Source organism: Panicum virgatum, chromosome 7N (genome assembly GCF_016808335.1).
Source record: "Panicum virgatum strain AP13 chromosome 7N, P.virgatum_v5, whole genome shotgun sequence".
Lineage (NCBI taxonomy): Eukaryota > Viridiplantae > Streptophyta > Magnoliopsida > Poales > Poaceae > Panicum > Panicum virgatum.
The window spans coordinates 36,245,120-36,315,886 of NC_053151.1; the positions used below are offsets into that span (position 1 = coordinate 36,245,120).

A 70,767-nucleotide genomic window follows, 5' to 3' on the forward strand; every position below is an offset into this window, starting at 1 on the left:
ATAATTAGATATTAATTGCTAAATAACAACGAAAGTGATACAGTACCCAAACTCAAAAATTTTCACCAACTAAACACAGCCTTACTTAGCTTAAAACCCCATGGTTGCAGTTTGATCAACCCAGTTACCCAAAACCTACGGACTAGTCTCCTCAATCTGACAAGGGATGCTTCAGGTGCGGATTCCGTCTGGTCTGAATTCTGACGCGCTGGATATAGCAAATGCACGTGCTGCATATTTGCAGCCCTTCCTTAGCAACACATAAGATTTTGCCGGCCATGCAATCATTGGTCACCGTCACGGATCACGATCACGCGGCTTCCGCCGTTCTGCACAACAAATGGATCTCTCGGCGTGGAATTCGACGGGCGCCCTCGCCGCCGATGCCGGAATCGCAGCGCCGGGACGGGTTGGGGACTTGGGGATGACTGTACAGGAGCCGCCATGACCGCGGTCAGCCGGTCACCGGTAAGTCGCCGACCCACGGATTAATCAAGTTCAGCAAAAGTTACACAAAAGACCCCTGAAACGCTAATATGTTGCATAAATTCCCCTGAAATGTATCTTAATTATTAATCGCAATCTAATATTTTACATAAACCCCCTCCTCTTTCCTGGCTCGTGGGCGTGGCTCCCCCTTCCCGTCCGGCGACGGCGTCGATGGGCCTCGGGTTGTTCTCCTGCTATCCTCTCCTTTCCACACCGCGCACGGCGCATCTCCCCCTTCCGCGCCTCCTCCTACTCCGTCTCACTGCTGCTCCAAGTCAAGAAAAGATCCAACAGGGACGTCACTCGGCGGCCCAAGGAAAAAGCTCGACGCTAACGGAAGGGAATCGAGCTCCAGCAAAAGGCCTCTCGACTGAGATACGACATAGATGAGGCCGACCAGCTCCGCGCACTAAGGAGGATTCACGGCCGAACTCAAGAAGAAATTGGAGAAGCCAATTTTACCTCCACCAGCCGCGGTGGTGCCCGCCGTACTCCAATCCAGTGATTGTTCGGGCAAGCTTAAATACCATGCTATATTCAGACATAATGATGCTTGCACAAAGCCTAACAAGCACTAGGGAAAGCCTGAAGATGAAGTAAAACAAGTCACCTAAAAGCGCAAGCCATATCCATTGCAGTGAAGCAGAGCAAACTGAATCGGGGGCAAGCTTATGTGTATACGGCGTGCTTATTGTTTTCTGACATACTGAAATACTGAATGATGTTTGCACAAAGCCTTAAACTTAACTAGCACTAGAGGAAGCCTGAAGATGAAGAAAAACAAGTTGCTTAAATGCGCCGGTCATGTCCAACACAGATTTGCACCGCATTTCACGCAAAGTCACATGAATTTTCTATTCTTCTTTCGTATGGTTTGGACGTACAATTGTAGTTCTTTAAAGAATAAAGCATGCGAACTTTTTAGCAGAATATATCAGCAGGAAAGAATAAGTGAGTTACAAAAATCGTGTTATCTAGCATTAAGACTATACTGTGGGCCTATGTGGCACGAAGTCTTCATCTTTGACAAATTGATTCCTCAATACCATTGGGGAGATCAGCCTCCAAACTGCAAACGTCAATGTTAGCATCATGTTAGTTGCCTCTGAAAATCACCAAACGTTAGTTGCCTCTGAACATTAACAGAATGGCGGGCGACTGGAAATAGGTGACTTACTGTATATGCTAGCTGCGAACCACTCATTGATAATCTTAACCCATGTGCTAGCCCATCCAACATCTATGCTCCACCTGATTATGTAATGAACGATGTGAGAGGATGTTACTGAATGCAACTTCTGCTCTTACAAGGATTACGTGGTAAATGAATCATGTTGTGTGCCAATGATGACAAGGAATATGATTTTACCATAATTCCATCAATAAGTATGCATCTTGTCACTTCGAATTAAAGGAATATCTGTGGTATTGTCAGATGTCTTACTTTCTTGTAGGATGGTTTAGCTCCCAGCTAATGAACAACATTGCAAAATACATAGCTCCCATTGCAAACACAATGTGGAAAATCTCGTAGCTGTAAGGAGTATTCTCTTCCAATTGTACTTCATCATTCCGGAACTAAAAATGAACATTATTATTACTGTTAGTAAAGGTGCCACTTCTGAATAAACTACTGATTGTCAATACTGATTAACGAATATGCATTATATATATAAAGGAGAATGCACAGGGGGACTTACGATCTGACCAAAAATATGTGCATTATCATCAAAGGGTCATTTTAACACTTTCAAGCTATGTTACACGGATACTGGTATGGGTATCGGATACAATACGTATCGGATACGCGGATACGCACTTTCCCAAAAAACACTGATACGGGGATACGACTAGGATAATTAATAATTATATATAAATATCACATAGATATTCAGCAAGTGAGATTTTACTCTTGAGTAACTTCCCCTATACTCAGATGTGCAATAATTGCATGTCCATATAACATTACCTCTATAACTAGCATTCTCTAAAAGCACAATTGATTCCACAAGGGGTTCTTCGGTTGCTGCTCATCTAGTTCTACAGTTCTATTGCAGGCTGCAGCAAGTTCATCATTTTGTATATCTCTTACTACCAAAACAGCATTTGGGTGGGCTGATTACTGCTTTGGGCTGTATTCCATCTGGCCCAAAAGTATCTGATACGCGTATCCAAGCAAATACGTATCTGTTTTTTCAGGATACGGCTAGAAACATATCCGAGGCGTATCCGTATCCGATACGTATCGGATACGGATACGCCACCTCCTAGGAGTATCCGCGTAACAGAGCTTTCAAGTACAATGGGGCTGGTATGCATTGATCACTTTGAAATTGGTAAACATGATAACTTGCATATCGGTTCAGAACTTCTTAACTACCATACAGTGATGCCACAGAATTGAAATGGTGCACATCAAAGAAAAACTGAGAGTTCTAAACTTACTTGGAAAGATTTGGTGTCGATACCAGTAGAAAATGTGGCCATCACAATGGAACAAATTGCGATAATGAAGCTCTAGAAAAAGCAAAACTCAGTAATAAGGTAATGTCCATAGCATAACTATTCAGAACGATTCTGAACTTTTACTTACAACAATTGTAGCCCAGTTACCATCCTTAGCAATTTTCATATGAGAGTGGCACTTCCCGGTTTGTGGTTCACTGCACATGCACATAGTGTGAAATTAACATCATGCAAACTGAGCAATAGAAGGCTGTCTTAAGCAGAGTGGCGAGCGAAAAGAAATGAGCCAGAATACTCTGCAATATGGAAGTGGAAACTCTTTTGTAGAATACCAAAACTACTAACTCCTCAACAGTTTCAGGTTATGTAAGCTACCAAAGGGTAATACCTGTGGAGTGCAGACCAACAAAGGAAGACAATATATGCACTCATGATCCCAGAAGACAGAAGACCCTCATTAACCTTATCAGAAAACAAAGTAAGCTAAAATTACAAAACTCTTAGATATCAAGCAGGTCAAAAGTTTTACAGAGACTGGAGTACTTGTTAGATGGCATTGCGGTTTGATATTCCCATCCCAAACTAACCACTGGTTTGATATTCCCATCCCAAACTAACCACTGGTTTTTAATTCGACATTAGCTACAAGGAAGTTGCGACCTGCAGTTGCTAGCATCCTCATACCTTAGAGTGCAGTGACACCGCCATCATTATCTTCACCAAGATTGCTGTCCATGTAATAGTGAAGATGTTGAACGCACATGAGAAGTTTGGGACATACAGAAAATACAGCACGCCAATTCCAGAAAATGAAGCGATGTAGCAGATGGTTGACAGGAATAACCCAAACAAGCCACTGAGAATGGCACAACGATAATGTCATGGTAAGTTATAACTTCAGACCTCAAGGTTGAAGTAACTGGGACCCCACAAGGTGCACCACAACTACATAATTCCTTACCATTGATTTGATCCAGGATCTGGCATCCAACGTTTATTGCACCACGATATGAAGTGGAGCATGCTTATGAGCTGGAGGAGCAGAAATATCCTGGAGGGATCATGAAACAGAACATGTTTACTATAACCTGCAAATATGACCTCAGTTCAAAAGTAAAACCATGGAAAGTACTGCACTAATAGTTGAAACAAAAGTTAAAAACAGTGCAATATGTCAATGAAGCTTGAAACATTTGAAATTTCAGCACAGTAAGAATGGTCGTTGAAATTACCCGGCACCCAGTCTAGCGATTTCACCTGCAGTCAAAATGGAATAGTTTTTTTTCAGCATGCTAAAAGTAAATTCTGCTGACACTGGTGGAGAAGTATACTTGTACCACTAGAAATAAACTGAATTTTTCATCTTTATTTATAATCATTTCAACTTTCCAAAGCAAGGAACTGTGTAAGTGATTGGCCTCAGCCTGCCTATGCGCTGACTTCTCCTACAGCACTGATGAAAATGGCTCATTCTAAGTACAAGTTCAGTATGTCTGAATGTGGTGCTATGAAGTAAAGTAATTTTGCAATCTATAATTCCTGCGCATTCACTTATGCCATCATATCTTACACTCTGCAGCAACTAAATTTGGTGCAGTACCCTGTGACCTGAGCATGTACATTATGGATGATCATGAAGTAAGGAGAAATTAAACTTACCATAAAGTTGGATGAAGATGTTAGGGATGATAAATGGGATGCCAATCGACAGGATATACACAAGGGACTTCAGAATCCAGCATCCAGAATGCCATGAATTACGAGCTTCATGGAGCTTGCGAGTTCCAAATGTTGGGGCAAACATCAACCAGAAAAATATCTGAACATTCTGTAAGGAAGTGAACTAAAGGAACATATTACACCGTCACAGATGCCAAATGTTTAGTAGTAGTCCTAGAAGCAGGGTGCCTATTACTCTGAATTCTTGATCACGCTTACCCTTTTAAAATTTTGAAGGGTTATTCCTGGATAATTCAGCATTCAGTTCAAATTGTGAACAACATACTAGGAACTTCATCCAGAACGCCCCCCCCCCCCCCCCCCCCCCCCCAAAAAAAAAAAAAAAACTGGCTATAGTTTGGTTCAGGACTATGAAACCAAGGATACAAAGCATCCCAAGCTCACACGAAGCACTCCTCCGGACTGAAAGCACTTGGAGTCCCCTGCCCCGCAGACCGGCACATCTGAAGATCAAAATTAAGCGACATGAATGCGGCTTCATGCTGGAAGCCCGCGAGAGCCGAATTTCCGGAAGAGGGAGAGAGGGGAAAAAAATCTCACGGTGCAAGCCGCGGAGCGCCCTCGCCCCGTAGTCCCGGACGAACCAGGCCAGCAGGTTGGTGGCGAAGAAGACGAACCCGTACGCGTACCGCGCCCACAGCGACTGCCGCCTCAGGGCCTCGCACCCGCCGCCGCCCCCGCACGGCTCCGCGCGTCCTGCCTTGGTCACGGTCATTTCCGCCCCGCCGCTCGCTCCTCGCGCCGCCGATGCTCCCGTGCGGAGGCGTGGAGCGCCCCTCCTCTCCCGCTCGGCTCGGCGCGGGGGTTCCTGCGCGGAGCGAGCGGGAGCGCCCTTGCTAAGGGTGGTCGGCTGGTAGCCGCAGCAATGCCGCGCGAAACTCAGGCGCGGAAGGGGAAGTGGGGGGAGACGGGAGCTCACGGGCGGCGCGCTGCTCCGAGTCTGAGGTGGCGCTCCCGCTCCGCTCCTCCACGGCGCGGCGGTGCCGGTGCGGGGGCGCTGCCGCTGCAGAGGTCGGTGTCGCTGCTGCCTGCCTCGTTCGCTTTGCGCCTTAAAACCGGGCGCGGCAGAGGCAGGTGGTCCCAGCTCCCAGCATCCTGGACCGCCCGATGCAACGAACCGACGGATCTTCTGACGCGTGGCGTGGGGCCCGTGGTGACCGTGGGGCCGGGTGCCCTTCGCTGCTACTAGTAGAAGCCAGCTCGCGCTGGCGGCCTGGCCCCACCCGCCAGAGACTTCAGCTTCTCAGGCAAGCTGGGTACGTCCACAGGCGACCGTCGGGGCTCGCGCCGCTCGCGTTTAAAGCCGCCCCTACGCCGGACTGCCGGAGCCGGAGGGAGCACTGGAGCAGCGGCGCGCTGTAAAAAAAAAACACGAGGGGCACGCGCGTTTTTCTGCACGAAATCATACGGTTTCGCGGCCTTGCCGTGCGATTCGGGTTTCGTCGGAGAAGAAAATCCGTGCGGCGAGGTTCGCTTGCCCGGACGAAACCCAAACCTCTTGCAGTCCTGCTGCTAGGGCTCCCTATCTGGGCCGTGTTCTTGGCTCGGCCGTGACCGTTTGGGCAAGTTTCGTGGGGTTTGGTGAGGAGAAAGCCGAGGCGCTCCCCCACTTTTGGGGAAGTCATCACAGGCTTCTGAATCTGGAGATTAAAACGTGGGGGCGTTCCGATGACCGGGTGCAAGATGACAGTGATACCGGGGGTTAGGTTCGCTTTCGGCTATTCTTGAAGCTCGGTTAAGCAGCTATCTGCTTGTCCTTTTCCGTTCCGTCTTTCGGCAAACTTGCTGCCGTAGCGAAACACTGTACTGTAGTAGCACAGCTCATCAGCTCGAAAGTCCTGCTGTAATCAGAGGGTTTTGTTCGCTGCGGCCTTTGGAAGAGATGATCTGGAGTGGGAGAGTGTCCTCTGGAAGTCTGGATTCTGGAGTAGAATGAGAATCCGGTTGGTTACTTGGGTAATCGGTATGAACAGTTTCGTGAGTGCGTTGCCAAAGGAAATCGGGTGATTGCTTGAGCGCATGAAGGCAAATCCACCTGACGTGAGGACCCCCACTAGCAAAGTCAAAGTCAGGTAAAATAAGATTTGTAACAGTGTCATTTGTGAGAACGAATCACTACCGGACGCAATTCTATTCCAAGGTTCCTGGTAGTTAAATACTCTTGCCTGGCTTCTCCCTGATCTTGGTGCGGTGTGTACGCCGTGTATGGATCATTTACAGTATGCAGAGTGGACATGCTCCCATTCTGCAACTGTATGAAAGGTTTATCGCCCCGTTTGTGTCACAACCCAAGGAAAAAAAAGGAAAAGAAAATAAAATCCCCGCCGGGCCCACTTGTCAGCCTCTCCCTCTCCTCCTCTGTTCTGCCGCGTCGCGCCACACGCGTCGTCGTCGCCGGCCATCCTCGCGAGACGTGTCACGTGCCGGCCATCTTCGCGTTCCGTGCCGCCGCTTCGCTCTTCCCTCGCCACCTCTCCTTATCCGCATCGAGCCCGGCCCGTTCCCCTTCAAACCCTAGCCGAATTCGCCCCCAAATCCGCCATTGTTGCCGCCGGCCGAGCTCCCGTCGTCGCCGATTCGCTGCCCTCGGTGAGCGGTAGCTCGATTCCGCGCGGGGAGAGCTTCTTCCCCCTTCCCTCGCTCGGTTCCACCCCTAACCCGGCCCCTTCCCCTCCTCTGCAGGGCCGCTGGCGAGCCCCTTCGCCCGCCGCCGCTCATCGTCGTCGCGCCGCCCCTCTGCTGCCGCTCTTCGCCTGCATCACCGCTGGTGAGCTTCGCCATCACCTAGGGCACGCCATGCGCCCTCGCCCCGAGCCCCTCCAGCCTCGCTCCGCCGCGCCGCCGTTCGCCGGGTCAAGGCAGGCCTTGGCGCGGGGTCAAGGCAGGCCTTGGCCTTGACCCGGCCTGGTGGTGCCGCCCGGCCCCCTGGGCCCACCTGTCGGTGGCCGGGGTGGCTGCCTGGGGTGTACCTAGCAATTTTAGCTAGGGTTTCTTTAGGATTATTTGAGCAGCAATCTTGCAAAATCCATAGAAATTCATGTATAGCTCCAAAAATTATGAAACTTGTTTTGTTGGTTTCCTCTAGCTGAGATCTACTTAGGAAAAATATTTTTGTGCATGTTACTTTGCAGTAGATTTATCTATAGGTTTATCTTGCAAAAGTGAGTTTAATGCTTGGTTATTTGTGTACTGCTCGAAAAATACCAAACCAAATTTTGTTAGACTCTTGGTGAGGTGTAGTTTTTAGTGGAGCAACTTGTTCACATGATTCCTTGCTGTTTAACAAAGATTTTGCTTGTTTTCTTATACTTTTGCTGAAAATGGTTTAATATAGAAATTTGCGCTGGAAAGTGGTAAAATGGCAAAACCAGTTTTGTTAGCCTTGTGTTCCTGCCTAGTTTCCATGATAATTTTCTTGGATTTGTTTAGTTTAGTTTGCATTCCTTTTCTGTTTTATCTTGCTTAGGGTAGCTGAAAATTGATCTATTTATGATTTCTTATACGAAAATGCTTTTACTGCACAACCAATTTTCATGAGTTCCTTGTTTGGTTCCCTGCATGCTCAAATTATTTCATGATTTGTGCTTGTTGTTTAGTTCATTTCTTAATTCGTGCATCGCATTCATGCATTATAGTGACCGAGCCGTCGGAGAACGAACCCGTGGAGCCCGCCGAGTCCGTCGAGCCTGAACCCGGAATCCCGTTCGTGGTCGAGCCCGAAGTTAACCCAGGCAAGCAGCTAAGCATATTCCTTGCACCTGTCTAATTTGATTTAGTTTAGCTATTCCACTCGGGTATTGTGGGCTAAATATGTGTAGTAGGTATGTATTGCATTTTTGTACCTCCTTTGATGCACTATCCTTCCTTGAATTGTTTAACCATGTCCTTGCCACATGTTAGCTAGTTAATTACTTAATCTGACTAGATGCTTAGCCCTGCTTAGAATACTCATATTGCTTTCTTGAAAGAAATGGTTTGGAGTAGCACACATACCTGTTTCTTGATCGCACTTGAGCTGGGGCAAGTAGAAGTTGGTAGTATCGAGATTCGAGCAGAATAGTAGGGCCTAGAGAATGAAGTCACATGGGCATAGTCTGCTTGGATCGATTAAGGACCGAGTGGACGACGTCGGTTTTGAGCACCTTTCCGTGCTACCACATATCCAATATAATGGAACGGATGAGCCAATTACCTTCTTTGACTTTATCATTGGGGCCCGGTCCCAGATGCGTGGCCAAGGGCTATGTAGGGAGGCTTAGTGTGTCCCCGGGTGGAACTATGTATAGGAAAGTTTAGAGATGTCCCCGGTGGAACTAAGTCTCCACGCGCAAGCTGGGCGTACCCTCAACGGTCGAGCCTTGTTGGGAACGGTTGATGTGAGTACCCCCTTGCCCGGCGTGATCGGTTGGGTGAGTCGCATGGTCCTCGCGTCGTGTGGGTAAAGTAGTACACCCTTGCAAGGATTTAATCAATTCGAATTGCCGCGCTCTCGGTTATGAGCAAGCTCTTTAACCCATGAACTCCTCATAGAATATCGTTTGTGATGGGAATGGTTCATGTTACAGCTATGATCAGTTATAGATTATGTTACTTTCTTAATCAACTAAAAGTGTTTGGGGTTGGGCAAGATTAATTAATTCTGATAGGTGATAGTGTAGAGAGCTAGTGCTTATGCAATAATTACTTAACCTTAAAGCGGTTACTTGAGCCTTGCATGATCCTTGTTTATTTAATCGCGTAAGTCTTGCGGAGTACCTTTTGTACTCAGGGTGCTTTCTAAACCTAGTTGCAGGTGAGCCGGAAGTGGTGTACGGCCACTTCTACCCTGCTGATCCAAACGCGGGGGAAGAGTAGGTCGTGGTGGCTGTAATGATGTCTTTGAGCAAGGCGTCATTACTTTAGTAAGTTTTTATCGTAGTTGAGCTTCGTGAGAACATGTAAGTGCAATAAACTTTGTGTTTCTGTTTAATATGACTTTCGTGAGCCCAAGGCTTGTAAGTGAAGTTTGAAACCCACCTATATTGAACTTGTAATATTAAGTTGTGAACTCTGATAATATAAAATTGCTCTTTGTGGAATATTGGCGATGTATTCGATTGTAAACGGTATGTGCATATGCTGATTCTGGGCGTATGTTGGAGCACATACCGGGACTACCGGATTTGATATTGTTTTGGATGAACGATGTGTTGGTTATTCGTGTCTCTAGATGTGGGATAACACGTGGCACACTCTCTGGCAAGCACGTGTTAACTCTCATCTGGATGATAATGACCGGCGGTTCGTTTAAAATAATATCAAATTGGGCGGTTCTCACAACGGGTATTAGAGCTAAGGTTTCATGAAGTGAACCTAAATTTGGCTTAGTGGGTTGAGAGTCAAATAAAATTTGACTACTTGCACTAAGATTTACTTTGGTTAAAAATTTGAACTTAAGGTAAAATGCTAACTTTCTTCCTTTGTCTTAGAGCTAATTCTTTCTTACTGCTTCACTCATTTAATTAAGATATGCTTAACCCCTCTTGTCTTCATGAGTAGCGAAAGCGTAGGAAAACCCTTTTACCTGCTGGAAACCTTTTAAGCCTTTTACCGGAGTTGAGAGGGTGGGAATCACCCATTGCCCTGAGCGCTAGTAGGAGGGTTGTAGTGCTGCTGGACAATGCGGTTGTTGCGGGTCGTAAGTGAGTGCTAGAACGTTAAGGCGTGCTCACGATGAGAGGAGACGTCATGTTGCATTCATACCTCGCATGCATGCATATTTTCTTTTGGTTTTCAAATCTGCATCTAATTAATCTGGTGTGTCATGGTGTAGATTTCGCTGATCTCGTTCTTGCTAATCTTAGTGGACCAAATCCACTCTATCTTTTAGAGTTGCTACTCTGGTGTTGATCGTGTGTTAGATTTTTATCTACACATTGTCTTTCCACCCTGCCTTTGAGTATCATTCTCCATCTTTCATTCCTGACCGCTAACCGTTTTGTTTGTTAACAGGATGGTGTTGCGTTCGGGAAATGAAAGGGATGGTGCCAGTGGTTCGGGTGGCAATAACCACCGCAACAACGAGGATCCCCTCCCTAATCCTCCAGTTCACCCAAACCTCGCAAACGTCTTGGCTCGACAAACTGAACTCATGGCGCATTTAGTCAATCAGCTGGGCAATGCCGGCAATAATGGTTCAAGAGCTGAGCCTCAAGTGAACAGCTTTGGGGATTTCTTCCGCACCAACCCGCCTATCTTCCGTGGCTCCAAAGATCCTCTGGATGCCGATTTCTGGCTCAATGTGATTGAAGAGAAGCTTGATCTTATTGAGTGTGAGCCCCATGAGAAGGTTCTTTTTGCTGCTCATCAACTTCATGATGCCCCTGGGGCTTGGTGGGGAACTTCAAGGCATCTCACCCTGCCAACTACCGCTTCACCTGGGAGGAGTTCCGCACAGCTTTTCGCTCCTTCCATATTCCCAAGGGTATCATGGACATCAAGAAAAAGGAATTTCTGAATCTCACTCAAGGAAGTCGTGATGTGATGGCCTATGTCAATGCCTTCAACACTCTCTCCCAATATGCACCTAAAGAAGTGGCCACCGATGCTAAGAAGCAAGAACGCCTGTATGATGGGCTCTCCGCAGAGTTGCAAGACAAGCTCTCCACTACCAAGTTTGAAGATTTCAATGATCTGGTGAATATTGCTACCAGAGCTAAACACAAGATGAAGAATCTTGAGGCAAAGAACAAGCGTCCTGCTCCTACCTCTGCGCGCGGTAGCTCCTCACGTCCACGTATGTGGCCTTCTCCTTTTCCACCTCGGGCGCCGGGTGCTCAAGCTCCACGTCCTATGTGGATTGTGCGTCACCCTCAACCTCCTCAAGGACAAGCTCCTAGTCCGGTCAAAGCCTATTGGAACAACCCAGGTGTGACCGCAAAGGGGCCGTGCTTCAATTGTGGTGGCTTAGGCCACATCTCTAGGGACTGCCCCTCTCCGAGGCGCGGCGGTGCCTTCAATGCACCCAGGCCTAATAATCCTCTACCTCAAGCACAACGTTAAGAAGTTAAGCCACAACAAGCTCCTAAGCGTGGTCGTCTCAACTATACCACCGCCGAAGAAATTCCGGAGAATGCTAAAGTCCTCATGGGTACGCTCCTAATCAATTCTCACCCTGCTATGGTTCTTTTTTATTCTGGGGCAACTTTTTCATTTATCAGCAAGAAATTTATACTGCATAATAAGCTGGAGATGCAAAACCTACCAGTGCCATATCATATAGAATCACCGGGTGGAGAGATCATTTCTAGAAACTTTGTGGATAGGGAGCTATTTTCCAAGTTAATTTTCTTGTCCTAGATCAGATGGGTTTAGATGTGATTCTTGGGATGAATTGGTTGGGTAAGCATGATGGAGTTATCAAATGTGGGCCCCGCACCATTGATCTTTTGCACCCTTCTGGGAGTAGAGTTTTACTGTCTCTTGCCAAGGTGGAATCTTGTTTATATGCCTTGGCAAGTACCATAGCCACGGCGTTGGAAGATATTCCCGTGGTGTGTGAGTATCCAGATGTCTTTCCAGAAGAATTACCGGGTATGCCTCCTGATCGTGAGGTTGAATTTGTCATAGAGCTCAAGCCCGGAACAGCTCCCATCTCTAGACAGCCTTACCGAATGCCTCCCAATGAGTTGAAGGAATTGAAGAAGCAACTCAAGATTCTGTTGGATAAGGGTTTCATTCGTCCGAGCTCCTCTCCTTGGGGATGCCCGGCTCTTTTTGTAAAGAAGAAAGATGATAGTTTACGGATGTGTGTTGATTACCGTCCGTTAAATGAAGTCACTGTTAAGAACAAATATCCTCTTCCTCGGATTGATATCTTGTTTGATCAACTTTTCGGAGCTCATTATTTCTCTAAGATTGAATTAAGGTTGGGTTATCATCAAATCAAGATTCGACTTGAAGACATTCCGAAAACGGCTTTCTCTACTAGATATGGTCTCTATGAATTCACTGTCATGTCCTTCGGTCTCACCAATGCACCGGCTTATTTCATGTATCTGATGAATAGCATCTTCATGGAGGAACTTGATGTCTTTGTGATCATTTTCATTGATGATATTCTTATTTATTCCAAGACCAAAGAAGATCATGCTCGTCATATTCATATCGTCCTCCAAAAGCTTAGAGAGCATCGTCTTTATGCCAAGTTCAGCAAATGTGAGTTTTGGCTTGAGAAGGTCTCTTTTCTTGGTCATGTCCTCTCCAAGGATGGTATTGCTGTAGATCCTAGCAAGGTGCAAGATGTTCTTGATTGGAAGCAACCTCAGAATGTCCATGAGGTTCGGAGTTTTCTGGGACTTGCGGGATACTACCGCCGGTTCATAGAGAATTTTTCAAAAATTGCGAAGCCTATGACCGAGTTACTGAAGAATGGGGTCAAGTTTGAGTGGTCCCCAGCCTGTGAAGAAGCCTTTCAAACCCTTAAGGATCGTCTCACTACTGCTCCAGTTCTTTCTCAGCCAGATATTTCCAAGAGTTTTGATGTTTATTGCGATGCTTCTCGCATCGGTCTTGGCTGTGTTCTTATGCAAGAAGGCCGAGTGGTGGCTTATGCTTCTCGTCAACTCAAGCGACATGAAGAAAATTATCCTACCCATGATTTAGAGCTTGCGACTGTTGTTCATGCTCTAAAAATATGGCGTCATTATCTGCTTGGTAATCACTGCAACATCTATACTGATCACAAAAGTCTCAAGTACATTTTCACTCAATCTGATCTAAACATGTGGCAACGTCGATGGCTTGAGTTAATCAAGGATTATGACATTGAGGTGCATTATCATCCCGGTAAGGCGAATGTCGTCGCCGATGCACTAAGCCGAAAGGCTCAATGCAACTACTTGACTATAGCTCCTCCTATGCATACTCTCTGTGATGATTTTAGGAAACTTGGAATTTCTATGGTCAAAGAAGGCTATCTTGCTACTCTTACAATCAGGTCTGATCTTTATGATCAAATTAAGGAAGTCCAAAAGAAGAATAAGGGTATGGCTCGAATTCGGGAGTTAATGAATGAGGGTAAAGCTCGATGTTTCTCTACGGATGATCAAGGAGTTCTATTCTTTGGGAAGCGAATTGTGGTGCCAAAGGATCATAACCTCAGGCGAATTATTCTTGATGAAGCCCATAGTTCTCAATTCTCCATTCATCTGGGCAGTACCAAAATGTATCAAGATCTCAAGCAAAGATTTTGGTGGACTCGCATGAAGCGAGAAATTGCTCGGTACGTCTCTGAGTGTGATATTTGCCAAAGGGTTAAGGCCGAACATCTCAAACCTGCCGGTACCCTTCAGCCCTTGCCTATCCCATCATGGAAATGGGAAGAAATTGGAATGGATTTTATCACCGGGTTACCCAGATCTTCTCAAGGGTATGATTCCATCTGGGTAATTGTGGATCGATTGACGAAGTCGGCTCATTTTCTTCCGGTGAAGACTACTTATCTTGTCAAGCAATATGCGGAGTTGTACCTTACCCGCATCGTTTGTCTTCATGGTGTTCCTAAGAAAATTGTCTCTGATCGTGGTCCTCAGTTTGTTGCTCACTTTTGGAGAAATCTTCATGAAGCCATGGGGACTGAACTCACCTATAGTACTGCGTATCATCCTCAGACCGACGGTCAAGCCGAGAGGGTCAATCAAATTCTAGAAGATATGTTACGAGCTTGTGCTCTTATATATGAGAAGAAATGGGTTACTTGCTTGCCATTCGCAGAGTTTTCTTACAACAATAGTTATCAAGCAAGTATCAAAATGTCCCCATTTGAAGCTCTCTATGGAAGACGGTGTAGAACTCCGATCAATTGGTCCGAATCCGGAGAAAGACCTTTCTTCGGTCCGAATTTGGTGAAAGACGCTGAGGATCAAGTCAGAATTATCCGTGAGAATCTTCACATTGCTCAATCTCGCCAGAAGACTTATGCTGATCGCCGTCGCCGAGAACTCCATCTCAAAATTGGTGATTATGTTTATCTCAAGGTTTCTCCATTTAAGGGCACTCGCCGTTTTCAAGTAAGAGGAAAGTTAGCGCCACGCTATGTCGGACCTTTTCGGATTATCAAGAAAGTTGGAGCAGTGGCTTATCTGTTAGAACTTCCTCAATCACTCTCCACAGTGCACAATGTCTTTCATATCTCTCAGTTGAAGCAGTGCCATCGTGTTCCAGCTGACGCCGTCGACCTTGAGTCACTTGATCTTCAACCGGACCTTACCTACGAAGAACACCCAATTGCTATTCTTGACCGAGATGAAAGAAAGGTGAAACGTAACATGGTAAAGTTTGTAAAGGTTCAGTGGAGCAATCACTCCGAAAATGAAGCCACTTGGGAGCGTGAGGATCGGTTACGTCAAGAATACCCGGAATTCTTTTCCGATGAGTAAGTTTTCTCCCTACCCCACCCCACTTTCTTGATGAAGTTCATAGTTCTAGATGTTATATATGTGTACACAGTCACCATCAAGAAAACCTTAGGAATGTCTCACACCACATCATCCCTGCCTTTGTGCATCATCTCTTAGATGTTTATCTTGTCCAGGTGAATATGGCCTCAACCTAGTCCGAGTTTTATCTTTCCCCTCTTGCGTACCTAAATCTCGGGACGAGATTTTCTTAAGGGGGGGAGATTGTCACAACCCAAGGAAAAAAAGGAAAAAAAATAAAAATCCCCGACGGGCCCACTTGTCAGCCTCTCCCTCTCCTCCTCTGTTCTGCCGCGTCGCGCCGCACGTGTCGTCGTCGCCGGCCATCCTCGCGAGACGTGCCACGTGCCGGCCATCTTCGCGTTCCATGCCGCCGCTTCGCTCTTCCCTCGCCCCCTCTCCTTATCCGCGTCGAGCCCGGCCCGTTCCCCTTCAAACCCTAGCCGAATTCGCCCCCAAATCTGCCATTGTTGCCGCCGGCCGAGCTCCCGTCGTCGCCGATTCGCCACCCTCGGTGATCGGTAGCTCGATTCCGCGCGGGGAGAGCTTCTTCCCCCTTCCCTCGCTCGGTTCCACCGCTAACCCGGCCCCTTCCCCTCCTCTGCAGGGCCGCTGGCGAGCCCCTTCGCCCGCCGCCGCTCATCGTCGTCGCGCCGCCCCTCTGCTGCCGCTCTTCGCCTGCATCACCGCTGGTGAGCTTCGCCATCACCTAGGGCACGCCATGCGCCCTCGCCCCGAGCCCCTCCAGCCTCGCTCCGCCGCGCCGCCGTTCGCCGACGCTGCCGCGTCGCGCACGCGCGCGCGTGGGCGCGCCCAGGCACGGGGTCAAGGCAGGCCTTGGCCTTGACCCAGCCTGGTGGTGCCGCCGGCCCCCTGGGCCCACCTGTCGGTGGCCAGGGTGGCTGCCTGGGGTGTACCTAGCAATTTTAGCTAGGGTTTCTTTAGGATTATTTGAGCAGCAATCTTGCAAAATCCATAGAAATTCATGTATAGCTCCAAAAATTATGAAACTTGTTTTGTTGGTTTCCTATAGCTGAGATCTACTTAGGAAAAATATTGTTGTGCATGTTACTTTGCAGTAGATTTATCTATAGGTTTATCTTGCAAAAGTGAGTTTAATGCTTGGTTATTTGTGTACTGCTCGAAAAATGCCAAACCAAATTTTGTTAGACTCTTTATGAGGTGTAGTTTTTAGTGGAGCAACTTTTTCACATGATTCCTTGCTATTTAACAAATATTTAGCTTGTTTTCTTATACTTTGTCTGAAAATGGTTTAATAGAGGAATTTGCGCTGGAAAGTGGTAAAATGGCAAAACCAATTTTATTAGCCTTGTGTTCCTGCCTAGTTTCCATGATAATTTTCTTGGATTTGTTTAGTTTAGTTTGCATTCCTTTTCTGTTTTATCTTGCTTAGGGTAGCTGAAAATTGATCTATTTATGATTTCTTATAGGAAAATGCTTTTACTGCACAACCAATTTTCATGAGTTCCTTGTTTGGTTCCCTGCATGCTCAAATTATTTCATGATTTATGCTTGTTGTTTAGTTCATTTCTTAATTCGTGCATCGCATTCATGCATTATAGTGACCGAGCCGTCGGAGAACGAACCCGTGGAGCCCGCCGAGTCCGTCGAGCCTGAACCCGGAATCCCGTTCGTGGTCGAGCCCGAAGTTAACCCAGGCAAGCAGCTAAGCATATTCCTTGCACCTGTCTAATTTGATTTAGTTTAGCTATTCCACTCGGGTATTGTGGGCTAAATATGTGTAGTAGGTATGTATTGCATTTTTGTACCTCCTTTGATGCACTATCCTTCCTTGAATTGTTTAACCATGTCCTTGCCACATGTTAGCTAGTTAATTACTTAATCTGACTAGATGCTTAGCCCTGCTTAGAATACTCATATTGCTTTCTTGAAAGAAATGGTTTGGAGTAGCACACATACCTGTTTCTTGATCGCACTTGAGCTGGGGCAAGTAGAAGTTGGTAGTATCGAGATTCGAGCGGAATAGTAGGGCCTAGAGAATGAAGTCACATGGGCATAGTCCGCTTGGATCGATTAAGGACCGAGTGGACGACGTCGGTTTTGAGCACCTTTCCGTGCTACCACATATCCAATATAATGGAACGGATGAGCCAATTACCTTCTTTGACTTTATCATTGGGGCCCGGTCCCAGATGCGTAGCCAAGGGCTATGTAGGGAGGCTTAGTGTGTCCCCGGGTGGAACTATGTATAGGAAAGTTTAGAGATGTCCCCGGTGGAACTAAGTCTCCATGCGCAAGCTGGGCGTACCCTCAACGGTCGAGCCTTGTTGGGAACGGTTGATGTGAGTACCCCCTTGCCCGGCGTGATCGGTTGGGTGAGTCGCATGGTCCTCGCGTCGTGTGGGTAAAGTAGTACACCCTTGCAAGGATTTAATCAATTCGAATTGCCGCGCTCTCGGTTATGAGCAAGCTCTTTAACCCATGAACTCCTCATAGAATATCGTTTGTGATGGGAATGGTTCATGTTACAGCTATGATCAGTTATAGATTATGTTACTTTCTTAATCAACTAAAAGTGTTTGGGGTTGGGCAAGATTAATTAATTCTGATAGGTGATAGTGTAGAGAGCTAGTGCTTATGCAATAATTACTTAACCTTAAAGCGGTTACTTGAGCCTTGCATGATCCTTGTTTATTTAATCGCGTAAGTCTTGCGGAGTACCTTTTGTACTCAGGGTGCTTTCTAAACCTAGTTGCAGGTGAGCCGGAAGTGGTGTACGGCCACTTCTACCCTGTTGATCCAAACGCGGGGGAAGAGTAGGTCGTGGTGGCTGTAATGATGTCTTTGAGCAAGACGTCATTACTTTAGTAAGTTTTTATCGTAGTTGAGCTTCGTGAGAACATGTAAGTGCAATAAACTTTGTGTTTCTGTTTAATATGACTTTCGTGAGCCCAAGGCTTGTAAGTGAAGTTTGAAACCCACCTATATTGAACTTGTAATATTAAGTTGTGAACTCTGATAATATAAAACTGCTCTTTGTGGAATATTGGCGATGTATTCGATTGTAAACGGTATGTGCATATGCTGATTCTGGGCGTATGTTGGAGCACATACCGGGACTACCGGATTTGATATTGTTTTGGATGAATGACGTGTTGGTTATTCGTGTCTCTAGATGTGGGATAACACGTGGCACACTCTCTGGCAAGCACGTGTTAACTCTCATCTGGATGATAATGACCGGCGGTTCATTTAAAATAATATCAAATTGGGCGGTTCTCACAACGGGTATTAGAGCTAAGGTTTCATGAAGTGAACCTAAAATTGGCTTAGTGGGTTGAGAGTCAAATAAAATTTGACTACTTGCACTAAGATTTACTTTGGTTAAAAATTTGAACTTAAGGTAAAATGCTAACTTTCTTCCTTTGTCTTAGAGCTAATTCTTTCTTACTGCTTCACTCATTTAATTAAGATATGCTTAACCCCTCTTGTCTTCATGAGTAGCGAAAGCGTAGGAAAACCCTTTCACCTGCTGGAAACCTTTTAAGCCTTTTACCGGAGTTGAGAGGGTGGGAATCACCCATTGCCCTGAGCGCAGTTACTGTAGCATTACTGAGGGTGGGAAACCTTTTAAGCCTTTTACTGTAGCATTACTGTAGCAATTTAGCTTCTAATTGCAGCCTAATTAGGTTCATTAGATTCGTCTCGCCATTTACAGACAGCAGTCGCAATGCGTTTTTTATTTCGTCTAGATTTAAGTCTCTATGCATGCAGGTGCCGGAATTTTTTTTTGGAATTTGGTATTTTGCAACCAAACGGGCTCGGTCAAGTTGCCTGCCCTGAAGGCTGGGAGCTAGGGAATTTATAGGGGATGTGACAGAAACATTCCTTTAAGTTGTGGCAATAACCGAAGCATAAGTGGTCTGCACTCTGCAGAACAAGTTCTATGCGATGGCTGTTGCAGGGGCGGGCCCAGGATTTCAAACCTGGGTATTCAAAATCTTGAAGAGCAATTTTTCAACAACCTAAATTCTAGTTTTTTTTGCGAAAAAGGATGCAACCATGTATTAGATGAAAGTAAGCATAGTACATCCCTTTCTTGTGGAAAGGACCCTGATGAAACACAAAATTACAACAAGGCCCAACCAACCGCGACTGTTCTTCTTCGTCGAAACTGGGAGCCGTCGGTCTTCCGAACGCAGCGAAGCGCACCACAGCAACCAACCACCATCCGCAGCCATCCAGAACGAGGAACGGACACCAAATAAAAGACTGCAAGATATCCTCGATAGTAGCCCATCAACCGTCGGAACCATCGAACTGGAGCAACCCCTCGCCTCCTCGTGCCCAGTCGCCGCAGACCGCCGCACCAGCAACACAGAAGTGCCCAAAAGCAAACCCAACAAAGACAAAGACAGAAGAACCAAAACCACCACCGACAACGGCCAGCGGTGAACTCCTGTACAAGGCAAACTCCCAGACCCGACGCCAGCACCAGAGCACACACCGACGAAGGAGAGAGAAGTCTGGAGTACCTTATTCCACAGAAGCGACGCCAGCTCCCTTATCCAAACGCCGTCGGGAAACCCTAGCTCCGCCACCATCGCCGGCGACGAGCGAACCCTAGGACTAGAAACTAGCTATCCTATACTAGTCCGCACGTCGATTCCCCCGTCCCCCTTCCTCTCCGACAGCGTAAGCCACCGGAGAGGAGGAGGGACGGCGGAACCGCGCCGGAAGAAGCTCCGCCTCGCGCTTCGCCTTTGTCGCCCGCACAGCACTGTTGGGGAGATGAGGACGGACGCGAGAGGAATGCTGCCCTCATTGGTAACCTAAATTCTAGTTTTTAGCATGTCAAATTGATTATAGCATAGCTTATGCAACTGGCATACAAGTTAGGTTAAGAAGCATAACTAAATTTTTGAACAACCACAAACTTAGAGCATCTCTCCAGCAATCCCCCAATAATCCTTTCCCGATAACTGGTATCGGGAGATGTCCCTATACAAGTTTTAAGATTATTGAGGGACTTGTTTTTGCAGTCTCCCAATAACTTTCTCCCAATCCAACTATTTTATTGGGAGAGTCACAACTCTCTCTTTATTTAGGGAGAGTTGGGGTGAATTATTGAGTTGTTCCAATAATTATTGGAAGAAGAGAAAGATTTTGGGAGACTGCTGGAGAACTATTTTCTTATCTAGTCTACTAATATGGTAGTTGGATTGAGGATTGAAAGACTACTGGAGATGCTCTTAGAAATAGAAGGAAGAAGAGCAAACCACTGGCTGATGCCCTGTCGTTGTGCGCTTGTCGATGAGCTGCTGCTCACCGCCGCAGAGGCGCAGCGCCCCTGCAGGCCCTCACCCTGCACGCTGCACGCACACGTGCTGGCGCGCTCAGCCTCCACCGGACATTGTGGAGGCGCGGCACCCCTGCATGGATGCGCGGCTGCCGCAGAGGTGCGGACTCAGCCGCCGCCGACCAACGTGGAGGCGTGGCGCACCTGCAGGCCCAACGTGTGCACGCGCGGCTGCCGCCGGCCGCCGCGGAGGCGGACTTGGCCACCGCTGGCTGCCATTCACTGCTCGGTAATGCCCGCCGCCGCCGTGTATTCAACGATGGGAGCTGGGGGCAGGGGCATGGCCACATGGGGAGCAGCTGGGCTCTTGGTGGACCTGGTGTAAAATTGGGCCATTCTGGGCAGTCGTGTAAGAGAGGAGGGAGATGGAGACAGTACTATTTTAGGGCCGGAAGAAAGGAGGTTGACAATCTGTTACGTATCTTTTTCATATTTTGAATACCTAGAAAGGTATATACTATCTATATATAAAAAATTGCTCAAAATAAAGGGTATTCAACTGAATACCCTTGAATTAAGATAGGCCCGCCCCTGGGCTGTTGGCTGATGTTCGGTTGCCTGATAAAGTGATAATGCTAAACATATTGACACTGGCAGTGCTGATGAATGCGCACAAGCTTGCCTTAGTAATTGTTAACTGTTCTTGCTATGTATATATTCCTACAATGATAGATGTTCATCTTTTTCTCCACTGCCCATTTGCACAAAGTTGCTGGTCCACCATCGGACTTAATGTGGGGCACACTGACCCCTTCCCCACGCTGAAATATTTGAGAACTCAACTAAATGTTCCACTTTTCATGGAAGTAATCATTTTGTTGAGTTGGAGTATATGGATGCAACGAAATGATTGTATTTTCAAAGGAATTCAGCCGAATCATCATAATTGTCGAAGCCATTTCATCAAGGAGTTCACCCTAGTTATTCTAAGGGCAAAGTTAGTATAAAAGAACATATGTCTTCATGGCTAGAAGGTCTTGTGTAATTTTTCTGATCTTTTTCGTTTCCTTTTATGTATCCTAATAGCTCCTTGCTGTATAAACTTTTGTTTACTTTAATATATAACCAGCAGGGGCACCACCCCTCCTGTTTCTAAAAAAAAATTATAGATGCAATGTTTGGGGAACTCTGAATTGCTCAATGTTGCACAAAAGTAAAATAGAAGTACCGGCGAAGGAACTCTTTACCTTCGGCTCCTTGCCGAAGAGTTGGAAATATCAAAACATGAGATGGGAATTTTAACTATTGGGTTGGTGACTGCTGCGACCATTCTTATAGCAACTCCAAAAGACTCTCTATATCCATCCTAATTGTTAGAAATAGAGATTTTGATAAAAAAAAATAGCCTCTAAGAACTTCTCTAAGTGGTTATCCGAATATAGCCATCATCTATTCCGGATTTCTCGCTAGCCAAAGATAGATAGCGAAAATAGCTCTCTAGAGTGTATACAAGATATGGAAAAGTTGTTGGAGAATGAAAATGTATAAAGAGTGATTTTTTATGTACATGACTCTCCAAATGATAATTTAGATAGTGAAATTCAGAAAAACTCTTAGAGATGCTCTTACACTGTGTTTATTTGCTACAGCTACCATGTTTATCAGGAGAAAGAGAAGGCACAGCTGGTGAAGTTGGTCTTGCCCACTGTACGCGGCCATTGCTAAAGATGTCTATCTGAAGGTAACAAAATTTAACAATCAAAGAATCATTTCTAATACTTCTTATATTATAATCAAAGGTACCTCGCTCTTGGTATCACATCTCTTGGAGCTGTGTATTTGTTTCTGCTACTGCCGATATGGTCGTCCTCAGCCGCCAACGGTGACAGCTAGGGGTGCAAATTGATCTTTAGTGCACCTCCAGCCCTTTTTAATTTAAAATTTGATACTAGTTTTCTAAAAGAAGATATGATTTTGAATGAGTTGGAGATACAATTAAGAGTCACTAATGAATCCCTTAGTGACAGTGAAACTTTTCACTTGTCGCAAATTGGTTTCCGCGACGCCACACTGATTGTGAAAATTTTATTTCTTTTTGACACCATACCACAGTATATATCCTGGATTCACACCCGTCCAATACTCTGTGCAATTTTTTTACTTTGTCAATGCTGGATGCCTCGTTCCTATCGAAAATTCTCTCTTTGTCGATAAAAAGCAGACAGAGACGGCTGCACATGGTCACGTCCGTGACGCGGCAGGGGCGGAGGCTGGTTTTTTTTTTTCTCCTCATCAAGTTGTCGTCATCATCATCTTCTTCTTTTGAAAGGGCCATCATCTTCTTCTTAGGCAGGCTACAACACGGGAAACCTCCTAACTCGAGTCCACCCTATATGCGCCAGCCACCGTATTCAGTTCGTAATAATTGTTTTATGAGGGAGATTGGCCAACATGATTGGCAGAGCAGCACCACAAGTTTGGCGCCTTCACGGGCTACAGCCCACAGGTCACCATCTGTCCATCCAAATCCATATCATCCAGAAATGGTGCTTTCAGCCACAAAATTTATCCTTTGCACCTCTTAATTAGTACCTACTTAATGTTCTTTACAGTAAACGAGCATCCCAACTAGGGGGGGTTTGAAGTTCCAATATTGGCGTATATTTTGAAGGAGTAATGCTATGCATACGCTAGCGGATTGTTGCTGGATTTTATATATTTTTATATCTGAAAAAGTAAGATATATATGATCAGTTCTCTAGTCTAGATTAACTAGAGCGCAACTAGATATAAAAATAAGTCTATTTCAAGCAGAGGTTTTACATTTCTATAGCAAATTAATTTCAGTCAAGGCATCGCATCAACCTATAAATAAAACTTAGAAAAACATATGAAAAAAAATCATCTGCGATATGTTTTGTCCCTAGCGAGTTTTTACACTTCGTAGTATAGAACATACAAGTATATTAAACATATGCATTATAAATGTATAGCAATCATAACAGTGTTTTAGATCTTTTCAGTTAGAGTTGTAGGGTAAGTACTGCTGTACCTTCAAATCTAGCATGGGTTACTTTACTGACTTTGTATAGTACGTGTACATCTTATCTTATAGTCCTAGGGAGATACCGGCGTATGTATACCAAGAGGTATAAATAAAAGAAAACAGTAACAGCAAGCTCTCTAGCTAGGATTCAAAGATTCTATAATTTCCAACATGCCACTGTGAAATTCTCACCAGAAAAAAAGTGACTGAAAAGACGGATAAAAATCAGTTCCGGACGCAAGAAGGGGAACGTCCCGGTCCGCAGCCCATCTTAGACCGCCGGTATCTTTCCACCCGACGTGCCGGCGACGACGAGGTTGCAGGATTCGGGATTCCCATCACCCTTCCACCTCGCTGGTGATGCGGACCCGTCCCCCCGCACTAGTTGATCACGGCCAAGAAAACACGGCCGCCCGGGGGAGGCCGCGTTTGGAACCTTCGCTAACCCTCCTGTCACCGCATCGCCTGCGCCCACATCAACCTGCCGCAACTTGCAAGGAGCTAGGTCGATTAGTTTACGCAGCCATTACCACCACTACGCAACACTGCGTTTGGTTCGTCGCCGACGATCCCAGCCGTCCGTCGCGTCCACGCCAAGCCATCCACGGACCGGCCGGCGGCTGGCATCTGCGTTGAGCTGGGAGGAGACGCAAAGCTGGGAGCAGGAGCTGGCGGGCGGGCCCAGGGTTGGAACGCCGTCTTCCAACCTTGCAAACTGGGCGCCACATGAAAGCGACCATCGGCTTCACTGGTGGATCGTGCCGGCCGAGCAGACTTGATTCGAAACGGATTCACGTGTCGTATAAAAATGGCGTCGTAGACACTCCTCGATGCTAAAGGTTTCATATCAGGGCACCGTCGCGCGCTGACCGGCTGCTTTCAGCTCGATCTGGAAGGTTCCGGGATGAAGAGGCAATGGAGCCACCCGTCGGTCGCGCTCCCGCTCCTCGTCGCGCTGTTCTTGCTGCTCACGTTCCGGTGCTCCCTGCGCCACTCCCAGGCTCCTAGCCGCGGCGCCGACGCGCCGGCCGTCGACGCCACGCTCGCGGAGCTAGCGGCCGTAGACCCGGCGGCGGCGGCGGTGCTGCGGGACGCCGAGGCGCTGCTCGAGGGGAACCTGACGCGGGCGCCCCCGGAGCACCGTGACGCCGCGGTGCGCGCCCTGTGCGGCTGGCTCGGCGGGCAGCGGTTCGACCCGGGCGTGATGGCGGAGCTCGTGGACCTCATCAAGGGGCCCATCGACCGGTACGCCGGGGCGGGGCGGGAGCGGGACGAGGAGGGCCGCCGGCCGTACGCGTCGTGCGCCGTGGTGGGCAACAGCGGCGTCCTGCTGGCGCGGGAGCACGGCGCGCTCATCGACGGCCACGACCTGGTGGTCCGGCTCAACAACGCGCCCGCGGGGGAGGAGGGCAGCTGGCTCGCGCGCCACGTGGGCGCCCGGACCGGCCTCGCGTTCCTCAACAGCAACGTGCTGAGCCGGTGCGCGGCGCGCGGCGGCTGCCGGCGCTGCCGCGCCTACGGCGACCGCGTACCCATCCTCACGTACATGTGCAGCGCCGCGCACTTCGTGGAGCACGCGGTGTGCAGCGCCCCGGCCGGAGCGGCGGCGGCGGCGCCGGTGATCGTGACGGACCCGCGGCTCGACGCGCTGTGCGCGCGGCTGGTCAAGTACTACTCGCTGCGCCGGTTCGTGCGGGAGACGGGGCGGCCGGCGGCGGAGTGGGGTACGCGGCACGAGGAGAGCATGTTCCACTACTCGTCGGGGATGCAGGCGGTGGTGGCCGCCACGGGGGTGTGCGGGCGCGTGTCCGTGTTCGGGTTCGGCAAGGACCCCGGCGCGCGGCACCACTACCACACGCTGCAGCGGGGCGAGCTGGAGCTGCACGACTACGAGGCCGAGTACGAGTTCTACCGGGAACTCGAGGCCCGGCCGGAGGCGATACCCTTCCTCCGGGACTCCGGCTTCAGGCTGCCGCCGGTTGTGGTCTACAGATGATGATACAACGGGCCTGTCGGTGGAGTGTCCAACAAGCGATGGTGAAGAGATTCAGTGTTTTTGTACTAATTGTTAGTCAAGCATAGTGTTTAGGTAACATATACACGATTTTTCGTTGGAAGGGTATACATGGACCTAAATGGGACGATATATTTCTTACGATATGCATGTTTTCTCTTTGAACTGAAGTGATACCAATTGGTATCCAAGTTTACAACCACATGAAGTAATTGTTCATAATAGCGAGTATAGTTTAAAAAAAATCCCCATTTGATACTGATAAAGTTGATGCTTCCTTATTTAACATTGAAAATTTTCAACTTCCCTATTTGATACCGAGTTGAACTTTTATTCCATATTTGACACTTCTGTCCAATACCGTCAGTTATCTAATATGAAGCGTAACTTATGGGCTTTCTTCTCTCTTTTCTTACTAAAACAACTATCAAATTACCTCCGAAAGTCATGATATTTTTATAATATAAATAATAGTTGTGAGTCCATTTTTTACAAAAACACATATACATCATTTAACATCTTAAAATTAAAATTCACCAAAATAGGCTACAATTGAAGATTACCTAAACTTTTAGGGCACAACATTACTTTCATAAAAATATGAATATATATATAATAATCCTATTATGGTATGAAATAATTTGTAAAAGTATTTTCAATCATAATTTACTTTGATAATCTTGAATCATTTTTTGTATTAACTTTTGTTAAAGAGGTTCAGATGTTCTTTGTAACCTATGATATAAAGTATTTTTATGAATTATTTTGCCCCCTATAGGAATACTAGATATTTCTGCGTAATTGTTGGTTAGTATTTTTGTACCTTAAAATGCATATGATTTTCAAAAGTAGCCTACTTAAGTGAATTTTAGTTTTAAGTTTTTAAATATAACTATGTATTTTACATAAAATAAGTTCATCTCCATTTATTTGTTGTATCCTTATAAAAAGTTTTCATGAATTTTAGAGGTGATTTGATAGTTGTTTTAGCGGCACCGACGTTGCCACAAGCATCGATGCGCCTATCGATAGCGGCGTTGATGCTCCCATCTCTAAGGACATCGATCCATCCTTTAGCAGGGAAGTCGATTCGCACACATGCGGCTGGGCATGTTCCTTCCACGATGGAGGACTAGATGGGTACCATTGTTGGTGTAAGACACTCTTCGGGGCGAAGAGGTCACAACAGCTCGGGTAACAGAAGGTGAAGTCCTTAAAGAAATAGCAAAGGTCGTAATAGAAGCACAAAAATCAAAGCGACAGCATTTGCTCTCAGTTTCATAATGAATTCTACAGTTACAGGGGGTATTTATAGCCCAGAAACTCAACTACCCCTGGACAAAATTCCTTTACTGCCCCCCAACCGCCAGCATCTCGGAATATTCCCTGGGCAAAAACGTAATAATACAACACTCGGCACAACTTAGTGGAATTACAGCTGTATACTCCGTACAGAGTTCCGACAATGGGGCCGCCTTGCTTCGTGCCTCTTCGCAACCGAGGGTCTTCGTTGCTTCGGCGAAGGAGCCGCCGGAATCGCCTCGCCGTTTGTCTCTTCGGCCCGTGCGCCGTCCCTTCGCCTCGCTTGCTGCCTCTTCGCTTCTCTTCGGGCGGCTTCGAGCAACTCCGGCCTTCGCTCGGCTTACTTCGCAATTTGTCCTCCTCGCTCGCCGCCGAACGCTTTCGCCGATGGCCTTCGCTGTGCAGCGAAGGTGGCGTCCCCAACAACCATGATTGTGTGCCTACCTAAGAAGGACTGGGAGGTGGACACGCCTTCAGGCTATCACCTTTGCAAAGAGGTCAATCGTTCCCATTATGGTTCCAAGAGTAGGACTGCTTCCGGTAGCTCAACGAATAGCTTTGAGGCCAATTGTTCCCATTCTGGTTAAAGAGTAGTACGGCTTCTGCTAGCTCAGTGGACAGCTTGTCCAACAGGAGTAGAGCCAAGATTCGCTTCAAGCCTCGCGTTGCCGCAATCTGCCAACCACAACCCTAGCGGCCCTTGGTCTGCTCAGCTCAAGCTAGCTGATGATCCTCTATCTGAGCACTGCAAGGCAGCTGCTCAGTTATGTGCAGCGAGCCTTCTACTACCGAAGGCCTTGGCGAGCTGCGGGATGATCCTGAAATCAAGCTCCCACAACATTCCTTGACTTCTTAAATATGTTATCCCTAATCTTGAGTCCAATAAATACTAGATTTGCATATATATTAATTCAATAAAAATTTAGAAATCTGGTGTTTTTTTTGTGATTTTGGATCATAGTAATTGCCAATGAGTTTGTTGGATCTGAAATTGTATCCCCCTAAATTTGATTAACTGAATCTGGTTGAACAACCTCCCTAATTTGGACTTGCCAATACAATGCAAGTCTCATTGTTTTTTCATGTTTCAGATTTGTTAAAGGCAACAACGATTCTCCTTACTACCACTCTATGATGCACTACATGGACTCAAATGGTTTCATTATGGAAATTCCTTTTAAGTTCATCCTAAAGCTTAATCCAGAGCTTGCCACTACCATCAGCAATCCGAAAAGGTGAGACCTCTCGCTCGGATCATAGGCTCCATACTTTCTTTCAAGTATTTTTAATATTTATTTTTTGTTGACCTGAAATTTGTTCCCATATTCGTTTGAACATTAGTTTGTAGTAGAACTCAGATGCTTCTATGCTATAAATAAAAGTTTATGCAAGTACATACTCCCTCCGCCCTGTTATGTAGACTGTTATAGCTTTTGTTCAACATAATAAAGAGATGGAAAAAAAAATACACATATTTCCATCATTACTTCTTCGTTTGATTAACTAATTGCAAGATTATGGATTGGCTATTGGTTGCGGCACCAAAATCTAGGAGATCTCCATTTCTTTTATTACTTCCTAGCCCACCAGAATTAATTGGGGAGAGATAAATTGGACCCAGTCAATCTTAAAATGCCTTATATATTTGGGTACAAATTTTAAACTTTCTAATACCTTAAAATTTCAGAACAGAGAGCGTATGGATCAATATTCACCATTTGAAGGCTAGAATTGAAGCGTTCCAGATGGTTTGGAATTGCAGATATTTTTGACTGGCAATGATGGCTGACACATGGACCGCCTCTATTGCTCAGGGGAGTGGGTTTGTGAAGGTAGCCAGCATGGCAAATTAAAGATCAGACGGTAAATATAATTTTTGCTGTTGTGGACCCACGGATGACCGCGAGGGCGGCGCGCTGCTCGTCTCGTCCGTTCCGGCCTTGACGCCAATCTCTTTTTTTTTCTTCGCCGAGAACGGTTGAGCTGCTCACTGATCGATCACTCGCGTACCATGCAGTGCCAGGGTGTGGCTTTCGGTACTGGACCGACCTGGCGGCAGCGGCGGCTCCGTACTGTACCTGCTGGGTCACCACTCCCGTTCTCCTCCTCATCCTCCCTCCCTTGCCAGCTACAAGAAGCCTACAAGTATGGGTGGGCAAATTACCCGAAGCCCGAGCCCGAAAAACTCAAACCCGAACTTGAAAAATCTAAGCCCGAAAAACCCGAACGTTAATTCGGGTTTCAACCCACGGTGCCCGAAATTATTACAGGTAATTCGGGTTTCAAGTTACGATACCCGAACTACTCAAAAAACCCGAACAACTTCCAAGTCCAAATATTTTTAGTGTCAGCCCAGCCCAACAAGCCGGCAAGGCCCACCGGGATCGAGTAAAATTGCCCTGCCGGCCTGCTCGAGTCTCACCCACACCCTAGCACCCCCGTACCCCTGGCCACCCCCCACGCACGCACCCACCCCAGTCCGGCGGCAGCAGCCCCCAGCGGCCCAGCCTGGCAGCCTCCGACTCCCGAGCCCTGCCCGAACGGCGAACGCCGTCTCTCCCCTCCACCTCCGCCGTCCACTCCCTCCGCTCGGCTCATTCATCCAGTCGGCGCCTCCGCCCTCCGCTCCCTCCACCTCTACCTTTGCGGCTTTGCGACCTCGCGTCGACGACCTCCGACCTCAGGCTCCAGCACATGAAGTAGGCAAGCGTGTGCGCGGCAGCGGCCCAACCCGGCGAGGTGGCAACCCCTCTCGAGCTCGTCGCCGGCTCTCCACAGCTCCTCTCTCCGACGAGCGGCGCAGCTGCTAGAGGCCTGGAGCTCCTCCAAGGCTCCAAGTCAGATGCGATCTGTTGCTATTTCAGCTCATGTGTATTTGATCTATCGATTTGTGCAAGATTTGTTCTGATTTGTGCCTAATGTAGCCAATTTTCTCTGCATCTGTGTCATGATTTTATCTCCTGCAATTGAAATCGGGCTGTACGGTAAACCCGAGCCCGATACCCGACTATTCGGGTTCTACTTATTTTGGAGGCTCATCGGGTTATATTTTTTAAAACCCAAACTTTTTAAAACCCGAAAAACCCGACCCAAAATTATCGGGTTACCTGAATGCCCAGCCCTACCTACAAGCCGGCGGCAAGCACCGCGGTGGCCAAGCGAGCCGCGAGCGGCAAGGCAGTGGTGGGCTGCCTCTCCGCCGCACTCGGGCTTGTCTTCTTCTACGTCTCTGTCGTCAGCGGGCCGGCTGCCGATGGATCCTTCCCCTCCTCAGCCACCTTACCGTATTGATGGCCATTCGGGCCGCCGGACCGACCTAGCCCAACCTGGACCGAGCTCGGGCATGAATGGATCGGGCTAGGCCCGGCATGAATAGGCTAACGGGCCGGGCTGGAATGCCCGTCGTGCCACACCCTCAGTCCAAGCACAAGCCACGGGTCTGTTTCGAGCCATGCCAGTCCGGTCCGACACGGGATTTTGTCGTGCCCGTGCCAGCCGAACCTGTGCGCTGCAGTCAGAGGGAGGCCGCCGCACCTGCTGGTCTCGCGCATGCCGGCACCCTCGCGCCTGCTGCCCTATTTGCTCGCACCTCCCGCTGCGCCTGCCGTCGCCGCGGCCTCCAGCGTGCTGCTGCAGCCCTCGCGCGCACTGGCAACCGCGCTGCCGACGCTGACCACCGACCGCCCCGGCCCTCGCGCGCCCGGCCGCCGCGGCCTCCCTCGCGTCGCGGATGCCGCGACCTCTCTCTCTTCCCGCCGGCCGCCGCGGTCTCCCTCGTGCCACCGCGGCCTCTCGTGCTGCCGCGGCCTCCTGCTCTCCGCCGCAGCCCGCGCGCTGCCGTGGCCTCTTGCTTGCCTCTGCCGACCACCGTGTCCTCCTGCTTGCCATTGCGGCCCGCACGTCACTATGGCCGGAGCACCTTCTCCACCTCCCGCGAGCTGCCGGGGCTCGGAAGGGTGAGGGAGGCGGAGGACGCCGTGCACGTGTGATTCGTGAGCGGTCTGTCTCCAGGGCCGGCTCATGATTTTCAAGGGTCCCAGGACGAGCCAGACGTTATGGGCCTTTAGGACAAATATTTTTCATTTGAGATGATAATTTAAATGAAGATAGAAATTCTAATAATATATGTGATTCAAGAAGAATAATGTCAATATTACAAACTGTAGTAATTTATTTGGAATGTGTATGTGCCTAGCAATTAAAAAAAAAAGTTGAGAACCCTAACAATTAGAAAATTAAACTTACAGCTCATTACCTGCAACCTGCTAGAGCACTAGTGCTAGCGCCTGGCAACAGATACTCGCACGGCCACGCCGCCGCGGGCTGCGCGCGTGTGCGTGAGTGCCTCGGACACTCAGACTCTAGTATCTGCTATCGGTGTCCAGTCATCTTGAGAAGGAGAACACCCGGCGCCGGGCCCAGACGAAAGCAGATGAAAACAAAATGCCAAATCCCGATTTGCGATCGTGGCGTGGAAGAGCAGAAGTCTGGAAGACCTGCGTGTCTGGTTGCATGCCTGTATACTCCGAGTTGGGCCAAGTAGCCTATTCCCAGCGGGCGGTTTCATCTCACTATTTCCAGTATTGCCACATCATCTAAAATACCATAAAACCATAGATGAAACAACCCCTACATGCAAGATTTCAATTTTGGTATTTCCTATGTGCTTACTGCATTTAATTGTAAGACACATAATTACTTGGAAACAGTGTATGTGGGGTTCCGTCCATATAAAACTGCTTCCATTTCTCTCTTCTTTAAATCATTGTCATGTCATCCAAATTGCGTATGTAGCACCCTATTTATGAAACACCATGAAACCTTTCTACATATACCTTGCTACCTACTACATACTAGATTTTGAGCCCCCTGCCTGCCCTCCCCCTTAAGCCGGCCCTGTCTATCTCTCTAATTCGTGACCAACGGATAAGGTTTGGGGTCTTGTGTGACCGTGGGGAGAGGAGCCAAGCTGGCCGGGATTATTCTTGTATGGGCCGAAGTGATGGGTAGATGTAACGGGCTATTTAGGGCCATACTCTAAAATTCGGGTCGGGCTGTGCCGCCCGTCGTGCCATGGTTGCGACCCAAGCCCGGCACGAAGTACCGGGCTGGGCCGGCCCAAGCACGATGAACATTGGGCCATGCCGTGCTTGGGCCGAGCCAAAAAATCGTGCCTCGTGTCGAGCTGTCGGGCTGTCAGACTTCGGGCTTTTTGTACATACTAGTAGAGATGCAGTACCACAAGTACGTGCTTAAAAATAATATGAGATTCAAAATTGATATAACAAAGCAAAGTCTACTAAAACAATTAAATTCTGTTAAAACAACTAAATTATTTTTTTATTAAAAATGTAACAATCAACTCCTATTCTAAATCTAATCTAATCTAGGTTCTTTTAAAAAGTTTCTTCAGTTTTGATTTCTTGAAGATTCTCGCAGCATCTTATGTGTTCGTACACATATTCAATGTGGATTTATAGCATCAACACCCAACACATGGTACTTCATGGACCTTCTTTATCGCTTCAGCTCGATCGCCGCACATTTGATGCCATCACGCAAAGTAGGGTCTGTACATATGCCAACTCTGACATCTGTAATAGAAAGCCAAAACTGTTGATGGAGTAACATATATTTGTTATCTAGGATATTAGACCCTAAACATTGCATTGCTTCTGACTGTCGTATGTGTTTGTGATGTCACTGAAAGGAGAATGACCGGCCAATGTACGGGACACTAAAATGCATTTAAATCATATCAGAATAGTCTGGGTAATTATTTCCCTATCGAGTAAGATAAACCCTTTTGAACTTTTAAAAGAATATGAGTCAGGCAAATTTGCTAGACTACAGTGTACCAGACCTAAGCTTGCAGTGCATTATACATATCAGAAATCAACAGATTCATTTAAGGCTCTAAAAAATTATAATATGTGCTTGATAATAATAATAATAATAATAATAATAATAATAATAATAATAATAATAATAATAATAATGAGGAGGAGGAGGAGCAGTGGTGGCGTGGACAGCAGCCGGGGATGGGGAGAGGCGGCACGCTGGGACGGAGCGGAGGAGCGGACGGGAGCCGGACACGGGGAGGGACGGCGACGTACGGGAGGGGCGTGATGTTTTTGGAAGTAAACCATGGGAAGAGGAGGCGCGACTATTTTAGGAAGGAAATCACGGGAGGGGTGCGATGTTTTTGGAAGGAAACCATGAGAAGGGAAGCTCGCTAAAATCAAGCGCTGTTTTTTTTGGAAGGAAACCACGGGAGGAGTGCGATGTTTTTGGAAGGAAACCACGAGAAGGGAGCTCATTGAAATCAAGCGATGTTTTTGGAAGGAAACCTCCCGTGTGCGATGTTTTTAGAAGAAAACCACGGGAAGGGGAACTCGTTGAAATCAAGCCGTGTTTTTTTTGGAATAAAACCACGAGAGGGGTGCGATGTTTTTGGAAGGAAATCACGGGAAGGGGAGCTCGTTGAAAGCAAGCGCTGTTTTTGGAAGTAAACCACGGGAGGAGTGCGGTGTTTTTGGAAGGAAACCATGGGAAGGGGAGCTCGCTGAATCAAGCTCTATTTTTGGAAGGAAACCACGAGAAGGGGAGATTGCTGAAATCAAGCGCTGCGCGGGGGCGGTGGGTACATGCCGGCGGGTAAACATGAGCACGGTGACAAAAAAGTTTCATTTTGGGTGGAATCATTTTCCCTGATGCTGTTTTTTCGGTCCACTCTGATTCTGTCAAGCACCTAGTCCTTCCATGTGGGCCTTAAAGAGGTATTTTGTGAGAGGGATGTGTGGGTTAATGTAGGTAAAAAATATTCTCAATTTTTTTATCCTTTATAGTATAAGATAAGATATACTCACCATTCAAGATGCTTCTGTCGTGGTTGTCGTCGAACACGTCCACAGCGGCGCCGAGAAAATCTGTACTTCCCCGCCCTCCCCTTATTCCTCCTGTGGTCGGAGTCGCGGGTGCTGCCGCAAATGATGTGTTGCATACATGTGTAGTGTACCTGCGCATCGCCTAATAGACAGTCTAAAGCAATGATACATCATCTTAAGATAATTTAATGAACAACTTCTACAATAAATTGTCTTTTTAGTTGCTTCGTAATAGTACTATATGTCTTAATTTATGTAATGAAAAAAAATATTATGAGTATCATGACAAAATCTACTCATACAATTGTGAGAAACGATCTCACAGTCCTTAATTTTAGCTTATGAAACGGTTGTTTTGCGAAACAACTATTTTGTTCTCTTTTCTTCCCTCTTTCCTCCACATCATTGAAAATTATAAACGTGGAACTGCATAAGATAACTTATGAGACTATTGATATGTAGCACTGTACTTACTAAAGAGCACCACCGATATGTGCGCGGCGGTAAGCAAGAAATTTTTTTCCAAAACATGGATAGGATTCACGTCCAAATGATGAGACACTGCTCGCTGGGCTGATCATTGCCCCTGTGGCCCTGTGGGCCAAAATCTACCAGCCCACAGCTAGCTTACTGTTTCTGAGGTCCCGGCAGTGGGCCCAGCCCAACAGTACTATTCCTATTGTTTCTGTCTCATCCGTCGGCACCTCAAACGCATCTATACTATTATAAAAGTTGAAACTTTCAAATACATTTTCCACCAAAATAAAACCTACTCACTCTCTCACAAAGCACTCTAGATGGCCCACATGTAAGGCCTGGATGATTGACAGGGGACCTGGCAGACCGAAAATCATCGTCGCTTGAGTTCAATCGGCCGAAAAAAAAAGTTTTTCGACACCCAGGTGTTCTCTACCCGCCCTCCGTGTAGACGCGTGAATCTCGCCTGACAGGGGCTTTGCGATTGCCTTCTTTGGTTCTGGCGTGTGACAGGCCCAACAAATCAGGGATTGCCTTCTTTCGTTCTAGCTTGTGACACGCGGTGCCTGGCCCGCCGTCGCCCCAGATCCTCGCCGTGCGCGCTCGCCGCCCACGTTGGCCCCTGCTCCGGACGGCCATCGTCCGCGCGCGCCGACGTTCACGGCTACAGACGGCACTCGACCGCTGCTCTGCCGTCGCCCCTGATCCTCGCCCTGCGCGCTCGCCGCGCATGTTGACGGCTATCTCGAGGGCCGCTGCTCCGACGTTCACCGTGTCTGACGGCTATCCCGAGGGCCGTTGCTCCGACGGCCACGGCCAACGGCCATCGATCCCGACGGACGTGGCTCCTGAGTCCTGATGGCCATCGATCCCGACGGCCGCTGTTTGGAAGGTAAACCATACTCCTGAATTTTGTTTTTATGTTTCTTTTGCATGTTCTGATCACCGTTTGAATTTGCAAGAAGCCTGCATGTTTGGTTGGGCGCCGCAGGGAAGGGTGCTGTAGATGCGCGACACGTTTGATTGGCAGTCGTTGAGAAAGGGTGCCCTAGACGTCGCGAGCAGGCCAAACGCCAGACGACCATGCTCTACGCCGAGTCGCCGACGACGCTCCCGGACGAGGCGACCACGCCAACGACCACGGTCTATGTCGATGGCGCGCCACGACTACAAGGACCAGCGTATTCCGCTTGGGGATGTAACCAACACGCTGAATCAAGATGTTGCTCCTAAAAAAAAAGGACAAGAGTTCTTGGAGACGGTGAGTGCCACAACATTAGTTGATTCAATTCCAGTATCTAGAAAATAAATTCTTTACCCTACATATTATCAAATAGATATGTGTGCACGTCTGTTTCCTAGATGATGATCTAAGAAACGTTAGGCATCAAAAAGCTAGAGATCGTTATGCAAATATACCGCCAGATAAGAAGGCAGAACTTAATGCAAAGAAAAGGGAAAACTATCATCGAAGGAAGACAGAGAAGCAATCTGTAGGTTCGTTACATGTTGCTACATAATTTAGGAAAGTTATATGCCACAAAAAATATTGTGTGATAGATAAATTGTGGAAGTTATTAATGCCAGCATTGACGGATACACCCCAGTCGGCATTATTACATGCTGATGATGGAATTCCATGTTTGATGGATACACCTCAGTCTATGGCATGTTATAGGACTATCAGGCACCCCACTTTCGGTACTGCTGCATATGGATGGAATTGCAGTTTTCAATGGAACTGCTGGTGTTGGTGGAAGTGAGTAGGTACACGTGCCCATGAATCAACATGAAACTGGTTTGTTTAATGATTACGGTTAACTGATATATATGTATAGATTTCAATGTGCTTTCGATGTTACCCCATGTTTGAATGTTGCAACCCACTATATATCCAATTTAGATAATTTTAAGATGCTATGGCATGGTCATAGGACTATCAGACACCCCCCCATTAGGCTTTGTTGCATGTGTGGATGTAACTGTTTTGAATGGAACTGCCGGTTCTGGTGCAACAGAACAATCACACATGCCCATGAATCAGTATGACACTGGTTTGTCCAATGATTACAGTTAATTTATAATATGTATACATTTCAACTTGGGTTGTGCCAGTGCACAGATATCCTATCAAGCTACTGGGGCAAATGATTCATTAGATTGGTTTCGTCGCAATGATTCATATACACGAACCTTTTGCACCGGTAGAAATCTTGCTGTGACCAACACAAGCACCGTGAAAACAGGTATAATGAAGTGGTTATTATTTCTTGCATCCCATGTTATTTCTTGCATTCCATGTTATCTTTTTTTTTTGTTGTGACAGATAATGCTGCCACAGTCTCGCCTGGTAGTGCAAGAAAGCAGGATAAAAGAGAGAGGGAGCGAATTAGGTTTGCAACAATGTCCATTGAGAAAAAGACTGAAAGGAATGCCAAAAAAAGAGAAAAATACAAAAGTACGAGAAGTGAAAAGATAATCAGAACTAATGAAAGAGGATGTGAGGAGAACAATTGTTTGGCAGGTAGAACATGGTCCTACCAGTTTTTGCTTATAGGCTGGATATATTATTTTGTCAAGAACTATAGTTTTAGCCTACAATTTCAGTTGAACAAAAAAATGTGGATCGAGAGGATCTGTTTGACTCGGGACTATGGGAACCAGATGATCCAATGCATGGAGTTGAAGGTATGATTATTGCTTTTAGCAGGCCTATCTAATACAATTTGATAATTTATGATTAATGAATAATTAAGTGATTTGTTGTTTGTTATAATTTAATAGAAAATGATTTAGATGAGCTGAACCCTGAGGATTATAGACCTACTAATATAGAGGACGATGAAACACGCGTATTTCATCAACAGGGTTAGTTACTAATATGAATGAACTCACTAATATTAATACATATTTGTTGATTATAATAAACAATCCCTTATATCACTATATACCGGCAGATTTCCAGTACGAGTATGCTGCGGATGCTGATATTGGGTATAAATATTTGGATTCATATGATGCAGTGTACAAGGATCTTCCAAAGAAACACCATGTTCTGAAAAAAAAGTAAAAAACTGTCAATTCTGCCATGCAAAGAGGTTCCCAGGTGAAGGGCCTGCCTTCTGTTGCAAAGAGCTTGCGGATATATTAACATCTACTGTTGTAGGTTATCATACCTTTCTATTCTTGCGGCACGTTGCATTTTTTATAGGACAAGAAGGCTAGAGTTATAATGATAGTTGATCCTTCACCTGTGCGTGAAAGCGCTGCATATAACCACCTCTTATTTTACTATCTTCCTCGGATATAAAAGGTTGGAAAAACATTTCATCGTTCCATGGAGGAAGTAGATTCCATATGGAACGACGACATTTATGATTGGCATCCCATATTCCTTTTTTTATTCCTAAAAAGCTTGACGGGTAATACTTTTTTTTATTCCTAACATCCTTTTTTACCTCAATAAATTGAAATGTGAAATATTTTGACTTGATAACTTTAAACATTCATGTAATATTTTTAAATATAATTGTTCTTTAAACACGTGCCGCACCTCCACTAGTCAAGAAAAAAAAGGAGAAAAACTGATGGAATAATTTTCTTCCTTTCATTGCACTTTTGTAGACTCCTAGTTACCACATGTTATTTAAACATCAATGGTAAATAAAAGTCTTTTTTTTGAATGGCAAATAAGGAATTGCCCCCTTTCGATCAGCTACAGCCTACAAGTCTGAAACAGACATGTTCATCACGAAGATTCTCTTCTGTAGGAGTTCAGAGCGCTGGAACTTACCAAGTTCATGCGTCTCAGTTGCAAGAAGTAGCCCATCAACATTCAGCAATGAAAGACCTAACATACGCACGTCCCGATGAGATCTGACCTCTGAGATTACTACGTACCCAACAAAATTTCCAACATCCCTATCACCAGATGTAACGACAGACACGGCAGGAAACAAATAACGAGAAGAGAACAAGATATCAGGCTATCATTTTAGCATGATATGGATCTCAGGTGCATGCAGAAGTCTTTGGCTGGTTAACAGCTCGAGAAACAGGCCTTTCTCCTTTGGCAGCATCCGTCTGCATGGATTCGCACCAAATTCACGGGAATGGGGACGGACCTAAACATGTCAGCTGATTTCAGGATGTGAACACCCAGACTTTTGCTGTAGCATGACTCTTGGAGTGTAGCGTAACAGGACAGCAAGGGCATCCATGCCTATCGGCTATCGCCATAGGAATAAACGATGCGCCCAGGTTTAAACTAAGCGTCTAAGCTGCTACCACATGATGTAACCTGAAATTGAAAATTTCTCAAGAACTGAAGAATGTACAAACCAGACAAGTGCTTTTACATTATTCTTAGTCCACATTCAAAACTCAATACACGGAACCAGATAAGACGTTAGAAATGGTTGATTGAAATTATTCTTATTTCTGTTCAGATTGACAGTTCAGGATAACACGATGGTGCTAACTGACAGCACAATGTATTATACTATCTGCTAGTAAAACATATATGGAGTAGTTTTCTCCTGTAGTACTTTAAAGTCAAAGCCACATGGCTGATGGGACTTGCAATCTGTTACCTTTTCCTGAAAGAATAGAAAAACACTGATGCTATCATTGAAGCATCAACTATGCTACCAAAGCCCAAAGGTTTTATCACCCACTAATATGGTGCGTTTGAATTTGTTTTTTCCGGCAGGTTCAGCATGGTTAGAAGATTTTAGCCGATTAGAGTTCCACAATCTGCAGTGATGCGCTACAGGCATATATGCAGAGGCAACTATGTGAACATACATACAAGATATGAGGATGCTCAAGAGTTTTTTCAGCCCAATAATTTTAGGAGCAGTTTCATACACAAAGCAATTGCTTCCTACAGATTTGCTATTGTCATTGACATCTCTTGCTGTGGAGAACAAATTGTGAGATCATCCACGGTTTCTTCTAGTAGTTCCTCCAACGCCTCCCCTGCAATCAGCTCTGTGATCTCATCCAATTCCCATCTCACGGACTTCACCCAGCCTCTTCCTTCCACCTCCTGTTCCATAATTCTTTCCAGTATTGTTCCAGCATCTTCATTCTCTTTCATTCGAAACTTCCCTGATCCATGGAGCCAATCCCTCATATGGCGTGGTACTTCTTCAACCAAATCTAGAGATAGTGTCTCCCTCCTGGCCATTGAGCGCACATGACTCCAAGGATATGCGCGTAGTAAGGTGTCCTGGCCAATCTCAATTAAGGTCATATTTGCATAATCAAAAAGAAGCTTTTGGTTCGACCTTCGCTCCCTCGACTTGGCAGCCTCCTCCTTCCGGTCCAATAACTTGTCACACAATGCAGGGTCCAGAGGGCAATCAGGCAAGTACCAGCCAGAAAAGACCATACCCAACTCCAGGTCACCTAACCCAGCAGATGATACAATCTTTTGTACAAAGGCAACGCATTCGAGTTCATCATTGCCCACACTGGAGGGAGGGGTTAACTTGGTCATACCAAGTAAAGATGAAGGAGAGTTCATATCCTCCCATGATAATGAGCGTGTGACAGATTCAATTGCATCAGATCGTAAGACAATTCCTAAAGATATGATAGAAGAGACATTTAGTATACAAACAAGGAAACAATAGCAAACTCACTAGTCAAAGAGGAAGTAAGACTTACTCTCATTGTCACAGGTAGTGCTTCTTGACGAATCAGATTCATTAACATTGCAATCTTCGAATGACGTATCAAGAACTGAAGTAGGACTAGGCTCATCACGGCTACCATTCAGACCTCCACATGATCTCAATCCATCAAGATGTCCGCTTGAACAGACAGAAGAAATAGGTGCTTCGATGGAAACAATATCCTGCAGTATGTCTCATCATCAGTTTTTTTTAGTAATCATCATCAGTTTATTGAGGACAATGGAAGTGTAGAGACAAGGAAAATCATCAAGGAAAAATAATTAAGAGGTCATAAACTGATAGTAACAGAAAATTATTGCAGCAACGATCAACACAACAACAGAAAGAACAGTAAGAGATAAGTGCATACTTTCGAAGAACAGATTGTTTGAGTTTTCAAACTATCAACTTTGTCCACATGAAATGCCACATTTTCACCAGCGAAAATATTTTGAGCAGCCTCTGGTTTCATGCTGCCAAAACAAGTGACTTCAACCTTCTCATCAGAACCAACAGATAGGGTCATTTTCTCTTTTGACTGCTTTTTACTTTTAGGGAAGAAAAAACTCGAAACTCTCCCTTTGAATGATGGCTTTCCTTTATCTGACCTTGTAGCCACGTTTGGTGTTTTACAGCCTTCAGAATTGGATGATGGGTCATTTTGTGCTATGTTATCAAATATTGATGATGACACTGGAACAGATTTTGATCTTGCTAGATTCTTTGGGGAGCTCTGTCCATCTTCATTCTCTGTAAAAATAGATTTACAGGTAGCTTGCAGGGTCAGCTCATTTTCTGCATCACATGGCTGCCTACTTGAAACAGAACCCATCCGATCAACTTCTTTCTTGGCTCCTCGAAGGGAGAGCATCTCTCCCAAAGTGCTTGAGCTTCTGGGTAGTTGCATCTGTTGTTGGTTGATCTCATTATATGCTACCGATGCCCATCTTTCCGAAAGCCGTTTTTTGGCTTCCCTGATCACGGATGACTCAGGTGACCGTGATGTTCTGCTAAAAGATGAACCTGAGTAAGGATTGTTACATCTTTTGATGTGATCCCATGAATGCTGAGATACTGGACTAACTATCTCGGAAACACTTAGGTTACCGTCTTCTTCATCAACATAGTAAACTTCTGATCTGCTGAAAGAGCTTTCATCTCCACCATACCCATTAGAGTATACAGAGGATAATAATGACTCATCCCGCCGATGTAGACTATCTGGTAGGTAATTGTCATCTTCTAAACCTCCAATAAAATCTATCTGCTCAGTCAGCTGAGCTGTGGCTGCTTGGGGTGTTAGCCTGGCCATTGTTCTACTAGGCTTTCCAGGACTAGGCTTCAGCACCACTATCCTAGTTGGCTGGGAGAAAATAACTTCTGCTGAATGAGATCTCCGGTGACTCCAAGGGATCACGTGTTCATTTTCTTCATTTAATCTGTGTGTTCGGATTTCCTTTCTGCCTTTATTGTCAACAGATTTATTTGGTTTCAACACAGTAATACGCTTTGTCTGAGGTGGTGATGGGCTTCTGTGAAGTCCAGCCAGCTGCTCTGAGAAAGTAGAGTTTGGTTCCTCAAGAAACTTAAGAAACAAATCTCTATTTGAACTGAGAACCTCAAGAGCATCTTGAAACTCCTTTGAATGGAGGAGTTTCTCATTTGTAGCAAGGCGCTTAGCTTCCATGAACTTCTGACGAACAATTTCCATCCTTATGTCCGTCTTGCTCCTGGAAGATGTTCCGCTAGGAAAAGTTTGGTCCTGACGATGGTATGTTCTTAATGGTTCTTCACTGACTTCATAGACATCCTTAAACTGAACAGTTTCTGTGTGTCCAATGCGTATGTCCCGTGTTGTCATAATGGAATTGTACCGCTCTTGATGTTGGTGGAGACTCTTACTTTCTGCTGAATTGCCATTTAAGTGTCTTTTCTTCAAGTTTCTTTTAGCAGATTGTAATGTTGCCTCTTGACCAGGTAGATCATCTTCAAGTCCCATTAATCTGGCAACGACACTTGGTGGCTTCTTCTTGGACTCCAATTCCTTGGACTTCTCCTTTGCTAATACCACATTCAGTGGAGATGCATTCGATCTATTGCTTGATGAGCTCAAGTTACTAGCTCCCTGCAACAATATTCTTATTAAAACACAGATAATGTACTGCTACAATGAACTTCAGTATGCTCTTGCCTACTCCACATTTAATAGAAAATCACCTATAGAAGTTTGAGCCAGTAAATACATGGCATGATACTTACTAGTTTATCCTCTGCATAAACTTTAGCAGGATCAACAGTTCTCTTGACATCTTGCCTGCTTCTACAAGATGGAGAGCCTGAAATATGAAAGCAAAAGGTACATCAATTTCAATTTTGAGATTAGTACTTGCAAGATTCAAAAAAGGAGCAAGAGAACATTCGAGTTCTATTAATATAAGAAGGGCAAAAGAAAAGAGGAAGATAAGTAGAGCCTGTCATCGTCTAGAGGGAAAATGGCAAACATCGTGCAAAGGAACCATTGTCCACGTGACACCATTGTCATCTAGTCCCACACGAACGAGGAACATCTTATTATTTATCACAGTCAAGGAAGATAAGTAAAGATCGAGTCTACTGGAGCATTGCATTCAACAGTTGCAATAAAAACACAAAGTGGAAGAAATTTGTGTACCATCTCTTCGAGGTCGATCTGTGAGCATGTTCGAGCTAGACATCCCAGCGCTGAGGTCAAACAAGTTGATCATTGCCTTCGCCTGATCATAAAGGCTGCCTCAGAGCACAGCAACATTGATAGAGTCCTGAAAATATTAGTTATGGGCAACAAGGAATAAGTGTGAGGACATGAAGAAAATGAAACGCTACCAACTAGGCTTGTACCTGAGCCCCAAAAAGCCTATAAGTCTAAATAAAACACAGGAGCGTAGCAGTTAGCAGGTACAATCCACTGGCGTGTGGATATATAGGCAACCAAAGTTTGAAGAGCCTTGGGTGTCTCAGCATCTGAAGTCTCTAGTTTTGAATGTTTTCAAGCCTTAAATTTGAACTTGGGCACAAGGTCAGAGTATATATGCTGTAGCAAGATGCTGTCCTTTCAGAAAAAATTCAGCACACACATTCCTAAGGCTGGGCTTTTGCAGGCATTTGTAGGCAATATTGTGCATGAGAAGCACAGTTCATGGCCCTGTGGTTGTTTAAAAAAGCAAAAGGAAGTTAGCCGGCACGCCCAACGAAATGAAACGATGGGGACAGAGCAACACCAGGCGAGATGGAAAAGTGGAATGTACTAGCAAAGATCAGATGGCAACACAAAGCATGCACAGGGCTGAACAAATTAGTACAAATCTATGATTACGATCAAAAGGAATCTTTCAGCACGGAAAGCCTTTTAAAGGCTGCACTTTTGGGACAGATAAACAGGTAAACTAAACCTCACACCTCAGAGGTGAGGGAAGGTTAAAGGCGCTCAGCTTTGTGCTCTATGGAATATGGAAACCAAAGCTCGAGCTGTTAACTTAATCAGATGCATGTACCTAGAAGGAAAATTAAAGAAAAGTGAACAAAAATGCGAAACAGGTATCGACAACTACAGAACTATGCAGCGGCGACAGAGAGAGAGAGTACATATGGGGCTGCAAAGGAATCTTTCAGTCGCACATTTTTTAAGACCCAAATTTCTTCTCAGCGAGTTTAATCGGTGGAAAGAGAAAGAGGGACGATGATAAAAGCGTAGAAGACGTGCAACAACAAGGTATATAGAAAACTACGAACACTAAAAAACCAATGAGACGTACTCTGAAGCCGAAAGCAAAAGCAAAAGGAAAACACTTACCGAAACCTGCAGCTCTTGCAGGGAAGGAGAGAAACACCAAGAACTCGAAACTTTCCAAGCAGAAAACGCAGCTAAAACCCAATTCTATCTGGCAATCGAGAGGCACGAAAACGAGCAACCGAACGGGCTACGGAGGCGGAGGAGTTCACAGTTCACAGGCGGGCGATGCAGAATTGCAGAGACACTGCACGGCCAGGGGGAGGGAATCTTGCAGGTAACTAGCTCGAGGATTTAAACTGCAAAGCCTGCGTCCGTGCCGGGCTGCTCGTCAGAGGGGGCATCGCGAGTTGCAGGACTGGCGGACGGGACGCGAGTTCGAGCAATAAATTCTCGGGCGCGGGAGCGGAAAGGGACGGGAGGAGCTGGCAAAGGTGGCGCTTTTACGCTGGCAGCGACGGGAATTCGGGCCCGGCGAACCATAAACTCGGCTCGGATCCTTAGGTTCTACTTTTGCCCGGAGATTGGCCCCCCGAATTCGCAGGCTGAACCCCCACTGAATGCAGCTTTAAACCGCGGGCACACCGACGAAGCAGGATTGCGCCCCGACGGAATGCGGCCGGCGAGGCCGCGCGTCCCACACTCGAAAGAACAGATTCTGCACGGCGAACACGGACTGGAACCGGATAAGGAAGGGAAAAACAGATCTAACAAAAAGCGGCACGAATTCCTCAACAGGGAAAAGAAAAACATGGGAGTTTCCCAGCCACCAGCATCCCCCGTTTTCCAGAGAGAGAGAGAAGAGCGGAGTGGGGGAGGGAGCAATGAACAGGCGGAATTCGGAGGCGCTGACCTGCGGCGGGAGCATCCGCCGGCGCGGGGGGGACGGAGCGGGAGCGGCGGCGAGCGCCGCGCAAAGCGACACGGTGGGTGGGAGGTTGGTGGAATGGGGGTCGACCGATCTCCGCCCAGCCCCAGCTCTCGCGTGCGTGCGTGAGCTGTTCCTGGCTGTTTCTTCCCACCCCCGCCCGCTTCGCGTTCCGTTTCTCTTCTCCCCTCCGCCTTTGCTTTGCTTCGGGTGTCCACCACCACACCACTCCCTCCGGCCTCCACTACACCACTCTCCTCCCCTCGCACCTCGTGGGCCGCGTTGCGTGCGCTGCGTGCGTGCGGGAAAAACCAGACCCGAAAAGCCGTGATGATGACGGTGAGCGTGAGGGGTGTGGGATCGATCATGGATGGATGAAGAGTGCACGCTGCACGGGCGGGCGGCTGAACGCCTGAACACAACTGCAAGGAAGAAGGGGGGGGGGGGGGGGGGGGGGGGACGTGTCGCTAATCGTGTATGTGGTTTGTTTGTAGTCTACGGTTTGTTTATTCAATAACTTCGGCGCGATGTACTCGGAAACGTATCGTGCGATAGCGATCGTACTACCTCTCCCTTTTTTTCTTCGTTGGAAAGAAAAAAAAAGACTGAATCACTGGCTTATAAAGTACTTTCTCCGTTTCAAATTATAAGTCATTTCAAGAATCTTAGAGAGTTAAAGTTTTTCAAATTTGATCAAATTTATATAACAAGATAATAACATTTATGATACCAATTAAGTATCATTAAATTCTTTGTTATCTATATTTTCATAGTATACTTATTTGATGTCATAAATTTTTATATTTCTCTCTATAATTTTGGTCAAACTTGGAGATGCTTTGACCCTCTAAGATTCTTGTAATGACTTATAATTTGAAACGGATGGAGTAGTCGCATTGTAGCCATTTGTTTTGAAATATGCAGGCAGGTTTATACTGCAGAGTTTCAATTCCTAAAGGATTCTAAAAAAAAAATTCACCGCTCTAAAATGGAGTCTTGCTAAGAAGTTCTTGGGTTTGACAAATCATCATAATGCTGACCGTTAATTTACATCTTATGCAAATTTTTCATGTCATTTGACCAAGAAAAAAGTTAATAAAAGAAATCTCATTGCTCATTCTGATTCGATTCGACGATACAACATAATAGTATACTCGGGGGTGTTCCACACGTTCTGGTGTTCCATAATAATTTGTTGCTGTTTGTACCTCAATGTAAAGACTGAACAATAAAATCATGGAATTGGAAATGTTCGGAAGGAGAACTGTAGTCAATCAGCCACATAATGCTGCATGATTAGGGGTGTGTATCAGTTGATGCATAATTTAGAAATTGAAGGAGTAAAGCCCTTCTTTCTTTAAGCATAAGAATCTATGAGTGATATCCTAGTCATATGGTGTTATCTAGTGCACCTATTTAGATTCCTAAATGACGAAGTTAGTGGTTATATAAAAATAGGGATAAAAAGACAAGAGACGGATTGGACTTAATAAACTACATAGTATCAGTTATTATATTCTATTCAAGCACACATGCTTGTCAACGGGAAAAAAAACACGGCCCCTTAGATATCTCTTGAATGCCCAATGTTGATATTCAATCACTCGGTTATCAGTGAATATTTTTGTAAACTTGAACAGTAATGCTCCTACAAATTTGTGTAATTGGAAAGAAGTAAATAAATGTATTTGCAGTAAAAAGATTTGGCAGGCTACTTTGTGCAAAACTTGCTAGACCGGTAGAGTTGGCATTCTAGAAATTCTAGGACAAATTAACAAGAAGGTAAAATGACTATATTTGCTTCTACTTAGCATACATATTGTTGTCGGTCGAAACCCACCGGCGAGCAGCGATGGGCAACACGAAGAGCTGGGAGGTCGCCGGGGCGCTGGCAGGCACGGCTCCCTCGTCGACGGCCCGCAATTCCAGCAACGCGCCGCGGCTTGTGAAGACGCAGGGCGTGCCACCTGACCTATACCCGATCAGGAAGGTGCGGACGTGCTTGCGATGATTGACCTGCACACACAAACACGTGGAAACGTAAGTCCGAGCCGTGGTCGGCTCCCCGGGACGACTCTTGCATCGGCTTTAAAGAGCCGATCGAGTCCCGGTGTCAGATGGTATCTGTTGCATCCAGATATTGATAATTAAAGCAAATAACTGTAAAGCTGCTTCAATTAAATCTAGCTGATCTAATCAACAACAGTAAAGACTTCACTGCTAGATCGGAATATCCTACACGTGACTAGGCCTAATAAACATAGCAGATAACTAAATCATAACCAAAACAGAGGCCTAAGAACTAGCAAGAGCCGATTCCCGGATCAATTCCCTGTTAAGACTAAAGCAAAGCATCTAAGACGCCACCGGATCGTCCAATCCGTTTGCAAGGCCAAACCTAGCAGATATTACGCCAACTCTTAAGAACAAGAGCAAACCGTAACAGATCAGATCTACTAAACATAAAGGAAGCAGGGTGTTGTCTCTGTGCAACTAATTCTATGCGACGAGAACTAGCATGAGATTGAAATGTGACTGCACAGAGACAACATGATATTCGTAGATGATAAGCAACGAAGCACAACGGATCTAATAGAAGCCATGCTACGAACATCAAGATAACTAGTATTACTTGCCATAAAAAACGCTTCAGTACAAGTAATACTAAGATAAAAGCAAGAACAACGCTGCCCTGATCGCGAGAAGCGATCAGGGCAGCATGACGCTTACTTGGATGAAACCCTAGAATTAGGGGTGGCGATGCGCCGAGAGTTGTTGTTTGCGAGACGTGATGACGCTCTCCCTTCACGAATAACAAAGGGTACATATTTATAGTCCGGAGACTTGGGAAACAATCTAAACTAATCTTGTCATGATTGGACTCTATCTGTAATCTTAAACTAAATCTAAGGATACATGGCCCATGTGGCCCAGATGCTCACGCAGGAGCCGATTTACAAGTCTTCTTCAATCTTCTGCTTTAAGCCCATCTTGCTTTCGGCCCATAAATTAATCCTGTTAATTTATGGCGATAACACATGCCCCCCCTGGTTTTGGCAATGATAGTTCCAAAACCAATCCGTCACTTCATCTTCCCGTTAATGCTCATTAATCACACTGTAACCACCAAGGAAGATGCAACGTCTCTGCAACTGGCTCCTCGCAGAATGTGAAAATGCCGATCCGTCTTCCATCTTTTCACTATTTAATCTGACCCCGAATCGGCTCTTCTTCACATCGAACTTCTTCCTCCCAAAGCCAGTAGCGCAGAAAACCCCAATCCTCCAGCACCAGCAATGGCGATCTCTTCTTCCTCCGGCTCCAACTCCTTTGGAGATTCCTCTTCTTCCTCTTCTCCCTCTTCCTCTTCTTCCCTTTCCGCCTCCTCCATTGATCCTATTTCAGAGAGCCGAGAGCCGACCCCCAAATGGGACCCAACAGCAACCTACGAGGCGCTGGCTCCTCTGCACTGGGACGCAGAGGAGTTCGACTTCGGGGTCGCCTCCGAGGAAGACGAACCCACAATTGAGGGAGAGGAAGACCTCCAGTTCCTGTTCCAAGAGGAACTGGAGAGCAGTGAAGACGACGCCTTCTCCTGGGAAGGAGCCGACTCCTCTGAAGAGATCGGCTTTTCTTCCAGCGACGACACGGCGGCAGGAGGAAATCCCCACCAGTTCCTCAAAGCCCCCACGAAGGGAAGCGAAGAGGGAAGCAGCAGCAGCGGCGGGCGAAGCAACAGCAGCGCTGAGGACGATGGCAGCAGCAGTGGCGACGACGGCAATGATGACGACGACGACGGCGGAGACGCACCGTCGCGAAGCCCGAAGCGTCGTAGGAGTTCAGACACCTACGACTGGTAGATGTAGGTAGCATTGTAAGGGTAGAATCACAAAGCCGAAGGATTATTCCTTTGTAAAATCGGCTTTCCTTGTAATGAACTTTCCTTTAATGAAATCGAGTTTCTTCAATTCCATGTGTTCTTATTTACTTTCCAAAAAGCCGATGGCAACGCATCAGGCTTCTATAAATATCCAAGAGCCGACGAAATTCAAACTAAAAGCAACCCGCACAAGAGTAGAACATCACTTCCAGCTTGAACCGAACTCTTGAATCCAAGCATAATTCGAAAATCAATCTCTACAAGTCCGAGCAAGAACCCTCCAAGCAGCCGGAATTCGAATCAGAGCCTACATCAATCAAACCCTAAGTCAACAGATCTAAACCATGGCAGATTCTGCAGCTCAGACGACAAGCTCAGCAACTGACGATGCGGCAACCTGCGGCCTGAAGGTAATATTCGGCCTAATCCTTTAGTTTTCTTCAGGTTACTAAGCCTCCGAATACTGAACTCTGAAATATGACACCATATGCATATTTCTGAACTTCTGAACTTCAAGTGTCGGACATCCTTCTACCGCATCCTTCTAACCCAAAATCTTTGTGTCTTGGCCCACAGATCCATGAAAATCCCATAGATTTGATCTCTTGTGAAGCAAATAGGATCCCTTTTGTGAGTCAAAACATCGATCTGAACCTCTGGGCCGACTGCTTAAGAGCCTGGCCTAATCCCCCTGAAAGTTGGATTACATGGTACAACAGAGTAGCAAAAGCTCACATGCCCTTATGGCAGGATTTGAACATAGCCGATGCACTTAGTTTATCACTGTCTCCACTTGACAAAGATGAAAATCTTTTGAAAACCATCGGCTATTTCTGGTCTGATACTCTGAACTGCTTTCTCTTTGGTCATGGACCCATGACTCCCACTCTACTGGATATCACCATGATCACTGGCCTAGACATTAGTTCTCCTAATCCTGCTGCTCACAAAATGGCAGAAGTCCCCTTCAAACTTTCTTCCAAAGTTAACTGCACAAACTGGGGCACTTACATGAGTCAGCATATGAAAACAAAAGGTCTAGTGACTGAGAAGGAACACACAACCTTCTTAAATCTTTGGCTAGAGCACTTCATCTTCTGTGGTCCTTCTTTAGCCCCAACTAAGAACTATCTTTCCTTGGCCTATCACCTGGCCCATGGCAATCGCACCGGCCTAGGTAAACTTTTCCTTGGAGAAACCTACAGATATCTCCATTTGATGACATCCAACTTGTTTAACCAAAAGAAACTGAGAACTGGAGGCCCTTGGTGGTTTATTCAGTTGTGGGCACAACTATACTTTCAGCACCATATCCCAAACTTCCAAGGCCTGACCAAGAACTCTTTTCCTGACGAAAGCGGTAAACCAATTAGATGTACTAGCTATGGCCAAGCTTTATTTAGTCTTCCTGGCAGCAAATTGAACTCAACAGATGCAGCAAATTGGTTCAGAATCTTCTATAAATGACTAGATAATCCACTCTATTTCCCATTCACTGAATCCGAATCCTTTGAGAACCCAAGACGATAGCACTCGGCATTTGTATTCTTTGATGATTCGACCTGGCTTCCTCCCTGTTGGCATCAACACCTCTAATAGAATTATCAAGCCAGGTTATGAATCTTACCAGTCAGTCATAGCAGCTCGACAATTTGGCCTAGGACAGGTCCCTTCCCACTTTCATATTCACCACTTGGTGGAGAGCAGAGCCGATCTGCCTGACGGTCTCACCAGTTCAAGATGCTACAACATGTTTTAGGACCTCCACATCCCAATACCAGCCGATCTGTCCTTCACCTCTTCATCAATCGGCTTTGATACTTGGTGGAACATGTGGAAAACTCATGTCTTCAGAAAAGCTCTAGGTCCTCGACTGCAGCAAATCGATCTTGAATATGTAATTCCCGAGAAGAGGTACTAAATTTATGCATTTTATTCCCTCCAAACTCTCTATTCCTTTTCTTGGTTGATCCTGCTTTCTTTGTTAGCAGCAACAAGATGGTCCAGAACCCACGACCAGCACTGGAGAACCATTCCACTTTCTTCCAACTGCTCCTGATGTACTCTTCTGTAAAGGATCACCACCAATGAAGAAAGTGATAATGTCCGTTCAGCCAGACTTACTTCAGTCGGCTTCCAAGCGAAGACAGACTTCTGCAAGCGTTGCCCCCCCCCCGAGTCTTGACCAAGAAAAGGAAAACGATCACGAGGCGAGTGATCAAGAAACCAGCACCAGCTTCCCCAAATCCATCAAAGTCCAATACCAACCAGGTAACTCATTTTTCTGAAACTTTTCCTTTATTTCATACATGTGTACTCTGGTTGACTGTAATTCTATTTTCAGGACGCAGCTGAAGAAATCCCCAATGCAGAAAGCCTGGATCAACATGAGATAGCTGCAACTCCTGACGCTCTGATAGAGGCAAACGAGGAACAAGCCGATACAGTCGATGTTCTCAATGCCAACACAAGCTCTAACAGGACGATCGCACCCGAATCGCCCAACACTTCTTCAGAACAGGTAACATTATAAAACCAATTCTGAATCAGACGATAGCCCCATAAATGCATCTTGCTCTAACTCCAGATATGCCCATAGGATTTTGACATTTCAGGTTTACTTTCCTTTGACCCAGCATTAATGGGACTGACTATCCCTGGAGCAGAAACACCATCTTCGCAGCAATCGGCTAATTTAGCACACCAGCTTCAACTCATCAAGAATCTTCTATCTGCTCCGATCACCACTCTGGTCGATGATTCCAGCAAGATAAAGAACATCTTCGAGCAAATAGAAACCCAACTCCCGGAGCTGTTGCAAATCAAGCTCTGGCCAGCCAGCAACCTTCCATTCTTTCGGATAGAAGTGAATAAAGCACAACAACGGATGGAAGTACGTCGCTCTCAAGCTTCTCTGAAAGCTGACATTACCCAAAAGTGCAAGGCTCTCAACCAGAAGAAGGCAACTCTAGATACCAAAGCTGACGTGTCTGCCAACAAGAAGCGACTCGACCTCCTGAAGAAAGAACTGGCGGAACTCGAAGAAAAAGTCCGCACCCCCAAGGAACTCATCCAGGCCGAAGAAACTTCCATCGCAAACTCCGAACAAGAGACCCAGGAAATAACCGAGCAGAGTTTGCAGAGATAAGCACCTTGAGTCGGCAGATAGTAGCAGTCGATGACAAGGATGACGAAGCAATCATAGCACGAGCAGACACCGTCCGCACAGAAGCCATCCACGCCATAGAAGAATTCCTGAACAAGTAGCTAGGCTCAAGAGACAATTAGTACTGCCTGTGAACCTGAAACTTGTACTTATTTAAAAACATCTTAAGTCGATGGTTACACATCGGCTGTTTCGTTCCTCATATGTATTTTACTATATATATATATTTTTACCGGCCAACTCAACGTGTTGGCCTTTCTCTTTTCTTTTCTTCTTTTCTTTTTTTTTCTTTTTTTTACTGGACAACTCAACGTGTTGGCCTATTATACTGCAGCCAGATGGATCTCATCGGCTTTTCATTGCTCGCCTTCCCACATGCTCGGGAAATACTTCTTGAGATGTTGGCCATTGACAGCAACAGGAAACTTGACGCCATCCAATTCTTTGAGCATGTATGCATTCCCAGGCAAGACCTGATCAACCTTGTACGGCCCATGCCAAGTTGGAGACCATTTACCAAACTTTTTATCTTTAGTCCCCAATGGCAATACTGCCTCCCAAACCAAGTCTCCCACCTGGAAATCCTTAGGCTTGACCTTCTTGTTGTATGCACGAGCAACTTTAACCTTATTTTCCTTAATCTTCTCCAACGACCAAAGCCTTAGCTCTGTCAGGTCCTCCACGTTATCATTCATCAAGGCTGCATATTGTTCAGTTGTCAGATCATTCTGGAACTCGACACGCCTTGATCCAGCCGTGATCTCCCATGGTAACACAGCGTCTTGGCCGTAGACTAGATGGTACGGCGACGTCTTGGTGGACCCATGACATGAAATACGATACGCCCACAAAGCTTCTGATAACACCTCATGCCATCGCCTAGGATATTCATCGATCTTTCTCTTTATGAGCTTGATGAGGCTCTGGTTGGATGCTTCAGCCTGTCCATTAGCTTGGGCATAATATGGAGATGATCTTATCAACTTAATCCCCATGTCATCGGCAAACTTTCTGAACTCCTCCGATATGAAGACCGATCCCCCATCGGTCGTAATAGTTTGAGGAATTCCAAATCTGTGAATGATATGCTCTTTGACAAAGCCGATCACATCTTTCGACGCTACTGACCTCATGGGCACTGCTTCTACCCATTTTGTGAAATAATCTGTAGCAGCTAAAACCCATTGGTGACCCTTGCTAGACGATGGGTTGATCTGACCAATCATGTCCATGGCCCAACCTCTAAATGGCCACGGCTTGATGATAGGATTCATTACTGATGCTGGCACTATCTGAATTTTGCCAAACCTCTGACATGCCTGACATCCTTAATATTTGAAACAATCTTCAAGCATAGTGGGCCAGTAATAACCCGATCGTCTAATCAGCCACTTCATCTTATGAGCCGATTGATGGGTACCGCAGGCTCCTTCATGAACCTCATGCAAGAGCCGATTTGACTCTGAAGGTCCCAGACATTTAAGTAGTAGTCCTTCCAAGGTCCTGTAGAACATGTCATCCCCTATCAGAACATACTTTATGGTCTTGAGTCTTATCCTTCTGGGTGCCCCCGAGCCGAATCCTTCAAGTAATTGAAGATATCGGCTCTCCAGTCTCCGGGTTCTAGAAACTGAACCTCCACGTCAACTCCATCGGCTGCTTCCCTGTACCCGGAAGCCATCTGTGCCAAGTCATTGGCTTCATTGTTTAGAGTCCTGCGTATCCAGTGGAAATTGATGTACCTGGATTGTGACATCAACTCACGGCACTGCATCCATATCGGAAACAGAGCCTCGCTCTCACATCTATATTCTTCCGTGAGCTGAGAAATCACCAATTTTAAATCTCCAAAAATCTCCACCGCTTCTGCACCAGCTTCAAGGAGCAGTTCCATCCCTTTGCGAACGGCTTCATATTCCACCAAATTATTGGTGCATGGGGCGGTCATCCTGATGGAAAAGGAGTAAGTCGCCCCACGAGGCGAGACCAACAGAATTCCCACACCGCACCCATCATCACAAGCCGATCCGTCGAAGAACATAGCCCAAGCACGAACAAATAGTGCAGCAATATCCGTGCTGATCCTGTCTGCAACAAGATCTGCCAGTGCTTGTCCTTTGACTGCTTTCGCAGGCTGATACCGAATATTGAACTCTGATAATGCAAACATCCATTTTCCTAGTCGGCCTTTCAGGACAGGAGCCGACAATATGTGCTTTATGACATCCGATTTGCATATGACAATTGTTTCCGCCGAGAGCAAAATATGGCGAAGCTTTGTACATGTAAAGTATAAGCAAAGACAAAGCTTCTCGATTTCAGGATACCTGGTCTCGGCGTCTAACATGTGCCTGCTGAGGTAGAAAACCACCCTCTCCTGGCCGTCGTGCTTCTGGACTAACACCGAAGCAATAGAAGTGTCACCCACGGATAGGTACACGTAGAACGGCCTATCTTGCTGAGGAGGAACCAACACTGGAGGCTTTGACAAATATTCTTTGATTTCATCGAAAGCTTGCTGCTGTTCTGCCCCCAGCGAAACTCATCATCAGATTTGATCTTTATTAAACCCATGAACGGCTCAATGCGCCCAGACAGATTAGAAATAAATCGTCTGACAAAGTTAATTTTACCGATGAGCTTCAATAACTCTTTCTTTGTAGTAGGTGGCTTCATCATTCTTACAGCTTCTTGACTCTTTAGGCCGATCTCAATTCCCCGTTCATGCACCAGGAATCCCAAAAATTGACCGGCCGATACTCCAAAGGCACACTTCTTTGGGTTCATTTTAAGCCCAAACCTTCGAATCCACTCCAGAACTTGACGCAGATCTTCTATATGCCCCCCAGGTGATTTGGACTTGACCACGACATCATCAATATAGATCTCTACCAGTTTGCCGATGAGATCATGAAAGATATAATTCATGGCACGTTGGTACGTTGCACCGGCATTTTTCAGTCCAAAGGTCATCACCAAGTATTCGAACAAGCCAACCGCGCCTGGCACTCTGAACGCAGTCTTGTTCACGCCTTCTGGGGCCTTGAAGATCTGGTTGTAACCGGCATTACCATCCATAAAACTCATCATCTTGTGGTCGGCAGCTGCGTTGATCAATGTCTCTGCAACAGGCATCGGGTACTCGTCCTTTGGCGTCGCTCTGTTGAGATCTCTAAAATCGACGCAGACACGCCATCGGCCATCCTTCTTTTGCACCGGTACCACGCTAGAGATCCATTCTGCATACCGGCATGGCCTGATGAACCCAGCATCCAGCATCTTCTCCACCTCTTTCTTGACTTCTTCCAGGACTTCGGCCTTCATCTGACGTGCTCGTTGCTGAAACGGCCAAAATCCTTTCTTAAGCGGGAGCCGATGCTCGACGATGCTTCTATCCAAGCCGGGCATCTCAGTGTAGACCCATGCAAAACAGTCCCGGTACTCTTTCAGTAGTGCAATCATCTCCTCTCGCAAGTCCGGATCCAACTTCTTGCTGATAAATGTCGGCCGTGGCTTATCCCCAGGACCGATGTCAACCTCTTCCAAGTCATCAGCTGACGTGAACCCGTATCCGAGTTTGCCGTCGTCTGAAAAATCAGCTGCGAACGCAAGCGAATCTTCGTTATCCGTAAGATCAGCGGCAAACACAGGGAGATGATAAGAAAAATTATTTGGCCAACTGCGTGCGCTGGCCGCTTCTACTCTTCCATTATCATTCGAAACCCAACAGTCGATGAGTGGCCAGCTGCCAGAGCAGGCCATCGTGTGTACATGATGTAACAATTCCGAACCGAAACAAGATTTTTCTATTTTTTGGGGCCGATCGCTGGGATCGGCCTCTCTATTTCTATTACATCCCGTAACATGGCAGGATGCGTCTACTCTGTGAGGCCAGTGGATAAGACCAGCCTCAATCCATTTTTTGTCGCCTCGATCCGATCACAGTCTTCCAGGGCGATACCTGAGATCGGCTCTTGTCCATCTGCGTCCCAGGCATTCATATCTGCGAGTGAGACTTCGCTGGAATCGTCTGCAGGGACCACTTCTACTTCATCGCCATCCCATTGGACCAGATACTAATGCATTGTGGAAGGGATACAGAAGTTGGCATGAATCCAATCCCTCCCAAGCAGTACTGTGTATGTACTCTTGCTGTTGACGATGAAGAACGATGTTGGCACAGTCTTGCGACCCACTTTCAGCTCCACATTTAGGACCACCATCGCCTCTGATGGCTGTCCATTGATGTCGTTGAGCATCACATTGGTCTTGATTAGATCGGCAGAAGAACGACCCAATCGGCGCAGCACAGAGTATGGCATTAGGTTGACTGCGGCACCAGTGTCGACCAACATCCTGTTCACAGGCTTGCCATTGATGAAGCCCTTGAGATACAATCCCTTCAGGTGCTTGTAGCTCTTCTCCTTGGGCTTCTCGAAGATGATCGGCTGCGGGCCCAGATCCAGCTGTGCGATAGCCGATTCTTCCGGTTGGGGTGCCCGAAACTCCGACGGGAGCACGAACACCATGTTCACATCAGCCGATGGCTTCTCGTCGGCTTTTGTCTGCTTGGGGCGCCACTCTTTTCTATGAGGGCGCCTCTCCTCTCTTCGCGGTAGCCTGACTTGCTCCGCGAGATCCGGACGCGCTTTCCTCAGCACGTCAAGGTACTTTGCTTCTGTCTCTTCCAGATTACGCAAGCGCTGCACCCTGTGCTTCTGCGACCGATTAAGCCCGTCAGGACACCACCGTGGACGATGGTACCTGTCTTCTTCTTCTTGCTTGCTTGGAATCACCCCTGGTTGGCCTCTTCACACGGTCATCATGACGTGTCCCGGGCCCTAAGCGCCGAAACACTGACGTATCGTCCTGCTGGTGTCCTCGAGGCCTGCACTCCAAGCAATCATCTATGGTAGGCAATCGGTTCATGCCGGAGTTCCAACAGTACCTGAAGAACGGGCAATGCCAGTGGTCGCGTACAGCCTGGCGTCTCCCCAATGTCCTTCCTGAGCGGTGCTCGTACTCGTCTTCTTCCGATTCGTATCGGCGGCGCAACTTGTACTGGTACTGGTACTTTTCTAGAAACCGATTAGAAGCTGTAAGCTGGTTGCGGATGTGACGCACCTGCTCTTCAGTCACATGCCGCTGTTCCAGCTCACGTTCATCCTGCGGCCGTTTGCCAGAAGCGGCCTCTCTCCTCTGCTTGTCATGGCGGCGCACGGGTCCCCCCATGTTGATCTGGAATGCCAGATCCTGGCCCTTGGATCCGAAGTCTGACAGCTCCACCATGTTAGCTTGTGGGAAAGGCTTTGTGTCAACCTTCATCGTGTGTTGAGCCAGGATTAATCGGCCTTGCTCGATAGCCGATTGGATCTGACGACGCAGCTCCTTACATTCACCCGTGGCATGAGTGAACGAGTGGTGCCATTTGCAGTACAGTTTTCCCTGCAGCTCTTGTGGCATTGGTAACTTGTGATTTTCTGGGAGCTTCAGCTGTTTTTCTTTGAGGAGCAGATCAAATATCTGCTCTGCTTTGGTCACGTCGAAGTCGAAGCCCTTCACAAGCCCTTGCTGCTTGATCCACTTGCACGGGACAGGATTTGCCCCCAGAGTCCACTCTGCCACGGCTACTTCTTGCTCTTCGCCAGAGTCATCAGATTCTTCCGCCTGGGCCATGTTTACATGGCGCTTGTACTTGTCCGGGTACAGCTCAGGATGGTAATGTTCGTATGTTGTAAGCTTCTGCACCAGGTACGCTAGAGATGTGAACTCCAACTGAAAAGCCGCATCCTTGATCGGCTTAGCGAGTCCCAGGACAGCCAGATCGACTGCCTCCTTCTCTGTGATGCGAGACGAGTAGCATCGGTTTTTGACCTCCCTGAAGCGCTGTATGTATTCTGACACAGTCTCTCCTCGCTTCTGCCTGACTTGGGCGAGGTCGGCAATTCCAGCTTCAGCAGCCTCTGAATGGTACTGGGTATGGAATTGATCTTCAAGCTGCCTCCAAGTCCGAATCGAATCCGGAGCCAGTGATGCATACCATCCAAAAACTGGGCCTGTAAGGGATTGGCCGAAGAACCGGACCCTCAACGGCTCCGACACTGAGATCATCCCAAGCTACATCAAGTATCGGCTCACGTGCTCGATGGAGCTGGCTCCCTCTGACCCGTTGAATTTGGTGAATTCAGGAAGCCAATACTTGGGTGGCAGTGAGATCAAGTCATAGTCACTTGGATACGGCTTGGAATAGCCGATCGCTTTCCTCTTGGGTAGGATGCTGAACTGGTCTCTCAGTATTGCGCTGACCTGCTCCACGCTATGAACTCCTGGGGCCGATGGCTCAGCACTCGGCCCAGTAGCGTACTTTGCCAGCCACGCTTGTTTCTCCGCGTCTGCTCCAGAAGCTCCTGGGTTTACCATCTGCACCGAGCGTGCTGGACTGACGCTGTCAGGGATGTAGGCGCACGTGTAGCCGTGCGGGACCTCCTTGGGTGGCTCGGTGAGGAACTGGCCTTCTCCAGGATCACCGCCGATCTTGTGGACGACGTAGATCGGCGCGCTCTGTGGTTTTGGAGCCGCAAATGAGAATGGCAATTGCGGCATAGAATGCAGTGCAGCTTCCTCTGTGTGACTCCCCAGGGTTGGCCCTGATGGAGAGTACTGGTTCTTGATTATCTCCTGGATGACGCGGTGCGCCATGCGCTCGAGTTCGTTCATCAGGCTCTGAGAGTGCCGATGAAGCGCATGGGCCACCATGTAGTTCGTCTCCTGACGCAGGGCTCTGGTGCGCTCTTCTGATGGCACAAACAGATCTACATTGTCGAGAGCGCCTTCTGGTGAGAACCCCTTCCACCTGATGCCATGGTTGCGGGTCCTCTCAAAAGAGCCGTTGAGATCGGCTTCCAGCAGAGCTTTGATCTTATCATACTTCTTCTTGTGTTAAGGAGAAAGCTCTTCATACGTGACGAGCTTGGGATCGGGTTCTTAACCTTGAGCTCCAGTCATTGTTGCAGTGGACGTTGTTGCCGAGAAGTGTCCCACTGGGCGTGCCAGAATGTGTTGTCGGTCGAAACCCACCGGCGAGCAGCGACGGGCAACACGAAGAGCCGGGAGGTCGCCGGGGCGCTGGCAGGCACTGCTCCCTCGTCGACGGCCCGCAATTCCAGCAACGCGCCGCGGCTTGTGAAGACGTAGGGCGTGCCACCTGACCTATACCCGATCAGGAAGGTGCGGACGTGCTTGCGATGATTGACCTGCACACACAAACACATGGAAACGTAAGTCCGAGCCGTGGTCGGCTCCCCGGGACGACTCTTGCATCGGATTTAAAGAGCCGATCGAGTCCCGGTGTCAGATGGGATCTGTTGCATCCAGATATTGATAATTAAAGCAAATAACTGTAAAGCTGCTTCAATTAAATCTAGCTGATCTAATCCACAATGGTTAAGGCTTCACTGCTAGATCGGAACATCCTGCACGTGACTAGGTCGAATAAACGTAGCAGATAACTAAACCATAACCAAAACAGAGGCCTAAGAACTAGCAAGAGCCGATTCCCGGATCAATTCCCTGTTAAGACTAAAGCAAAGCATCTAAGACGCCACCGGATCGTCCAATCCGTTTGCAAGGCCTAACCTAGCAGATATTACGCCAACTCTTAAGAACAAGAGCAAACCGTAACAGATCAGATCTACTAAACATAAAGGAAGCAGGGTGTTGTCTCTGTGCAACTAATTCTATGCGACGAGAACTAGCATGAGATTGAAACGTGACTGCACAGAGACAACATGATGTTCGTAGATGATAAGCAACGAAGCACAACGGATCTACTAGAAGCCATGCTACGAACATCAAGATAACTAGTATTACTTGCCATAAAAAACGATTCAGTACAAGTAATACTAAGGTAAAAGTAAGAACAACGCTGCCCTGATCGCGAGAAGCGATCAGGGCAGTATGGCGCTTACTTGGATGAAACCCTAGGATTAGGGGTGGTGATGCGCCGAGAGTTGTTGTTTGCGAAACGTGATGACGCTCTCCCTTCACGAATAACAAAGGGTACATATTTATAGTCCGGAGACTTGGGAAACAATCTAAACTAATTTTGTCATAATTGGACTCTATCTCTAATATTAAACTAAATCTAAGGATACATGGCCCATGTGGCCCAGATGCTCACGCAGGATCCGATTTACAAGTCTTCTTCAATCTTCTGCTTTAAGCCCATCTTGCTTTCGGCCCATAAATTAATCCTGTTAATTTATGGCGATAACACACATATACTTTTTAAACAGGGTAACATGATTTTTTATATAAATTTTAAATCCTAGAATAACTCATTTTGCAACGATAGACTACTACTATGGGCATGTTTGGATCCAAGGGCTAGAGCTATTTCTAGCCTAAAATAGCTCAAAATACCCTAAAATCTCCAAATATGAGGACTAGTTTTTGGCTATTTGCAGATAGCCTACTTCAAAAAACTATCCAACCCAAAGAGTGACTATTTGGGCTATTTCAGGGGGAGCCCACCATAGAACAGAGGTAATAGGGCTCTAATGATTGAAAAAAATGTGCTTTAAAGGATAAATAGCTCTTGGATCCAAACATGTCAAGAGCTATTTTATTGGAGGGCTATTTGATTGAGCTAATTAACTCTAACCCAAATAGCTCTAGCCCTTGGATCCAAACACAGCATTTATTGAATAATGGACTGAGTAGGGCATGCCTCTCCATAAACGGAATGAAAGATCTTAAATGCATATAATTGGAAAGTTTTCAATGCCATAAACCCATCACATGCGAGGATCGTGCAGACATCAGCCGCAGGTAAAGTTGAGTTGGTTGTGAAGGGAGCATTAGGATAGTAATCTATTACCATCACTATCCGCAGGCTTCACCGAAGACATCCGCAACTGCATTCTTTCCAAATTGGCGAACTCTGAAACGACCGAGGCGAGTGCGCTCCCTCTCGGTTACGTGCGTGCCCAGGACAGGCTGCTAGGGTGTCCATTTGTCCACCGTCTTCTCAAGTGAGATGTGCACATGTATAATGCGTTGGAAAAAAAAAAGATTGTGTCGCCATCCATGGAACGACGCCGTGTTTATTTGGTTACGCGGACAGCATGTTCTGGGCAAATAGAATGACGGCCCACATCCAATCAGACGACACGATCCATGATGTCTGGCGGAGCGACGCGCTGGCAGTTCGTTGCGTTGCGTCCGCTACCGAATACGTACTCCGATCCTAGGCAATGCAAGCAGCCTGGAGCGCTGGACGGAACGGAACGGAACCCTTTGCCTGCCGGGGCCTCTCTGCTCCATGGGGCTCCTGGCAACCGCGGGGTATCCCGTATCCACGGCCAATCGCTAGGGGCTCCTGGTGATCGATGAGCCTGGCCGGGACCCCGCGACTAATGCGGAGCACGAGCAGCAGCCAGCGAGCGATCCCGATCGCCAATCAATCGGGACGACGACGACCGGATCAGCCGCTGGATACGCCGCCGCCGCTGCCACTCGGGGCGACCGGGCGAGGGCGCGGACCGCTCGGTCCCGTTCCCATCCGGCGGCCCGGGCCCGCCCACGGGTCCCGGCTTACCGGTCCGGCGCGGACGCCGAGGCGACAAGAGGAGGACGCGCCGCGCCGCTGCGTAGATTCCTGGCGGTCACATGCTCTCTCCCAGCTCGGACTGGGCCGGAAGGCCCGGCGAGCTGCAGCCTGCAGGCACAGGCAGTCGGCAGCAGGCGCTTTCCGGCGTGACGCATGGGGTGTCTCGCTCATCGGCTGCATGCTCCGATCCCCTGCTCTTGCTACAGTGCGGGCGGCACGGTTTGAACACTTTTCTTTCCCTCCTCTGCCGGTTTGACCTACCACGAGACCGGCGCTCCGGCCTGGTAAGCTACTACCCTAGGGTCCGTGCGTGCCCGGCCTCCGAGGCAAAGCGTCCAACGTTGTCAAAGCAGTTCGACTTTTCTTGTTGTTTTATTGCCTGTTAGGCTTGTAAGAGTCAAGACATGTCCACCCTAGTATCGGTGTTCCGACCCGGGGGCCTGGATCCCAACTAGTAAATATTGCGTGTTTTTTCGTCCCAGATAATGACGCAAGAGGCAACACAATAACGCACGATTTTTCCTGGTTCCGGCCGCGGGGTCGTACGTCCAGCAAAGGAGGTGTGCGAGGGCACTGTATTATCTTGCACCCGACGTGCTCGTAGTAGGGGTACAAGCGAGGCGAGAGAGGGAGGAAGGCTCCCAAGTCTCTGCTAGAAGAGAGATTGAACGGGGCGAATAGGGATGCCGGAGCGTGGGTGATGATGGATCTCGTCTAGGAGCGTCTGAGCGTCCTCAGAGAGAGAGAGCGTAAGAGAGTGTCCGACCCCGTCTACCAGTAGCCCGCCTCATCCTTTTATAGTCACAAGGAACAGCGGCGCACATGAGTGGGCGTGGAAGTCGTCGTTTTCCCCCGAATCGCGGGGTACAGTGGTCGGATACTGTAGGAAGTACACTGTAGGGCATGGCATCAGGCGCGGCAGTCGTCCTGGATATCGTCCTTGGTCCTGCGGAGATCACGCCGGTCGTCCTGCCAGCCCTGCTGGCGGCGTGGTCGTCGCTGGTTTATGGTCTTCTATATACGGCGCGGTGGCGTTCAGTGGGCCCTGTGGGCCAGGGTCCTACACGCACCAGCAGTAGCGGTAGCGGGGTGCGCGGCGATCCCGGACCCCCTGGTCGGAGCGCGGTCGCGCGCACTAGAAGGTCCGGGGGACGCGTGGAGGTCCCGGACCCCTTGAGGGGGAGATCCGGGACTCCGCCCGTGCGTGCTGGGTGCCCCTCTCTGGGGAAACAGATGGCGTCGCCGGACCCCTTCCCAAGTAGGAGGTGGGTCTGGATGCCGGTGTAGGCAGAATAGTAATCGGGAGCAGTGCCGAGCCTGTCTTGTCCCGCGTCGCAGGTCCCACAGTGTTGCTACAGCATCCGGTACGGCGGGGCGGTGACTGAAGTCGGCGGATGAGACCCCGATCACATCCACTGTGGGAATGGTGGCCCGACGCCGCCCGTCCTGGGAGCAGTGGAGGAGTGGCTGCCTTTTAATGCCTCCGTACGGCGAGTGGTTGAGCGGCGGGGCCGTTTGTCCCTTATGCCGAGAGGTGGCCTCGAGCGAGGCGGAGATGAGTTACGCCCTAGAGGGTAGGTTTGCCACCCTTGAGCGAGGCGGAGATGTTTTGCCCGCTCGAGGGTAGGTCACCTACCCTCGAGCGAATCGGAGATGCGGGGCGCAGTCGAGGGTCTCGACGGGGACCCTCGAGCGAGGCGGGGATCGTCCCGCAGGTTCGAGAGGGATGCGAATGGGCCGCACGCTGGGCTTCTTTGAGTCCTTTCCTTCAGATTGGAAAGAGACAGTGGGCCTTCGTGGGCCCAGTTGCCTTAGCATGTGTTTTGTATTTTAAGGCGATCTTAGTACCCCGATTAGGGTGTCCCTAATCGTGGTACCCAACAGTAGCCCCCCGAGGCTTTGGTCGAGTCAGGGGATTCGGCCAAAGGGTGATTCGGCGATTGCCCCCCTTTGACGTGATCGGTCAATGTCGCGCACCCGCCAGACGCGCCTGAGCGCCAGCCCGGCGGATGTGACAACACGCCGGTCGGGGTAGTGCGCCCGCGGGAGGAGTACTTCGAGGCGCACGCCTCTTTGTTTGTTTGTTTCAAGGACAAGACGTGTCCGCGTGCTGAGGGGGGGCCAGGGTGACGACGGCGTCCGCTGCTCGGCAGCTGGCGCTTCCGTCGCACTGTCCCGCACTCAGGGCCTTGGCCCTGACTTCCCTGGTTGCCTTGCGGCGCGCCGTTTGAGGGCGGTCGGCCTGGGCCGATGCTGCTCCGCTTAGCGTCCAGGGGCTCAGCTCCGCTTTATTTCGTTTAGTCGCGTCTTGGCGTGGTGACCGAAGGCATCTTTATTTCGTGGAGTGCCGCGCCGTCACGGGCGATCTAAGCCTCCACCCTTCGATAGGCTTGAAGCTTGGTGCCCGGCGCAGCTATAAATAGGGGTTGTGGGATTCCCTTTCCTCTCCAACCTCCCAGCTCTGTCTTCTAGCATTACCCAAGTCTCAATGTTTTCCTTTGCCTTTCGTGGCCGGCCCCCAGATGGGGTGGCCTGGCTTTTTTAGGCCTTGGCGCTAGAAGAATGCTTGCGAGCGGTAGGGGAAGACCGGAGAGGGCGTGCGTATCATCCCTCAGCTTCAGTGCGATGAGCAGAAGAGCATTGGGCCTGTGGGGTCCTGCTCCTGCGATGTCCCCTAGCCTGAAGGGGGATGGAAACGCCTGACTGTGGTGCTGGCGCCAGGTCCGGCGGCTGTTCTTCGCATCGTCCCCCCCGGCAACAAGGTTGCTCTCGGGGAGACGGCGCGGAGGGCGCTGTCCGCCAGCTCGAGCCCCCCCTCGCGGAGTCTTCGGTGGAGGAGACGCTAGAAGAAAGCTTGCGAGGAGAGTATCCCGCTAGACCTGTGCAGCCTGGGGGCCGCTCCTCGCATCCCTAGCAGCCTGGCCGTTGCGTCGGCCAGGGGCTCGGTGCCTTTCTTCGTCACTCGTTCCTCCCCAAGACAGAGAAAATTGCCACGTAGGTGGCAATGTGTTTGTATCTTTCGACGGCTTCGCGCCGGTAACCCTTTGTAATCTTTATTTGCATTTGAGCAATAAAGTCCCCTTTCTCCTCTACAGGGAGGATGACCGAGGATATAGGGGAGTACAGAGAGTTGTGAACCTCGAATATGTGTGAAGTATCCTTCGCGGGGGCACGTCAGCGCACCCGCGGGTGTAGCCCCCGGGCCTTGGAGGAGAGTTTGTGCTCGTCCAAGGGCTATAAACGTTGTCCCACTGTGTTGCCTCACCGGGGTGGCCGTCCAGCATCTTTTTCAGCCGGCATCGGCACTCTTTCAGCCGGCCTCGGCATTCTTAGTGCTGCTACAGCGGCCCGACGTTCAGCTTAACCATTACGAGAGCGCACGTTAACAGCAGAGGGTTCGGTTAGACACGTGGAGCTTCACAATTGACGGTCGTCGACTTATTCGAGGGTGCGGTGAAGCGTCCCCTCATAGGAGAAGCCTTAAATGTGTTACAAAGCACCAGTCCCAGGAGGCTGATGACACATTTATTACATCAGATGGTTCATTACCGTACAACCCTACGCGGTAGTGAGCAGAGGAATGCCACTATCGCGAGGATTACAATCCACACACACGCGACGATATTAAATACAAAGAGAAAATCATCAAGGTCTTGCGCCATGCGGAAACTCCGGCGGGTGACCCAAGTCCGCAGGCAAGGCTGGGTGCAGGACGATAACCCTACTCGGCGTCGTCTGGCACAAAGTCTGGATCTTCTTCTGTAAAAAGGAAAATGGGGTGAGTACAAACGTACTCAGCAAGTCCAACCACACCCACGGAGGGGGGTATAACAGAATAATATGCATAGGTGAATCAAGGATAAGGTTACGGCTTAAGTTGCAGAAAAACGACATTTTATGCAGGGTTTTGTTTTATAGAAAACCTTTTAGAAATCAGTTTTTGTTTAACACGGAGTTCAGGTTTTAAAACTGCTACCGGACTCCCCGTCCGTCGTAGCACACGGCACAACTGCCGGAACCAATTCCAAAACAACTCACACCAGCCCATCCCAAAGAAACACTAGTTATGTGACCACACCGTAACTCGCCCAATACCGTGGGCACTGACTATTCGAATAGATTCTTAACTCTGCAGAGGTGTGCAACTTTACCCACAAGTAGGATACCACAACTCGAACACCGTCGTGTCGGTGTAGATCCTAACATAGCCATTACCCACCATAGCTAAGCCTGACTAGCCATCACGGGATGCACCAAGGGGTCACTGACCGTTCACTTAGGTATAACCGGGCATAAGTCACTCGGGGCTTATCCCTTTTCCTCAGTCACCCGTTGCTCTCTGCTCTCCTGATGGCTATCACACCAACTAGTGGGATTTATGCTACGCCGTTGCCCATTCAACGGTCGAGTGGTTTGCACGAAAGTAGAGTTAGGTGAGATGACACACCAACTCGGTCCTTAGACACGACAAGATGGATGTCTCCCTTCTCGCTCTGCCACACAGGCACAAGCACACCAATCGGCAAATCACACAGAAATACCGTCCATCTCGCCCATACACATCTTTCGAAAATCCACATTTTATCCCTTCCCACAAGCACACATTTTCTTTATCAAATAAATCATATTAAGGGTAAAGTCCTAAACGTTCTAATATCGATTAACGTCCAAGCAAAATCAGACATTAATCTAGGTGGTCAAGGAATGGTCATCACAAATCAAGGGGTGGCTATCCAACCGTGTTTTCATGCAAGTAAAACATATGCAACTTTATAAAACAGGCCATTGGGTTGTGTTCATAAAAACTAGGACAGAAACATGCATCAAAGGATGGGATTGAACTTGCCGTCTTCAAAGCCTTCGGGGAAGTCTTGTCCTTCGGGCTCGGGGTCGTGGAATTGGTCCTCGTTCTCCTGCTCACAGCACGGCTCGTTGACGGGTTCTCCTTCGTTCACTCCGTGGTCTACAGCGCACACAAACAAGCACACAATCAAAACAAAGATTTGTCGTCGAGCTCGAAACGGGAACACATGAAATATAGAGCATAGAGTATTATTTTTGAATGGTTTCTGAATGGTAGGGCCAAAACTGAGTTAAGAGAGGCCTGGTAAAATTTTAGGTTAATCCGGGGTCATTTGGCGCATGAAATGATAGGTCAAAGGAGTGTTCGGGGCCTAAACAGGGGTCTAGGGACCTAATTGTAATTAAGATTAAGTAGGCAGGGGCTTGGTTTATATTTTAGAAACTTCATGGGTCATTCTAAAAGAGTCAGGGGTTTATTTGTAATTAAGTTTATATGGAAGGGGGGCTTATTTTGAAATTAGGTAAAAGGGCAGGGTTTACTTTGCAAATTGGTTAAAAGGGGGGGACTCTTAACCAAATAAGAGGGAAAGGAGGGGGCTTGGGGCAAATTTGCCCCTTCTTCCTCCTCCCGTCGGTGGGGAACAGAGGAGGGCGAGGGGGCCTCTGCGCCGGCCAATCCCGGCGGCCAGGAGTTCATCGGCGGCCCGGATCAAGGGGAAAAGAGAGAGGGCGGGGAGGCGAACCGATCCCCGGCCTCACCTTGCGCCGGGGTGGAGCGTGGCGGTCCGGCCACGAAAGCCAGCAGCGGCAAGGGTGAGTGAGCGGCGGCGGCGGTGCAGGGTTGCGGAGAGGGGGCGTGGGGTGGCGGCGCGGTTCGAGGCTGTAGGTGTGGTGCTCGGGGAGGGCTCTGCGGCCTCTCTTATAGGTGGCCAAGGCGGTGGCGAGGTGCTGGCCGGCGGCAAGCTTGCAGGCGGTTTAATGGCGTGGGGCGGCGAGGCTCTGTGCGGCGTCAATGGTGGCAGCGAGTGAGGCGCGCGCGGGGCACTGGTGGAGCGTCAACGGTGCGCGGAAACAGAGCGGCGAGGCGACGTGACACCACGGCCAGGCGGCGACCGCTGCAGGCGGCTCTGTGCCGCGGTCGACGCCGCTGTGCAGCGTCAACGGCGGTCGGCCGTGGCGTGACGTCGCGGCGTGCCGTGCGCGCGCACGCGGGAACAAGGGGGGCAGCAGGCGGCCGGCTGGGCGCGCTCGTGCGCGTTCGCGGGGCAGGCGAGCGTGCGGAGCAGAGCGGGCCGTGAGCGGCGGGGCACGGGCGCAGGGCGAGCGGAGCTGATGGCGCGGTGCGGCCGGCACGGGCGTGCGCGAGCGCGGCCGGGTGGCCGTGGTGGGCGCGCGCACTGCTCGGGTCGCCGCGGCGTGATGTGCGGCTCGGCGCGCGGGAGAGTGGGGTCGGGGGCCGGGCCTGGTGTGCGCTCGGGGGAAAAGGAGCCGGGCACGGCGTGCTTCGGGGAGGAGAGAGGGAAAGGGGGCCGAGCACGCGAGGAGGAAGAGAGGAGAGGGAAGGAGAGAGAAAAAAGAAAAGAAAAAGGAAAAAAGGAGGGGAGAGAAATAAAGAGAGAAAGAGAGAGAGAGGGGCGGGCGCGTCGGCGCCGATCGCGGCCGCGGTCGGCCACGCGTGGCGTCCGGGCGCGCGCGAGCGCGATGCGCGGGTCGGGGGGGAAACAGGGATGGGACGGCGAGAGATTTGGATGTCGGCTCGATTCCTCGGGGGTATCAGGAAATCAGGTGGGAGATGATTCAAGAAGGGGATTGAGCTCAACGACGAAACAAAGTTTTTAGCGCATGATTTATTTTAGTAAATTTTCAGGATGCTACATGCGGTTTGAACCGTGGCGCGCGAGGAGCCCCCGAGCCTAGGCCCGTGTGAAGGCGTTCAGGGGAACCCTCAACTTTGATTACGACCCTCGTCGCCCTTCCGCAGAGAAGAGGGGTGAAGCGCACCATGCTACCCATGCCCGGGCCGCGAGCTATGGCTGCTTCGGTAAGCTGTTAGCGGGTTCAAGCGGACGTCCGTGCCCCATTCGATAGGGGTCGGCTCGTGGTCCATAGACACATCACATAAAGCGCTTGCGAAGGTTCGCTAGGCGGGGCTCGGACCCATTCGATAGGGTCCGAGGGCTCGATGCTCTCCCTCGATGGGATCCCCCTTCTAGGCATCCTCGACTGGCCTTGAACACTGCGTAGGATGTCTCGAACTCCGCGTTCGAGGGTGGCTTGTACGGCACATCCCGGCAGTCCCTGACTCTGGTGATCTGGGGCGCCTGTCGAACCCCCCGAGGGGCCAGGCTTCGAACCCCTGATCAGTAAGGCGTCGAAATGTGATTCCTTCGAGGGTAAAGGGACCCCTGAAGGAATATTCCATCTTAACTCGAAAACGACGCAGAGTCGCGAGTCACGCGCGCGGGCCTTCCGCTGGTAGTGGGCGACGTGGCCCGATTCGTGCGGTGCGGTGCGGGCGCGCCTTTTCAGGCGGCAGCCTCGAGCAGACGAAGCGGCGTGGGCGGCGGCTGACAGATGGGATAGCGCAACATTCGCGCCGCGCCCACCTGTTATCGTGCCGCAGTTATTACTGCGTGCGAGTGTGGGAGACACCGCGGTCGTGGGGCCCAGCCGTCAGCGATAGCGAGATCTACCGCATGCAATGCGGTAGATTCGGGCTGTGGCTACGGCTGCGCCTGTCATGGTGAATAAAAACAAAAGAGAAAAGGGGTGTTCGGGCTCACCTGGCTGTTTGCCTTCGTCTCCCTTTGCCTCCTCTGCCTCCCCTGCATCCTGAGCCCGCAGCCAACAGCGAAAGGAGGAAGAAGAAGGAGAGAGAGAGAGAGCACACCTTAGCCACCCCGAAAACTTCACTCCCGCACCCCCCTCTCGACTCGCAGAGATGTCGGATATCCAGGAGCCATTGCCGTGGGGGAAGTCCTCCGCCACCATGGTGGTTCTGGAGCAGCTGGTCGCCGACCGGCTGCTGCCGCGGATCACCGACTCAGGGGCGCCGGCATGGATTTCCCCGCACCCGGACGAGACCGAGCCGAAGCCCCCGCAAGGCTACGTCGTGAGCTTCATGCGCCTCCACGAGCGAGGCTTCGGCGTCCCCGTCAGCAGGTTTATGCGGGCGTTGTGCGACTATTACAGAGCAGAGCCGCACAACTTCAGCCCCAACACCATCTCGCAGGCGGCGGTCTTCGTCGCCGTCTGTGAGGGGTACCTTGGGATAGAGGTGCACTGGGATCTCTGGATCCACCTGTTCCGCGGCGAACTCTTCGTCGAGAGCGGGCGGGGCCAACCGAGGCGGTTCGCGGGCGCCGGCGGCCTGACGTTCCACGTGCGTCACTCCCGAAGGAACCTCTACATCCACAGCAAGATGACGACAAACAACGCCGGGTGGAGCCGAGGGTGGTTCTATCTTCGGAACTACAGCGGTGCACTCCCGGCGTTCACCAACAGGGTGCTCCGGGACCAACCACCGAAGTGGGATTGGGGGGTGTCGCCCCCAGCACAACAAGACAAGCTCGAAGTTCTCACCGACGCGCTGGCGCATCTGGCGAGGAAGGGGTTGACGGCAGCGGCCGTTATCGCAAATTTCCACCAGCAGAGGGTGATCCCTCTCGTGGAAAGGGCCCTGCCGATCTTCCAGCTCATCCCCGGGAGCCAGGTGGAGGGCTCGAGGACATCGTTCAAGCTGCTCTCCCACACCGCCGCCGTCCGGAGGGCAAAGTATGCGGTGGCGGAGTTTCCCCAAAATCCCGAGGATCTTTGGAGGATCAAGATGCGCCCCGAGACGGGGTACATTTCTCTAGTAAGTTTAATTTCGAATCCGCTGTGTGTTGTGTAGCCCCCTTTTCCTGACTCCATCTCGGGCGTGCTTTGCAGGGATTGAGGTTCGGTACCTCGAAGCCCCCGGTCCCGGAACAACGCCTGATCAACCGCCTCCATGCGGAGAAAATGAAAAGGCGGAAGGACGCGGCGGAGGCAAAGGTCGAGAGGAAGAGGAAAAGGAAGGCGAAGCATGACAAGGCGTGCAAGCTTGCTCGCGCGGAGGGGAAGCCGCGGCCCGCCACACCCGAATCCTCGGAGGAAGACGAGGAGGAGGCCTCGGATGCCGAGGACCACGCTCTGGGGAGCGACGGGGCGGCAGCGGGTGCGAGTCCCTCACCGACCTACCAGCGGGACGATGACGAGGGAGCGCTCGCTGCACCAGAAGAGACGAGGGCCGTGGCAGAGTCATCGGCGAATCCCTCCCTCGAGGGTGCGGAGCGGGAGTCATCCCCGCCGGCAGCCGGTGAGGAGACGCCCGCGCCCCATGTGCTGATCCATGGCGACGAGGCTACGGCGGGCGAGGAGTCGTCCATGCTGGCAGCCTCAAGTCACCAGGCCGACACGAGGGGGCGCCCTCGGGGCAGTCTTCGAGGGGCGGCACGGTGCTGCGGGCCCGAAGAAGCGCCACGAGGAAGCGGAGCATGAGTGCTCGATCCGGGTGAGTAAACTTGGGTTTCTTTTTTGTAGCGTATTCGGTCGATTTCTCGATCTTGTTGTCCTCAACTTGAGTTCCTCGATTTTCAGCCCCGGGGCCGTCGCCAAGGATGCGGTGCAGCTTGCCCCGACTAAGGCCCTCAAGACCAGGGCACGCAGCACGCCGCACATGGCGCCGCAGCCCCTGCCTGCCGTGGACCTCGAGGCGGCGGCCGCGAATCTACGGGAGGCCATGGCTCGAGGGGCCCAAGCGGCGCAGCAAGCTCGGGCACAGGAGGAGGAGGGCGACGCCGGCCAGAGCGGT

The 70,767-nt window shown here is 48.6% G+C and overlaps 3 protein-coding genes across 6 annotated transcripts; 1 reads left to right on the plus strand and 2 right to left on the minus strand.

Annotated features, from left to right (window-relative positions):
• Positions 1–1,318: 1,318 nt before the first annotated feature.
• On the minus strand, positions 1,319–5,710 carry LOC120683800 (probable serine incorporator). 2 transcript variants are annotated; one of them, XM_039965888.1, is made up of 13 exons: positions 5,615–5,710; positions 5,236–5,503; positions 5,062–5,138; positions 4,615–4,774; positions 4,188–4,212; positions 3,917–4,006; positions 3,640–3,811; positions 3,344–3,417; positions 3,083–3,152; positions 2,935–3,006; positions 1,934–2,067; positions 1,667–1,740; positions 1,476–1,558 (listed from the first exon to the last, which is right to left on the minus strand). In XM_039965888.1, exons 2-13 carry the CDS (start codon positions 5,408–5,410, stop codon positions 1,476–1,478), a joined length of 1,206 nt encoding a protein of 401 aa, XP_039821822.1. In that variant the 5' UTR covers positions 5,411–5,503; positions 5,615–5,710. The 2 variants fall into 2 exon arrangements, with proteins under 2 accessions (XP_039821821.1, XP_039821822.1); XM_039965887.1 differs by lacking the exon at positions 5,615–5,710 and having other exon boundaries at positions 1,319–1,558; positions 5,236–5,410.
• Positions 5,711–24,344: 18,634 nt separating this feature from the next.
• On the plus strand, positions 24,345–25,773 carry LOC120683381 (sialyltransferase-like protein 3). Its single transcript, XM_039965459.1, has one exon. It carries the CDS (start codon positions 24,384–24,386, stop codon positions 25,473–25,475), a length of 1,092 nt encoding a protein of 363 aa, XP_039821393.1. The 5' UTR covers positions 24,345–24,383; the 3' UTR covers positions 25,476–25,773.
• Positions 25,774–38,899: 13,126 nt separating this feature from the next.
• LOC120681540 lies at positions 38,900–44,885 on the minus strand. 3 transcript variants are annotated; one of them, XM_039963056.1, is made up of 6 exons: positions 44,460–44,885; positions 42,512–42,638; positions 42,100–42,176; positions 40,211–41,965; positions 39,833–40,022; positions 38,900–39,748 (listed from the first exon to the last, which is right to left on the minus strand). In XM_039963056.1, exons 2-6 carry the CDS (start codon positions 42,582–42,584, stop codon positions 39,045–39,047), a joined length of 2,799 nt encoding a protein of 932 aa, XP_039818990.1. In that variant the 5' UTR covers positions 42,585–42,638; positions 44,460–44,885; the 3' UTR covers positions 38,900–39,044. The 3 variants fall into 3 exon arrangements, with proteins under 3 accessions (XP_039818990.1, XP_039818992.1, XP_039818993.1); XM_039963058.1 differs by lacking the exon at positions 44,460–44,885 and adding an exon at positions 43,670–44,404; XM_039963059.1 differs by lacking the exon at positions 44,460–44,885 and adding an exon at positions 42,718–43,629.
• Positions 44,886–70,767: the final 25,882 nt, after the last annotated feature.

What these genes read in the sequence shown, in the direction of transcription:
- LOC120681540 (XM_039963056.1), bottom strand. Translation starts at nt 42,584, where the DNA reads ATGATCAACTTGTTTGACCTCAGCGCTGGGATGTCTAGCTCGAACATG. An exon ending in TTTATGCAGAGGATAAACTA is followed by an intron (nt 41,966 to 42,099) that starts GTAAGTATCATG and finishes ATATTGTTGCAG; the next exon opens with GGAGCTAGTAACTTGAGCTC. An exon ending in AAACAATCTGTTCTTCGAAA is followed by an intron (nt 40,023 to 40,210) that starts GTATGCACTTAT and finishes GACATACTGCAG; the next exon opens with GATATTGTTTCCATCGAAGC.
- LOC120683381 (XM_039965459.1), top strand. Translation starts at nt 24,384, where the DNA reads ATGAAGAGGCAATGGAGCCACCCGTCGGTCGCGCTCCCGCTCCTCGTC.
- LOC120683800 (XM_039965887.1), bottom strand. Translation starts at nt 5,410, where the DNA reads ATGACCGTGACCAAGGCAGGACGCGCGGAGCCGTGCGGGGGCGGCGGC. An exon ending in CATCTTCATCCAACTTTATG is followed by an intron (nt 4,213 to 4,614) that starts GTAAGTTTAATT and finishes TTTTGACTGCAG; the next exon opens with GTGAAATCGCTAGACTGGGT. An exon ending in TCGACACCAAATCTTTCCAA is followed by an intron (nt 2,068 to 2,934) that starts GTAAGTTTAGAA and finishes GTTCATTTTTAG; the next exon opens with TTCCGGAATGATGAAGTACA.